At 54.5% G+C, this 68,984-nt stretch overlaps 3 protein-coding genes across 9 annotated transcripts in view; 1 reads left to right on the top strand and 2 right to left on the bottom strand.

Annotated features, from left to right (window-relative positions):
* Positions 1-10,055: 10,055 nt before the first annotated feature.
* RNF223 (ring finger protein 223) lies at positions 10,056-11,900 on the top strand. The gene is made up of 2 exons (XM_044445524.1): positions 10,056-10,107; positions 11,059-11,900. Exons 1-2 carry the CDS (start codon positions 10,056-10,058, stop codon positions 11,898-11,900), a joined length of 894 nt encoding a protein of 297 aa, XP_044301459.1.
* Positions 11,901-13,578: 1,678 nt separating this feature from the next.
* On the bottom strand, positions 13,579-52,060 carry LOC123031028 (tyrosine-protein phosphatase non-receptor type 11-like). Of its 4 annotated transcripts, none has more exons than XM_044445442.1 (16): positions 51,931-52,060; positions 31,405-31,527; positions 25,314-25,508; positions 24,063-24,255; positions 23,356-23,475; positions 23,003-23,116; positions 22,259-22,355; positions 22,004-22,083; positions 21,275-21,430; positions 20,046-20,177; positions 18,502-18,656; positions 18,133-18,200; positions 17,574-17,725; positions 16,986-17,086; positions 16,004-16,128; positions 13,579-15,632 (listed from the first exon to the last, which is right to left on the bottom strand). In XM_044445442.1, exons 1-15 carry the CDS (start codon positions 51,942-51,944, stop codon positions 16,044-16,046), a joined length of 1,785 nt encoding a protein of 594 aa, XP_044301377.1. In that variant the 5' UTR covers positions 51,945-52,060; the 3' UTR covers positions 13,579-15,632; positions 16,004-16,043. The 4 variants fall into 4 exon arrangements, with proteins under 4 accessions (XP_044301377.1, XP_044301375.1, XP_044301374.1 ...); XM_044445440.1 differs by lacking the exon at positions 51,931-52,060 and adding an exon at positions 37,326-37,530 and having other exon boundaries at positions 13,579-15,635; positions 16,008-16,128; XM_044445439.1 differs by lacking the exon at positions 51,931-52,060 and adding an exon at positions 37,326-37,528.
* An 11,374-nt stretch (positions 52,061-63,434) lies between these two features.
* The window catches only part of AGRN (agrin), a 179,150-nt gene continuing 173,600 nt past the window's right edge, over positions 63,435-68,984 (bottom strand). For all 4 annotated transcript variants that reach the window (XM_044445431.1, XM_044445432.1, XM_044445430.1 and 1 more), the window contains 3 exons: positions 66,367-66,591; positions 64,574-64,677; positions 63,435-63,632 (listed from right to left, as the gene is read on the bottom strand). In XM_044445431.1, the coding sequence (XP_044301366.1) occupies positions 63,475-63,632; positions 64,574-64,677; positions 66,367-66,591 (487 nt within the window). In that variant the 3' untranslated portion in view covers positions 63,435-63,474. The remainder of the gene's footprint in view (positions 63,633-64,573; positions 64,678-66,366; positions 66,592-68,984) is intronic.

Raw genomic sequence — 68,984 nt, forward strand, 5'->3', positions numbered from 1 at the left:
GCTGTGTGCAGTGCTTGCTGGGGAACATGGGTGGGGAGGGCCTGCTCTGCTGTTGTCCTGCTTTCAGATCTCCCACTGGGCAGTCAAGTGTGGGCAGAATGAGTGCTTGTCTGGTTTCTGCTGGAAGAAACTGGAGCTGGGAAAGACCACCTCTTCTCCCCTGTGTGTGACTGTTCATGCTGGGAATTGAAGTCCGGCACCTTTGGAAGCCACCGGACTGGGGAAGAACTGCCCTCATTGTATTCCGGGAGAAGCATACATCTGAATCGCTTTGGGGCATCTACCCCAGAAGGATTAATAGGGTCAAACGTGGAAACTGGCTTCCAGGAGGCGGATGGAAACGCAGGAGAGCGCAGGGAAAGGGTGGAGGATGTGGCTCCCCGGCATGCCAGCTCTTGCCTTCCCCGGGGGATGGGTCCCTAATGAGTCACGCCGGCTAATTGGGCTTGTTAAAAGGGGCTGGCATGGCCCATCGCCTGCGGGGCCCTCTGTGGACACATGCCGTTGCACAAGTCAGCAGCATTCCCCCCATACCACAGAGAAAGCGGTTCCGGCGGCTTTTCCCAGGCCCGGACCTGGTGCTGCCCCCACGTCCTTCCCTTGCTCCCCCGGACGAGAACAGCAGACCCGTCTTCAAGGATGGATGTGCAGCGTTCAGTGCACACAGGCAAGTTTCTAGTCCTTACGGGTTGTGCGGGACTGTTGGAAAGCCCAGCCCTTAGAAGTCTCCGAGAGCCCAAGGAAGGCCTGCGCTTTGTGGAGGGAGGGCCCCCAGTGTAATGCCCCTGCTGCAGGGGGCGCTGCAACCCATGCCGAGCCCAGCGGCCACGCTTCTGAGTCAACACAGGCACGTTCCCGTGGCCGCGAAGCCTAATCGTCTCCTGACCGGTAATTGCATGGGGAAAGGCGCTGACACCAACCCCAGGGAACGGCTGCTATGCCTGATGCTGGGAAGCAGGCCCGTGACTCAGGGAGTCACCCGGCCGGCCCTGCTGAGCCGACTTCCCTTGCATCACGGAGCCGACGTCGTCGTTACATCAGTGCTGCCGGGCTCTTCCCTGCCAACAGACAGCGGGAGAGAGGAGGCTGGCCCCGCCGGCACGCGCTGGAGCTGGCCGGCTCCGCTGGCCCGAGGCTACGGGATCGCTGGCTCGGCCTCCAGCAGCCCGGCCAGGAAAGCAGCAGCGCCTGTCCGGGGCCCAGTGTCCCTCCCTCTGGCCACAACCCTCGCTCCGCCCCCCCATTCAAAGACCAGAGCAACGTGGAGCTCTGAGCAAAGCATCTCTGAGCATGGCCAGAGCACCTCTCCGTGCTGCAGACCACTCGCTGCAGACTCGCTGTACCATTGCAGAAGTGAGATGGGACGATGCTCACACGCCATTTTTCCATGTTCCTAGAAACGCGCTCTGCTCATGCTCAGAAGCACGTCACTCGATCCCATGCCATGCATCTTTTGAGCGGGTGTGTGGCTGCCGGCATGAAGGGATGAAGCCCAAGGGAAATCAGCTACGGCAAAAGAGGGGGGGTCTTCACTGCTTCCATGGGGTGGGGCGACCCTTGTGAGTCATCGGGCGCATGCAGGAATTTCAGAACCTGCCCCAGATGCTGGAAAGCTGCCAGAAGTTTGCTTATCCAGTCACTGGCTCCAGGGGAGGGTGTGACCGGCCATAAACCTTCCTTTCCAAGAAACTAAAGCAGGAACACGACAAGGAAAGCCACGAGTCCAAGCATCTAAGTCAAAGGCAAAGAGGAGATACGAGCTCGAAAACACGGACCCACACCTTGGGACCCAAATGAAGAAGGTGCTGCAGGTCTGATTTTTTTAAAATTACAAAAATTAATTTGAAAAGATCTCAAAAACTTAAAAAAAACAGGACGAATAGGGTGCCGAAGGAGCTCATTCTGGGTAGGTATGGCAGAAAGGTGCAAGACCTGGCTCAAGCGAGAGCAGTTCCCGATGAGCTTGAAAATGCACTCGGTCCATGCTCAGAAGCACTTTGTTACGCAGCAGATTGCTTTTAAAGTAGCGCGTGGCCACAGGCATGAAGAGACGAAGCGAACAAACATGGCTGACAGAAAAAAGGGGGAGCCACCCTGCCCATTTAAGAAAAAATAGGTTTATCTCGGCAATCCACATCATCCGCTGGGGACCCCCGAAGAAAATCGAGGAAGCTGCCTGCTCCCTTGCACCTGGTCCCCTCGCCTGCCTCGTGCGGATGCCCACCCCGGCCTCATGCCGGGGATTTCTTCTGCCACGCTCGCAACAGAGAGGAGCAGAGAAATGGGGGTGTCTGACTCCCTGGAGCGCCTCGCCTGATGCCACTTGGGCCTTTGGGTGCAGCGTCCACCCCAGATGAGGCCCGGCACCGGTGGGGCAGCGGGGCAGCTCTGGCGGCACGTGGAAGAAAAGCCGCAACGCCGTGTGGCCCTCGCGGGTCCCCAAATCGGACCCCCCAAGACCCCCTTTCTGTGAATCCCCTTGGCCTTCCTGCGCCGCCTCGCTTGTAGGATCTCCGGGCTCCGGTTTGATGCCAGGAGAAGCACGGTGACAGGCTACCAGTGCGGGTGACACCCGGGAGGAAACATGAGTTGCTCTTTCGCGAGCCCTTGGCAAGGCCTCCCCCCCCCCCGTGTGTGTGAGACGCACCGCCACAAAGCTGCGGGTTCATTAGCGGTGGCATCGAAGGCAGAAAGCGCTTTGACGGCGCCTGCCTTCCCTGCATGGCGGAGAGTAGACGTCTCCAGGCATCTTTGCACATAAAAGCCACCAGCTCTCTCTCGCCGAGCTTTTTGTGCTGTCTGAGCCTTGTGCGCATTAATGAGGGACGGGAAGCAAAAGGGAAAGGTATCCGGCGACAAGAACAAAAAGCGAAAAGCTACAAAGTTCGGCCTTTGCGGCTCTCAAAGGCATCGTGTTTTTTGCTTTTTGCAAGCCAGCGTTGTATTTATTGCAGCCGTTGTTTTGAGCTCTTATGGCAAAGTCTCCCTCTTCATTAAACATAAATACAGATGCAAGTTTCTAGTCCTCATAGGCAGGAAGATAGGCTCAAAGGACAAGGCCTGGGACAAGGGTCAGACAATGCAAAAACTCACTGTCAAGGGCAGAGCATGAGCTGAGTGCGGGTTGCGACTATGAACCAAGGGTTGTGGTTGGAACACCGATTTTTGTGTTTTCTGCACCCAACTGCATCAACAAAGGGTGGCTTGTTCAACACACAAAGTATCCATGGTTTGTTGCTGGGCTGTGTACAGTGGGTTGTTCACCACAGAGTGTTGTCTGCTGGGTTCAGACCATATGAAAATGCAGTTTATCCAACCACCTAATTGTGACCTAGTCCAGATAGAGACCTTTGCACTACAGATCCCATCAGCATCAGTCAGCCTAGGCAGGCTAACATTCCCACCAGGAAGCGCTTCCAAATATTTCATTAAATCCCTTGTAATTTGAACACTATTTCAACTTCCCCTGTTGAGAATGTGTTTGCTTCACCACCTCTGGGCTAGCCCTTCAAATATTTCTAGATGACTCTTAGTCTTCTCCTGGTGAATCCAACTTCTTGCTACCTTGTGAAATTCAGATTTCAGTTTAGCAAATGCATGAACTTCAGATTCCTTTCATGTGACACCTGAACATGCAAATTAGAACCACCAGTTTTGCATGTCCATATTCATTGTTTTGAGTGCCAGATGGATCAATAGCCTTTAGCAGGCTCCCCCCCCCCCCCCCGAAATTAAGGCCCAGATTTTCTGGCCCTGGTCTTAGTTCACATGAGTACAACAGTTTGTTTATTTTTCAAGAGCAAAATGATCTTACATGATCCAACGTGCGCTTGCTCTTGTCCTAGAAAGCACGACAAAATATAAACCGAAGCTTTATTGTCCAACCAGAGCTGCCTGCAACTGGAGTTTGCCAGTCTTGCTATTCCCCGATCAATAAAAGGCAACACTACTGAGAAATGGGCAGAGTTCCCAAAAAAAAAAGCTTCTGCTTGCTATCAGAAGCTGCCCCAGCCAGTCCTGTTTGTCAACAGAGGAAGCCCTGCCCCTCCCGGGAGCGGTGATGCCAGCCAATAGGAGCCTGCCGTTGGCACCTGGCAGACAGGTAATGCTGAGAAAACTCACCTGGATGACCAGAAGCTATAAAAGAGACCCAAGTCATAGTCTCGGAGCCAGTAGGAGGAACCGTGCCGAGCAAGGTGAACGGCTGCCGATCCAGGAGGTTTCTTGCCAAAATGCCGCATGACTTAAACCAGCGGAATTCGCCTTGAACCCAAACCGACCCGGCATCCTGCTCCACTGCTAGACTTGTACAGTCCCGGACAGGTAAGTGAACTTTCTTGTTCTTTCCTCGCATGCTTTTTGAGTTGGCACGACATGAATGAAAAGTTTGCCGTGGCATCTTTGAGGGCCGAAGGAGTACGGGGCGGGGGCACCCCGAGAGCTCCCCCTTTTCCAAGCCACGGGGAAGCTGGGCTCCGGAATGAATGAACCGGCCCCCAAAGCAAGTTGTTCTCAGCTCCGCTTGGGGCAATCCGTCACCCTTCCTCAGCCTATTCCCCTCTGCACTTCAGGAACCTGTTCCTGCCCTACGGCAATTTTCTAAGGGTTTCGTTTTGTTGGAATGTCATAAAATATATCATGCTAAAAAACAAGATCAGCACAATATCAAAAGACATTTTATGAAGCCGAAACAGTAAGCCGAATAGCAACAGTGTAGAATCTGGCAGCTGTGGGACTTTTTCTGTCTGAACCTTCCTGGGATGCTCTCCTGAATGGCTGAAATTTTGTGGATCTGATTTTGTGTCATGCGGTATTTTATTACCTGCATTTGTGCTTGGTTTTTTTGTGTGAATTCTCATGAGCCAACCTACTTCAGGGACTGGATGGCTTAGGAATGAAATAAATCCACTCTGCCGTTGTAAAGCCAGTTTCAAATTAATCAGTAAAAGCAAGTGTGAACTTGAAAGCCAGGACTTTAAAATTCTGTTAAGAACACTTACAGGAAACCCTGTGGCAGGGAGTTCCACAGTGATGAGGCCGCCCCTAAAAAGGTCCTGTCTCTTTTGCTGCGCCAGAGTAATGGATCTTGCCAGAAGGCATGAACTTAGTAGGTGAATTTAGGAGACCAGGGTTTTGCAAGCTGCCCTTCAGATAACCTGGTCACCTGCCATTTAGGGCTGGGAGGAAATTAATTTTTTAAACCTTACAAAATCATTGTGACATAACATGACGGAGATTTTTTTTAGCCAGCGAGAGACTTTTTAAATCCGCGAGGGAATGAAATGAGGGAGAGGAATGCTGATCCCAAACCTGTTTGTAGAATGAGAGATGAGATAACACCGTCGCGAGACGTGGATGAAAGATAATTGAAAACACTCGAGGGGTTGAGGAGACGGCCTGCGAAAGATGCCTCTGAGCATACGATAGTCCCTGACTCCGCCTGCCGACACGTGAGAGCCAGCTTCCTCGCGCTGGGTCATGTAATGATCTCTCATGCGGCAATTGGGTGACATCCAGAGGCACATGTGGATGCTCAGGTGGAGAAGGAATGAAGAAAGTAAGAACGACGACGGAATGAACAAGGATAAACCCTGCTCACAAGTGCCAGCAAGGAACAGAAAATGGCCCGGTCAGCCATGAAAGAAGCATTTCCTGAAAATTGCAGGCGCTCTGTCTTTTAAAGCGAGACGTGAACTGCTTTTCCTGCTTCTGATGCTCAAGGATGCCCGTTGCTAAAAGGACCCAGAAGCAGCCCGGAGAAGATTATTAGCGTGTTCGGGAAAATCCAAGCTACAGAAAATCTTAACGCAAACAAACAAACCAGGGGACAATGCCAGTCAGAACCAGCCTGGTGAGATTTCATTGACCGCAGAAAGCTGGCTGCTGCGGGATGGAGTGCCCGGCACAGGGGAAGGCTGTACTGCAACATTGGGTTGCAGTATCCTAGCCTCGTTCTCAAAGATGGCAGAGATCAGCTCAGCCTGCCCGCAGCTTGAGCAATTTTTGGGGTGCTGCACACAGAAGGAAGATCGCTAGGTGTTGTGGACTTCAGTTCCCAGAAGCCTCTGGGCAACAGTCAGGGATGCTGGGAAATGAAGTTCAGAATACCTGGAGAACTTACTTTCCAAACATCCCAGATAAGTTGATACACCCCATGATCTTTATAGCCTTCTAAAGTTTTTGGACTGCAAAGTGCCTTTCTCCCAGTCCTGTCTTATCTTGAAGGGACAAAACGTGTTTTGACTTCTTTTCTCTGCTCCACCCACTTCTCAGCATATCTTCCCAACAACCCTCTGAGGTAGGTTAGGCTGAGAGACTGAGCAAGGTGACCTAGGGAACTTGATGCCTGGGATTTGAACCCAGGTCTGCAATCTCAGCTTTCCACACTAAGAAAATATAATGATTTGCTAGCAGCTTTATATGAGGCTACTTGCTTTTAAAAGCAGCTTTGGCCATTCTCAGTCCATTCTAGCTATTTTCAACCACAAGAAGTGCATCAATTCAGTGGAAGATTGCTGGGTAGCAAAACACCTACCCCTATGAGAGGCTCCCGTTGTGTCTCTGTGAGATGCCCTGCCCTGAATTTGGCTTGTTCCCAGTGACCTTTGCTTCAGCACAGGCAATGTTATCACATCTCTGAAGTACAGTAGAATGATCCAGTCACTCCAAATGCAGGGGACCGCTGAATCACTTGCCTCGGGGGAGACTCCCTGTTGCATCTCTGTATGAGTCACTGATCTAGGCATGAAACTGATTAGAATGCCATATGCCCGGAGCAGTGACTCATGCAGCAGCTCCTCCATTCTTCTTCAGCTATTGTGTAAGAGAGATGTCATGACAGCGTGATTCTAGCGTAGGATGAAGGAGGTCTAGCCTGAAACCTCTACAAGCCTTCATGTTCCCTGGATGACTTTTGGCCGGCCTAGCCCACCTCACAGGGGTGTTGTGAAGAGAAATGGGGGAGAGAACCATGTGCACTGGGTCATGTATCTCAGAGAAGGAGCAGGATAAAAATGCAAAAGCACAGCAGCCCTTCGAGATGCAAGGGTGAAAGAGAGCAGGAGGAAGGTGCCAACGGGAAATGTGGTGAACTCTTTGTAGTTTCAGACTCTGAACACAATCATCTTAGAGGTGAGAGGGATCTTTTGATGTTCGTGTGTGTTATGAATCCACTAGGGGTGCAAACACAAGGGATCCAGTGTTGTCTGGAGGGCACAGATTAAGTTGGACTCCCAGCTGTGACTTTGGAAAAACAAGTCATTAAGCATACTGATGCCCCCTGGATCTTTAGGACTACCACTCCCATCAGCACCAGCTAGTTTGCTTGGTCAAGGACCAGGAATTATGCGGCATCCTCGCCCAAACTCCCTGGCCAGGGGCACCGGGGCTGCCTCTCCCAGCACAGCAGGCCAGCGCCAAAAGTTGGTGTGGTTGGGCATGTGCCGAGGTCCATCTCAGAAGTCCCACTGGCAAGATCTCCTGGGACCGGCTCCTCTTCCTCACCATTGCCTGGTTCAACAGCTTCACAGCGGACAGAGGGCTGGGGGGGGGGGAGACCCCTGGGAGCCAGCAATGGTGGAGGCCCATCCATCTCCAAGCAGAATGGGAGAAGCTGCTGCAGAAATTCAGTATTTCTAGCCTGCAGCAGAGATGCTAAAGGGATAACCTGATTGCTGCCTAGGGGTATTTGAAGAACTGCCACGTGGATGATGGGGCTACATTGCTCTCAGCCGCTCCAGAGGGCCAAAAGACACAAAAAGGGGCTTTTCACTAACCACTAGGAAGGACTCCTGGATGTCCCAAGCTCGGTCACAAGGCCAGGCAACTGGATTAGCCGATTTCCTGCTAGATGACCTTTGGGAATCATTCCAGTCTGCGGGAGCTTGATGGAGAAACACACAAAGGGAGTTCCGGCTGCCTCCAGCAGGGGGCGCTGAACCCCTTTCCACTTAGGGGCCGCATTTCACGGGCCAAAGGTTCTGCACCTTCGACTCCGGCCTTCCGCACATGACACAGACAGATGCCCGTCAGCCGGCGACTCAGCCAGCATCCCGACCAGCATATAGATCCTGCTCCAGTCCAGCCCTCGCGGGGGTGATTCAGGCCGGCCGGCTGCATCTGAGTCCCACAGGCCACTGCAGCCTCCGGAACAGGCTGGCCTTGCTGAACCAGTCCATGCAAATGAACCTCTCTCCCTCCGGGCACGAAGCATCCTCAGATATTTTCAAAACACTCACCCCATTCATCAAAGGGATCCCCAATTTTTAAAAACACTCCCCGCCAGTTTCTTGAAATCTAAGGACCACTTGGCCGGCACAGATGCCCTGTTGACGTTTTCTGGGCTCTTGGAGCAGAGGCAGCCTGGTGCACTGGTTAGAGCGCTGGGTTAGAACCAGGAGGAGTACCTGAAATCCTGACTCAGCGAGAAGGCTCACGAGGAAAGCCAGTGGCTCCGTCGGCCTCACTTCGCAGACTTGTTGTGAGGATAAAAGCGGGAAAAAACAATGCTTTGAACCCCAAACGGATCCGCAGGGTTCCAACCATCAGGCCAGTCCCCGATTTTGGACATCTCTTGTCCCTGAAGTCCCGAATTTTACATGGGCTCCGACAATTGCGTTCCCGTTTCTCATTTCTAGAGCCCAACAGGATGCAGCTGGACTATTTTAGCACAGCGGCTTCGCCCCCCTGCCTCCACCGAGGCCGCACCATAGAACAAGTCCCTTCGGAGAATGGTTAGCTGGCCCTCCTGCTCCCGTCGCGGCACGCCGAGCCCCTGGCTCCACACCCCAAATCTTGCCTCGCTCACGTCTCCACCTGGGAACATCTCCCCTCGTCTGACTTCCTTTTGGAAACCACTCAAAACGCTTCTTTATCGCTCTAGGCATTCGGGAGTGTCGGCAGCTGTGCTCCAACCTTTTAATTTATTGTTAGGTTTGGGGGTTTAAGATGTTTTGTCGGTTTTAATTTTCCAGTGTGTAAACAAACTCCCGGGCGCTGCTTTGGATGGTGGCGATAAATGAATTCTCTGCTGAATTTCCCGGAAAACACGGAGGGTGGGAAAAGGGAAAGGCAGAACTGAGAGAGATGCATCAGGGAGGAGTCGGGGCTGCAAAGCACGAAGGAGTTACTTGCAAAAGCTAAGAGGAAGCAGGCAAAGTCTGTCGTATTAATAAGAGTAATGGGCTATTATTAAAGGGAAGGGCAGGACCAGTCCGAACTGGGACCAGGGCAGGCAGAGAGTGGCTGTTAATGGGGAGGAGATAAGAACCTGGAGGGCCAAGAGAGCGACCTGCTCAGCCGGCCAAGGTTAAGACAACAAGGAAGTTGCCACCTGGGGATTTCAGGGAGAAGGTTTACGAACGCCCGTTGCTCTGCAGCGTCATCCTCGCAAAGCAGAAAAGAGGGCCGTAGCGGGCAAGAAGGGGTTAAGGCCAGGGATGGTGGGACCTCCTGCAGGGAGGGTTGGCGAATGCCTGCCCTTGGAAACGGGCCACGCCATGGGATTTAGCGAGGGTGTGCCAGCGTCCTGTGTTGCAGAGGATAGTCCTTTATGTCTGCGGTCCACAACATGGGATCTGTCGTCACGGCAGATGGGAGCTGTGCTCATTGCTCTCTTAGCAGCCAAGATGCCCAGCTTCCCTGCTTTTTAAAAAAAATTAGCTGGGATGTGGCATTCCGCAAAGCAAAAACCGTTCCCTGGAAGCATCTGGATTCGTGTCCAAAAAGGCGGTGTTGGGTTTTTTGGAGTTTAGCCCTTCACTTCTTCCTCGGGAAGGCTACTTTTCCACTCGTCCCACCCCTGTGCCTTTGGAGGAGCTCGCTTCCTCCCCATGCAGGGGCCATTTCGTGCGAGCACCCCCCCCCCAAGCCCCGTTTCCAAATGCATCCACCAACTCAGAAAGGGGCCCCCAGCTCGCCACGGCCTCCGCCACCACTGAACGGCGTTGTCTGTCTGTCTCAGGCTTCTGTTCAGGTGCCCGCGGCTGCCACCAATCGTCCACGGCCACCACTGAGCAGGCTAAAAAGCCCCCCCAGAGAGATCCCTGGAGGGTTTCATGGAGACGGTAACCCTCCTCTCTTCCCAGCTGAGGAGAAGCAGCGGCTGGGGTACGTGTTGACGTTTTTCCTCTCTCGCAGCTCCGCTCTTCTCTCTCCCTGCTCCAGGGCAGGGACACTGGGGATGATGGGACGCCGTGGAGCTCATGGCCGGCATTCGATAGCTTAAGCCTGAGGTGGCGGTGGTGGCGGTGAAAGCTAAGACGGCAGGGGCCTTTCTGGGTCAGGCTTAGAAGGTCCAGCTAGCCCCAGTGTTCTGCTTCCAGCAGGGGACAGCTGGATGCTTCTGCCAGTGCGTTTGGTGACGGCTTTTCCTTGAGGTCTGTTCATAGGGACGCTGTTGTGTGCTGCGGTTTCACTGAGCTGGTGCGAGCTGCAACTTTTGACGGGTGCCGTCCTTCAGACATGCCTCTTCTCCTTAAAGGATCTCTTTAAGCTTGCGGTGTCCTTGGTCATGTTTGTGGTTTGATTCTGGCTAAGCGTCCCTCTCGGGAAGAAAAGCCTTGGGCGGCTCTACAAGGCGTCTTGTGGGCCCCACCGGTTGTTTCTATGACATTCTGTGTATGTTCCGTCTTCCTTCTTCCATGGAACGCCCCTCCTCTTCACTTTATTCACACAACCACCACCTTGCGAAGTAGGCCAGTCACCCAGCGAGTGCCACGACTGAGTGAGGACTAACCCCAGGATCTCCCAACTCCCAGCCCAGTGCTCTAACCACTGGGCCGCACTGCCTGTCACTGCGGCACTGCCATGTTTTTAAAGCGGGGTGGGTGAGAAGGGGGGATACGGCCCTATTTCTGGAGGGCTGCTTAAAGCCGGGGTGTCGAACCTCAGGCCTGGCAGACAGCATGGAGTCCCCGAGTTGGGGTGCCCCCAGCCCAGCCGCAGCCAGACGTCCTCCTAGAGATGCCAGGCGAGGGCTCGGTCGGCGGAGCATCTCATCCAGCTGACGCCTTTCGGCACACACCTAACCAGGCTTCCATCTGCCTTGTGTCTCCCCAGGTTACGTCATGTCGTGTTTCTCCCAGGCCCGGCACACGGAGGACCCGGACTCCCCGCCAACGAGCCCCATCAGCCCTGTGCCAGCCGCGCCCCACGAGATCCCCATCCCGCTCAGCCCCATCGTCATCACCACCGCCTCGCCGCTGGATGGCAGGCCGGCGGTCTGCTCGCCCCTCGGCTCCCCCGTGGGCTCCCCGGGGGACGGGAAGGCCCGGCTGGGCTCGCCCACCTCGCCTATCGAGTGCTCCATCTGCTTCAACACCTACGACAACCTCTTCAAGACGCCCAAGGTGCTGCAGTGTCAGCACACCTTCTGCCTGGAGTGCCTGGCCCGGCTGACGGCCGCCCTGCCGCCCGCCCGGGCCGAGGACCAGCTGCCCTGCCCCTTCTGCCGGCAGCTCACCGACATCCCGCTGGAGGGGCCGCCCGGCCTGCAGACCAGCACGGACCTGCTGGCCACGCTGCCGCCCGAGTTCCAGCGCGAGAAGATGCTCTGGATGGAGGGCACCAGGCTGTGCTGCCGGCAGTCGTCCGACCCGGAGAGTGCGGAGGAGCATCTCAGCATCGACGTGGCGCCCAGCAAGCCCGAGGTGCCCCCGACGCCCACGGAGGGCTTCATGGGCAGGCTGGCGCGCTGCGACGTCTGCGACGACTGGAAGCGCGTGCTGCTGCTCTCGGTGCTGATCATCATCCTCTTCTGCATCATCCTCTGGCCCGTCCAGTGCGCCCTCAAGACGGGCAACCTCCGCTGCTTCTCCCGGACGTTCACGGTGAATTACGCGCCGCCCCATCTTCCCACCTCCCCAGCCCCGACCTCGGGCACCGTCGGCCCGGTGGAGTGACCCAGGATGACCCCGGGAGCACCTAGCGGGGAGGCGGCCCCCGCGCCCTGCTTCATGTGCCGAAGGCCGAGTTGCAATCGCTGGCATCTCCAGGTTTTGCATCACCGTTCCAGGAAGAGAGGACCAGGCGGCCCGTGATGCAAACGCTGCTTGCCCGACTCTCGGCAGGGCCGGAACGACCAGCACAGAACAGTGCCGAGCTCCTACAGGCCCGAGAGCTGAGGACGCCAAGGGTGTGTGTCCCAGCCGCTACCCGATTCCAAAAGTGCCAGGAGGGGGCAGGTAGCAGAAAGTCCTGGGACTCGGCCTGCGTGCCGAAACGGGCACACGCCAACTTATGGACGCTCTGAATCTTGGCGCGCGTGCCTTCAAAGAAGCCATGTGGGATGGACTGCCTCTTTGGAAAAGGATGCAGGGGCTGAGCCGGGAAGGGCCGCGATTTCCGCAGGAATCCTCCCATGGAAAGAGGTGGGGGCAGCGGGGGCGACGCACCGGTGGGGCCGAAGCCAGCTCATCCGAGGGGATCCGAAGCAGCTCCGCCTTCAGCGAGAGCTGCGTCTCGAAAGGACTGGCGCCGGGGGTGTGGAGGACGGCCGGATCCGGCCTCGGAGCCTGCCATTCAGTTTCCTGGGGGAGACGCTTCCCGCAGGAGACGGCGTGCCAAGTTCAGACACAACCCGCGGCGACACCTTCTGCACCCCCCCCCCCGTTCCTATTTGCTAAGCTTGTGCTGCCGCTTCCATGCATACACAATGCCCCGTCTCACCTTGGCGCGTCACGGCAAACGCCGAATAAAAAGGACTCCTTGCTATGGACCACTGACAACCCCAACGAGGTGTATGTGTGGATTATGTTTCAAAGGGTTGGAGGAGAAAATATTTAATTTTGTATGTGCTATTAAACAGCTCCGTTTGGTATAGATGGAGATACTGAGCGTCTTTTGGCATGCCTGGGTTTTCTCTTGCGGGCTTCCTGGGAAGGAGAACAGGTATTTGTTGAAAAAAATGGGAGAGGGGAGCTACCAAAATGAGGAAGGGGGCCTTGGTTTCTTTAACAGCGGGACAGAAGGAATTCTGGGGTGTGGAGAGGGTGCTTTGCTCTCAACAGCCCGGAACTGAGTCTCTGCATCTTCCTTTCTGGTGCTAAATTAAAGTTATTCCCCATTCCACACACCCAGTAATCTGTTAGATCATCCTGGCTCATCCTAGTCAGAATAAAATTACATGTGAAAAATAGATGGCTGAGAATTAAATTCAGGATTTTGGTTAGTCATTCCAAAACTGCACGTATTTCTTCAGAATTTGGGTGGGTGGGGGGTGACCTCTTCCCCATGGAGGGCACCTGTTGGGGGGGGTGGGCAAAAGGAGCAGGGCTAAAACACTTGTATCTTGTAGTGCAAAGCTTCCTTTAAGTCTTCGAAAGGCATTTCGGACAGGCGGGCTGGGGGCTGAGGGAAGTTGCACACAACTACTGATTGTGGGACGGGCTGTGCCACTTGGGCAACCTCGCAGGGCTGGACTGGGGGTTCAGGAAGGGCAGAATGGGCTCCCCACCCAAGATTTTGGAGAGAACGGGCACGGAATTTCAGGAAGCGCCAAAGCAGGGGAAAACGAAACGGACACTACCTGTACTCTGCAACAGCCATGATTTTCTGAGGGAAGAAGACGGAAAATTCAGCTTTTGATAAATTGCAGCGCTGTTTAAGACGCTTCGGTATTTAGGCTCCAGCCAGCTGACCTCTAGCCTGCAGGTCCCAGGGACCAATTCTTCCAGTTTGAGCTTGAAATGCACCCAAATAACCCCCCAAAACAAATAGTAAAAAAAACCACTGAGGCAATGATGCTCCGAATTGCTCATCAAGGTGAATAGCTAAAACCAGCTCTTAACCTTTCTGAAAACACGGGCCAGCATTCTCTGTCGTACGTAAATGCCATGGCATTTGTACACACTAAGCATCTCTTCACACTCCTGGTTGGAAGCCCCTATAAAGTTTGAGGCTTAATTTGGAAGTTCTGTGTTCAGAAGACTCCTGTGTGTTTTATTTTTTAAAAAAGTTACAAAAACGAGGAAGGCCGCTAAGGCACCGAGAGGCACTTTGCACCGAAAGAAAAGTGTTTCGCTTCCACCGCTGAAGCTACGGATCGGAAATTGTGTGCTGTGCGATAAACCCTTGAAATGGAGAATATGTAAAAGGCAGGCTTCTAAAGTTCAAAAGAAGTGATAAAGAGGCTCTCTTAATATTCTCCAAGGGCGGAGGGGAAGTTAACAATAAATAATGGGGTACATGGAGTTCTCTCGGCCTCCATGATGGATAAAACGCATTGCAAACACAGCTGGATACAATGCCAGAATATCAATAGCTAAACTAGAAATGTGCCATAATTTAATACTTGGGGAACCCCAGGCCACAGGCCCAAGCAAGGCCTTTTGGGGTTCTAATCCAGCCCCCCAAAGTTCCCCCAGATGGCCTCCCAGTCTCCATCCCAGTCTCTTTCCCCAACCATCATTCATGTGGCCATGTCCGATTTCTGGTGCTTTCCTCCCATTCCAGAACATGCCTCTTTTACGCACCCAGTCCTGGCAGTTTGAGCTTTAAGGTGCTGGTTATTTTCTGAATTTTGGGCCTGCCTCGCTTTGCCTTTGGGAGACTCTCTTAAACGGAAATCGAAAATCTCCCTTCTGACTGAGAGGATTCCCACCAAGCACAAAGATGTGCAATGTTTGGATACATTCTCCAAGGACACAGTCCTCTGCCTTATCCCCCAGAGTTTGCAAGCCCCCAAACTCAGAGGCGTCTGAGCATCCGGTGCAGAGCACGCCACCCCTGTCCACCCCGCACTCTGCATTTTAGCTAGACCACCACGTGGGACTTTCTAGCTGGGGCACTTCGATGACGGGGCGAGCGTCCTTTTTCAAAATACCTACCTTGGTGGCTCACTCTTCGCCCCTCCTTGCACCCAGAATGCCCCCTTCCCCCTCCTCCAAGGTCAGCTTCCCACTTCCCAGCCTCCGAGAGACGCCTGGCATTGCTCTTCCATGTGGCCCGAAGTGAGAAGAGGACGGAACGTGGGCCAGCGGGAGCAGCCGAGGTTTGCACCCAATCTTGATCTGGGAACGGTGCTAAGACCACTTCCTTAAACCTGCAAGTTCAGCTTAGCTCTGGCTGGGGAAGAAGCTTGCAAAGAAACACCCTCTGCTTCCGAGCCGGCTATGGGGAGGGAGGGCCCCGTAACGGCCAAGGACCTGGCCGGCAGAACCGGACGGTGCTTTCTGCGACAACACCCGTCACTGCAGCCCTCCTTGTGCCATCACACGCGACAGCCATGTAACGATGCGTCGTTGGTTTTCCTGTTTTCATCCTGTTTTAAAATCTCCCCTGCCCATTCCCCAACGGGGCCTTCATTCACTTAGTGTGCTCTTCTATCCATCTGTCTGTCTATTTGGAGGTGCTTGCAGGTAAAAAAATTAGCAAATTCTTGAAAACATCGGCAGGGCTTGGAAGTGCACCTCTCTCTCTCTCCCTCTCTCTCCTGAATAAGTTAGGCCAAGGCTTGTTCCTAGGGACTAGCTGCTTCTCTCCTCTGGCAAAAAGGGCGGTGCGTGGCTTTGGTGGCTTTGCTGTGCGGGATCCAGGTGCTTGCAGGATGCGAGGACACGGTCGGCTTGCAAACCGAGGAAGCAGCCGTGACAGCAGAACGTGGAGGAAAGAGTGGAGGGAGCCCTCAGCTAGTCCTGAAAATGCAAACACGTTTCAGAAGAGGAAGCGGCGCGAAAGGGTACCGTGTGGGGTGATGCTGGGATTTAAGGAGGGGAAGGCATTTTGTTTCTGAATTTGAGCACTTGCAACGGTGGTCTGACTGTAGCTCCAGGTTTCCACATTTTCCGGCTGGGGAAAGCCCCCCCCCCCCCGCCACCCCGGCCATGCGATTCCCTGGATGACTCGGGACCAGAGGGAAGACGACGGCGTGGGCTGCCTGGAATGAAAACCAGGCCCAAACACAATGCTGAATAATAACCACTAATAAAGCCACTGAAGCACTACACACTCCCCGCTGCAACATTCTGTTGCAGGCAAAAAGCTCTGCAAGCACGCACCCTCTTACCTGTTTTCTAGCCACCAGTACATGTCGATTCCAGAATTCGCTATCTCCCTGAGTTGCTTATCCCCGAGACCTTCGTGGCCTTGACCCCGAGGTTCTGATAAATAGCAGCGGATTCGTCGTCAGCCCTGGAGAGACAAGAGGCGGCCGCTGAGGGCAGCTCCCATCCGCCACCCTGGGGCACCGAAGCTTCTCAGGGTCGCAAGGCTCGCCCAGCTGGCCCCAAGCGGCGTCTTCCGCTTTCGCCACCTCGTCCTTTCCACCGGAGATGCTTTCAACTGAGCCTGGGAGCTGGTTTGAATTCGCACATGCAGCAGCTCGGATGTCTACCAGATGGCACGGCTGTCCTGCTCGTTTTCCCCTTCTCCAGACCCCACCCCACCCTCTTCTTCTGCCCGTGACTAAGGGACTCGCTATTCGCCACCCAGCAGATGGCGGAAACCTGCAAGAAAAAATCCAGCCGATTTCAGGTACCCACAAAGCTGACCGGTGGATTCTGCAGCAGAGTGGATCTTCCCCGGCTGCGGGGACCCGGCAACAGACTTTTTTGCTTTCCCTAATTTTACTCAAATGCAGGCACAATTCAGAGAAACACCTGAAACGCAGGGACACTGGCTGAAAATGCAAATTCTCTTGCAGAGATGGTGGCTTCAGTGAGTGCATCGGGGCCGGATTTGAACGCTTTCAGAAGGACAAATTCGCACACGTGGAACCTGGCGCAGATTTCTCCAGCCGCGTTCGTGCAAAAGCCGATTCGGCCAACAAGCAGCCTTGGGGGTGGACGGCCTTTGAGAATCTGCAGAACACCGATTTCAAAGTCTGTCCGTTCCTCCATGGCTGAGCATGATACGTTATTTTCTTGTGGAACTGTTTTTAATGTTCTGGGTCCTGATAGTTTTAAGGTGGCTTGCTTTAAATTCTGGGGCCGTTCATGGGACGTCTTTCCGGCCAGTGCTCATATCCAAGAAACAAGCAAGCCGCTTACCCCGTCTGGACCCTCGGAGAGGGGGCACGAGGGTTTCCTCTTGGTTTCTCCATGGGGGAGTATCTGATATTCAAGTATTCTTTCTCCTTCCTCAGATTTCTCTGCAAAGGGAAGCAAGAATGGAATCTCTTTCAGGCAGAGGGACCAAATTCTGTTTTCGACAAGTGCTTGGGATCCACTTTCTGGTGGCAGGACCGAAAACTAAACGGCCGGGCCAAAAGACAAAACTACACAGGACTGAGAGAGGAATCCGATGTTTGCAAACCACAAACTACATAAATGCAAACTACACAGTCAGGGGAAAGAAGGCCTGGCCGCGGGGTGGGGATGGGGTCTCCTGGTGAACACAGAGAGCCTGAACTCTGCCCCCCTTCTCCGGACCATTTCTGGACTCTCACGACAACCCTGTGCGGTAGGAGAGTCTGCGCGCCAGTGGGCACTAGAACCCGAGTCTCCCCGGTCCCAATTCAGCACCTCACTGCTACACCGCCCAAACTTTTGAGCCAGCCCCAGAACCAACAGGAAGCATCCCTGCATAACCTCCCGCCAGCGACACCCCTTCGGTGCAGGCCAAGCACCGCCCCTCACCTGCTCCTCCTCCCTCTCCTTCTGCTGCGTGGCGATGAACTGCTGCACAGCCATGTAAACGAACTTGTACTGCGCCTCCGTCTGCACCATCCCGGACCGCTGCCTCCGCACCATCTGGATGGTCTTGGGAATGTCGATGTCGCAGTCCAGGCCTAGCGGGGGCCGAGACGGCAGGAGGGGGGTTTGTGGGGTCCGCAGAGAGGGAGGAGCAGAGCAAGCCCCCGCCAGACCCTTGGATGGGCCTGGCCTGGATTGATTGCTCGCCGGGGAATCCCAGCCGCATCACACAAACCCGGCAAAATGTGTCCAGAGAATTCCCTGCCAGTTTGTCTGGCTATCCTTCCGTTAATAACTTGCAGGCTATGTCAGGTTTGCGGCGGGGGGGGCGTCATTTTGTGCCCACCCTCCTGGGGAGGCAACTTCTACCTGTGACAGGCCGAGGGCCAACTGGCAAGACTGCCATCAAAACCCAAAAATCAGCCCCGCAAACACCCCCCCACCCCTTTTCCAACAAAGATCAGCAAGGAGACAAGCTCAAGAAAGAGGCCTCCACATTTACCTTGCCTGTGGATCGTGTCCACCAAGATGTCAATTACGATAATGGTACCCGTGCGTCCGATCCCAGCGCTGGAGAGGGGAAAAGAGAGGGAGACAAAAAGGGGGGGGGGCTTTTTTAAGCAGCCTAGCTGCTTAACTGCCCCCCCTTAAAAAGAAAAAAAAAGGCTTTAACTTGGTGCAAAAAAATAGAAAATAAAAAATAAATACAGTGTTGGTGCAGGTTTCCCCACAGGAAAGACTCTTTTCTGCTCAGAATCAGTTGACTTTCCCTGCAGAAAAATCTTGCTTGGCCCGCCAGCCGATGCCCAGTGCGACCAACTTCTGGCGCCAGGGGACCCTTGGGGCGCACTGCCCCCTGCTGGCCCCTCACCTGCAGTGCACGACAATCGGCCCCGTGTCGGGGATGCTCCTCTGGGCTCTGTTGACTTGGTCGAGGAAGCTGAGGACCCCTCCTGGCTCGTTGGGCACCCCATGGTCCGGCCAGCTGAAGTACTGGAAGTGCTTGATCCGCCTGGGCCGCTCCTCCTGGAACGTTCGGGAAATGCAAGGGCAGGTTGGGAAGGGGAGATCCAGGCATCCCTGCTGCTTCCGGAAGGCCGGCAGGGGAAAGGGTGACGTGCAGCTCCAGCAGAACTGCTGAGGAATCTCGCAAGGAGAACGAGAAATATTTGCACAGCGTAAAACTGACGCGGCGGAAGGTATGCAAGGACGAGGGCTTGCGACTCACACTCTCCTCTGTGCCCGCGACTCATCTTAGGATCAAATGAAGCAGCAGGGGAGTTGCACAGAAGGGCAGGGAAAGCACCCCAAATGTTGGAGGAAGAAAGAATCCACTTGTGGCTGTGGTTGCCTAGTGGTTAGAGTATCAGTTTGGGACTCGGGAAACCCAGATCCTTGCCCCCACTTGGCTATGAAGCTCATGGGGGTGATTCTGGGCCAGTCACGATGATGATGGTGACATTTCTATACCTCCCATAGCCAGAGCTCTCTGGGCAGTTCACAGCATTTAAGTCTCCCATCCAGATTTCAACCAGGCCTGATCCTGCTTAGCTTCCAAGGTTAGGCAGAATCAGGTGCTCCAGGCTATATGGAAGCTACTACACAATGGAGAATACACAAACTGGCAGCTGACTTTATAGGAGTGTCGTGAGGATAAAATGAGAGGCCATCGCAATTTGTAGGGAAGAATGCATGACAGAAATGTCATAGATTTTGTAGATTTTGTACCACTGCTATTCAAATTCGGTGCCCAGAACACTTGGATTCAGTGACCTGCATGCATTATGCAAAGTGAGACGATCTGCATATTTTCGTAATTCTCTACATCTTGAATTGGGCAGTTTTTACTGCTCTCTGCTAGATACAGGGCCAAGCAAGGAGTAACAGCAAATGAAAAACATACAAATATACAAGGGAGGGGGAATAAAGTTTCAGTATCAACCATCTTGAGCTGTTCCTCTGGCCTTGGAGATTTCAAGAGCTGCTGCTTGGACTGACAGCGTGAAACCTTTTTCAAGAGGGCTAGAAGCTTGACTTTGCTTCTCTCTTTGGTTAAAAAAAGGCAGCGGCAGAAAGATTTCCACATTTTGCACCCATCGGGACTGCAACTGGAATTGACTGGACAGCCGTTTGAGAGGGACGGTTAAACTGGGAGCCCCACTCTGAGCAGGGAGTTGGACCCTCCGGCCCCTTCCAGCTCTACTCTTCTATGATTTGACGATTTGCCGCACCGCAAATCCTGGAATTAAAACCGTTCCTACGGTTTTGCATTCCTGTAGGGTCCTAATGAGTTTTTTAAGTGGAAAGGTGAAAGAAGACTTTGCAGAAACAAGTCTAATGAGCGCCGACGGAGCAACAGCAGCCTGACCTTGCGAAGGGGCCGATGCGCGGAGGACGGAAAAAGCTGCCTCTCACCCTGTCTATCCGTACGATGTCCAGCTCGCGGAGGTGATAACCGAGAGATTCTTGCTCGCTGACGTTAGTCACACTGACGTGGCCGTATTCCTTGGTGCCGTTTCTGTCCGGCCAGTAGCGGAAACATTTATTCTGGAGACACGACGGAGAAAGAACGCGATCAATTCAACTCCGCCCGGGTGTGCATGGGCAGGAATGAAGGACAGTTTTGCTCCTGTTTGCAAATCCTCCAACCCCAAAAGCAAGCAAGAACACACCTCTGGGGAAGGTGCATCAGGTTCAAACTGTGCATTTTCTCCGAAATTTGCATTGTGGGCATGACCCTTGGTGGAAAAAATGCACATTTTTATCAGAAAAAAAGTGCATTTCAAAAGAATGGGCACTTTCCCAGTCAAACTGCACATTTTTTCCCTAATCCATGGATGGAGAAAAAAGACTCTTCCATTTGGGAGCATGAATAAGTTTTCCGGAGCAATTCCGACAAACCGGACTGCGGCCCCCAGACTAAACAGGGCGATGCATCCTTGACTCAGATGTAACAGTCTCTTCGCGACCACAGCTGTGGAGCGGCTGCAGAGAACCTCCATATTCAGGAGCTGTATACCAGCAAAGAGTTTTCGCATTGCAAACGGAGCTGGAAAAAGTGGGGGGTGTTTCTCCAGGTGGAAATGCTGTGAGCATGGCAAGGTACGGAAGGGCAGAGCTGGGCCTGCTGTGGGGCTGAACTGCCCCACTTGAGCCAGGGGTGAAGAGAAGCTGGGTCCTCCAGGGGGCTGGGACTTCCACTCCCAGAAGCCCTTGCCGGCATGGCCAGGAACACTGGGAGCTGCAGTCCAAAACTTCTTGAGATCCACCTTCCACCCCTCTCAGCCCTCAACTTGGCGAATGTCATGGGAGAAGTAGGAAGCCGAACGGAGTTGCATTACCTTGTCCTTTGGGAGCAAGCAATGGAGCCGGGGGTCAGACTAGATGGCCCGGGAGACCCCTTCGGACTCATGCTGTTTCTATGTCTCCAAAATCACCGAGAAGCCCACCCTGAGTATCAGCAATGCTCTTTCCCACCCCCACCCCCCAAATTCCTTGCATGTAGAAAAGAGGCACACAATGTTTGCCTTGACACTCTAGCTTTCTACAGGAGGGGAATTCACGCCATGTGTCGAACGAGGCAGGGGCAGAAAGAGCCCGGGCTGGGATGCAAGGCCCCGCAAAGCGATGCTCCATGCGCTCACCCTCCCTCGCTCGACTTCCTTGGTCGTCATGACGACGACATGCGTGTTCTCCTGGTATATCATGGCCCAGAAGTCGTTCACGGTGGTCTGGAGGCAGCCCTGGGTCGCGATGTAGACCTTGCTGTGCTCTGCACTCTTTCCGTCCTCAGGCGTATTCTTAAAACGGAGCAAAGGGGGAAAGAGCAGAATCAGGAAAGGATCACAGGAGAAAGGAGGGCGCATTCGGTTTGCTTTGCTTCGGATTCAATCAAGCTCTGACCAAGCATCTTTCCGCGGGAGCCATCAACCAATTAAGTTGTCTTTTTAGCCCATCCAACACCTGCCTTTTACGAGTAACTGGCTTGATTAAATTCAGACTGGAGGGCTGAATTTAAAAGCATTCTCAAAAGCTTACGCATCCTACTTTTATCTGCACTCCTGAGCACTTATGCATTCTCATATTTATTTATTCTATTTATATCCCACCGTTTCCCCTCTTTTCAAGCCACAAGGCCGCTTCCAAGATTCCCTCCTCTCCAGTTTATCCACGCAGCGACCCTGGGAGGTAGGCCGATGGAAGCCACCCGATCATGAAAACCAAAAAACCAGTGGCTGGGAAGCGAAAGCCTTCTCTGCACATGCTCAGAGCTCCCCATTATTTCAGAGCTGAAAATCCAGCTTAAATCCAGTCCAGATTCAGTCCACCTCCCTCCCGCCCTCCAATTCTGGCCCTGCACCTTTTCTGCTCACCTTAATATAATTGGCATTGATGTAATCGGCACCTGGAACGCTCTTGTCCACATCCCGGAGAGTCACGCGGGTCGTGTCGACTGAGGCGAGGAAACAAGACGGGAGGTAAAGATGAATTGAGGATAATTAATCCTACTCATTTAAGCAAGGGGAAATTACAACCCCTTGCATTCCAGATGGAGAGCCTTTTTTTTTTCCTGGGGAACATACGTAGGTTGGTACCCTAAATAAAATTCTGTCAGCCCCAGAACTTACACGGAAGAATATTTTTGTAGCGGTTCTTTGCTTTGTTCTCCAGGCGCTTCCCTTCCTTCCTGGGATAAAGGAATTTACACTCCTGTTGCTGCAGCATCTGCAGAGAATTGAACGGCACGAATCATACGGATTGATTAATGTCGAGGTTATTATGGCTAATAATATTCCAAGTCTTCACTCGGTGCTTTAAAGTTGTTTTATTACGATCCACCCTACAAGTCAAGTCAAGATTTGCAAATCGCCGACGGAGGAGACGGCGGGCCACCCTGCCGGTCCCGTGTTGGTGAAGACGGTTTTGAGTTCTTCTTCTAAACATGCATCAGCATCGTCTTAGCCGCGGCCTTCCCAGCGCAGAACAAACCTTAAAGACCCAAGAACGCTTCGAAAAGCGCGATCTTTATAGCAGACAACAAAGATCTGCAGGAGTCCAAGCCCTCTGCTGCTCGTGCATAACCAAATATAATCGTTTGGGTCCTAACGAATGAGCCTTTTCATGCTTCGGCTGAGGGGCCACCCACTTTGCCCCCAAAGCCCTACCTTCTGGTCGACCCTATTTGGTTTACCCGGCAAAGGTCACAGGGCCAGACCCTGTTTAGCACCATGTGGCTGGTCCTAGCCGCCATTTTCTTCTCCCACAATGCCCCAGATGAACATTATGGGAAATTAAAATGGTGGGCAGCCCATGGGCCAAGCTGGGCTTGGGGGACGAGGAAAGGCCGCCTGCGCTCGGGATGGTCCGGGTACCTCAAACTCCTCCCAGAAGCCTTGCTTGGCCTTCTCGCTGTGGTCCGCCATCTTGTTCAGCTCCTTCACGCGGTTCTCGATGTTGGCGGCGATGATGCGCGTGGCGTTGAAAGGCTGCGAGAGAGAGAGAAATCCAGATGTGCAGGCGGCAATGCACATAACAATATTATGTTTACTATCCCCAGCACAGGCCGCCAAGAAGAACGGGAGCGAAGACGCCGCCTCCCGAGCACGCAACTGGGGCAGCATGCCCACATAGTGCATTTTTAGATCTCTCTCTTTTTTAAAAACAGCCCCCCTCTTCAGCTAGAGCCCCCTCCAGGTGCTCGTACGGAGCGCCGCAGCTGCATTACCTGCTTCAGGTGTACAACGGCTCCGGATTTCTCCACCATGGGGTTCTTCTTGTAGTGCTCCACCAAGTCCGTGAGGGTGTCGAATCGCTCGCCGGCCCCGACGTCGTATTTGCCATCCAGCTGTGTGGGAAAAGGTGGAGTGGGAACAGGACGGGCAGCCCAGGATCATGAGCTTTTTAGCAGCTGGGGTGGAAGAACGGCAGCGGGAGGGACCGATCTGAACCGTGGCTCAGCCGCGACTCAGAGGCAGTACGGCCTAGCAGGTGGTCTGGCCGGGACTGGGGAGTTGCCGGTTCAAATCTGAGCGACCCACTTTGACGGGTTGTTGTGAGGACAAGACAGGAAGAAAAAACTCCTTGGATACCGCAGACAATTTCACCAGCAGAAATATTATCCCATTAAATTATCTTAGAACTGTTTTTTATGTATTAGATTTATATCCTGCTTTTTCTTGCAACAAACTCAAAGTGGCTGCCATCATCCCCTTCTCCTGCTCTCCATTAATCCCTGCAACAACAGCCCTGTGAGGTAGGTAGGTTGGGCTGTGAGAGTCTGCGACTGGCCAAAAGACACCCAGTGAGTTCCACGGCACACAAGGAAAACGGACGGGGAGGGAAGAGGAAAAAGCGGTCTTTCCCTTTGTGCGGCCTGTTGGGGCGTGAGCTTCAGAGCCCCTGGGAGAGTCAGCCGCTACCCGGGGGCTTTACCTGGTAGCGGATCATGATGTGGGTCACGCGAGGCTTCCGGTCCCCGGTGTCGGCTTTGTCCTCGTTCGTCAGCACCGACAAGACAAAGTCACCGGGTTTGCTTTGGCTGCTGCGCACCAAGAAGCTCCCTGGCCGGCCCTTCTCGGTGAGGAGCTTCTCCGCCTCTTTGCCCGTCAGGTGGCCGTGAAACCATCTAAGAGGAGAGGGCTGGAGCTGAGCACAGCGCCGCGTCTGTCCTGGCCGCCCCGATCAGCCCCGGCCTGGGGTGCAAGTCCCCGCGGCTCTCCGGAAGGCAGACCCCGTCGCGGCTCCGAAGCCTCCTGCATTCCCTCACTTTCCCCTCTCTTCCCGGCTCCTTCCTCTAGATGGCACCTCTGGCCTGCTGTGAGCAGCGAGCCACTTCCGCCGAAAAAGCCAGCCCTGGTGGCCCGTTCCGTTGGCGTCTCCACTGTGAAGTCGCCAGGCCCAGTCCTGTGGAAATCCTGGGAGTGGAGCCAGTAGCTCCGGGCTCAAGGCTGGGCTTGCGAGCAGAGCTGGTGCCCCGGGGACTGGAGCTACCGGTTCGGCCTTCAGCAGGGCTGTGTATCCACTCCAGATTTTAGTCTGAGCTTCCCAGGAGCTGGCCTGCTGTCTCCAAATGTGAATTCAGCACCATGGAGAGTTCCTTACACAGTCAGTGTGAAATCCAGCGTGGATACATGGCCCCACCAACCGCGGAGCTCCCTGTTTCTATTGGGCCCAGATCGAATGCGCATTCAACAAGGCGCTGCAGGGCGACCACTTGGGCCCTGGAAAGGGGGCCCCAGTCCTCTCCCGATCCCGGGGACTCAAGAATCCTTGCAATGACCCAGAGGGACGCTGCCACAGGGGCATTGTGGGAAGGCAAGATGGCAGCCACTGGTAAATGACGGAGGGACACCATGCCAGAGCCCCCTCAAGCATTCCGCCACCCCCACACTGGCCTTAAAAAATAAAATACCCATTTTTCTTGACGGAACAGCAGCAATAACTGCAGTTCATGGTGGTGGCAGGGCCAAAGTTTTGTGTGTCACGGCCAAACCATCCCCAAACAACCCTATAAGGTAGGCCGGAATGATCCTCAAGAAACTTGGACGGGGTGGTGCAAAGGAGGCAGGTGGACGAAATCGCACCCAAAGGAAGGTTCCCCAGCCGGGCCCCTCCAGCTGGCTGGGGGAGCCTGGGCACTGTAGTCCAGCCTATCCGGAGAGGGCCAGGCTTTCTCACACTCACCTCTCCGAGGTGGGATCCTGGCAGTTCAGGGGAAACTTCAGCTCGATGACGTTGCTGTTCTTCTCGCGCAGCAGCCCCTGCTGCTCCGTGTAGTACTGGATCAGCTCGGCCAGGGTGGCAAACTTCTCCCCTCCATACAGGTCGTAGTAGTCGCCCGTGTTCTGGATTTTGATGTGGGTCACCTCATCGTTCCTTCTGGAGCAAGCAAAAGGAAAAGCAGTGTGAAAGCCAGAAAACCAGTGGAGAGCCAGGGTGGTGCAGTGGTTAAGAGCGTGGGACTGGGACTCGGACGATCTGGGTTCGAGTCCCCGCTCGGCCATGGAGCCCACTGGGGGACTTTGGGCCTGTCAGACTCTCAGCCCAACCTACCTCACAGGGTTGTTGTTGTGGGAATAAGATGGAGGAGGAGAATGATGCAAGCTGCCTTGAGCCCTTTGAGGAAAAAGGCAGGATATAAACCGAAACACAAATAAATAAATAAAAGCGTGTGGGGAGAAAGCAAACGCGCAGCGATAGAGACACACTCCACGTGTCCGGAAAGTCATGCGGATGAAGTCTCAGCACTCGAGAAGGGCTCTGAGGAGGGGGAAGCCGGCCAAGGTCGCTTGGGGTGGGGGGCCAGGTGTACGTTAAAACGCCGATCAGTCACAGTTCAGCCCCGCCGGAGGCAAGATGACCTCTTTTGCGCCACCCCGTTCGAGTGCCTCGTATTCAGAAGAACGCAAGCGAGTTTGGAACAGCGGAACGTGTCCAAATTGTGCCAAACTGGGTACAAGAGCACCAGAAACTTTGGAAATGGAGAGGAAAGCTTGCAGAGGAGCTGCGCTATCATCTGCGCAAGACGGCTCAACTTCTTTGCAAGCCGCCCAGAGACTTCTGGTACTGGGACGGCATACAAAAACGTTAATAAATCCAGTAAACAAACTTGGATCCTTCATCACGGCACTGCACTGAGTCGCAGCTCCGGCTGTCAGAGAGTTTTTGGCTGCCAAACACATCACGGCGCTTCCCCCTCCACCCTGCAGCCCCGACTCGGCTCCCGGCAACTTTTTCGACTTCCTGAAGATGAGGAATGGTTTAAAGGACACTGTTTTGACTGTGTGGACAACGTCCGAAGAGCCGCTGCGCAGGCCGTGACCACCATCCCACTGGAAGAGTTCCAGGGAGACTAAGAAGAACGGAAAAACCACCGCCACAAGCGTTGTGTACACTCACATACTTCAAAGGCGACAATGTTCAATTGTAAAATTTTCCAATAAATGGTTTTTTTTTAAATATCCTTCTCATTACTTTCTGGACACACCTCGTACTCATGCCAAAAAAGCATTTTTGCACCAAGCACGCTAGAAGGAAAACTCAGACGCAGCCGTTCATCCATCGCCCCCTAATTAACGAACAGATAAATGGGAAAGCTTCTCTTGGAAAGAGGGGGGCGCTCAGCACCCGAGGACTTCCCCCCGGTCCTGGGTGACCGCATCTGAGCCCTGTTTGAGCCCAAGTTGGCGTTCTGGCCACCCGGAGAACTTGGAATACCGGACGGCACAGAAATGCAAGCAAATTGCCCACAAAACTCTGGCCAGCCCAAAAGATCTTCTCGTTGCCTGGTACCTCCCTGCTTCCTTGCAGCAATCGTGCCTCCAACAAGATTGGAAATTCAGAAGGACTGAATCCCCTGGCTTTTTTTTTTAAAAAAGGCGATTAGGGTGTGCGGGGGAAGATGCCTCCCCCCAGCCAAGCTCATCCATCAAGCATCTGGAGTCTGGGGGCGCACAGCAGACCACGGGGCCCTCTAAGTGCCTTTTAAAAAGCAATTAGTCTTCCATCCCAGGAAAGCGAGCCAGGACGGGCGAAAGCCGGAGGGAGATAACGCTGCTCTGGACTCTGCTAATAGCCGGGCGGTCTTAACCCTCAGAGCCCTGGAAAAAAGGAGATTTGCCCCCACAGCAGCTTCCCTTCCTTTCTTTCGAAGAAATTAAAGTAAAATTAGGAGGCATCTTGAAACGGCACACCTGTATTCGGACACAAGGCTATTCCAGAGCCTCCGAAGCACAGTGTGATTTTTACCATTGAGAAAGCGCCCATGAAATACATGGAGCACGTTATGCTGCATAGATTCCTGGAAGACGGCTTTGGAATATTGCTGAAGTACGGGGACGGAGAGGCGGAAAAGAGAACGCTGGCCTTGCAACAAACCTGCTCGCGACAGCAGAAATGTCTGATGCTGCAGGGGTGGGAAAAAAGCATACTGCTCCTGGGCTGCGGTGCGGGAGGAGGGCGCCTTGCACATCACTGCCCGGCTTTCAGGAGAATAACTGGGGTTGTAAGCACGTGGGCTTACGAGGGTGGGTTATTGTGTCGTGTCGGAGAACCGGCACGGGGAACAACCCCCAGTTCGCAACCCAAGAACAGCCAGGGATTCTCTCCATGGGTTGTTCCTGGTTAAGAAGCCGTGGCCTGTTAGTGCAGCCGGGTTCAGATGACAGGATGGTCCGCACCACCTCCTCGGCCTGGAGGTCAGATCCAGCCTCCCTGCACCCCTCTTCTCCTGCCCGATCCCCAGTCCTCTGACCCAAAATGCACTCGTCTGCCTCCTCTGGTGCGCTCTCTCCCTGTCCTAAAAGGCAGCAGCAGCCGGGAAGGCCGGGATCTTTTCGCCCGGCCCCTTTTGCCAGCGGTGCTCTCAGTGCCGAAGTGCGGCCCCCTCCCCAAAACCGAATCAGGCTCTTGGGCTAAGAAGGCTCCCCAGCCCTGCCCTAGGCAGCTCCTTTTAACTGGGATGGCAGGAATTGAACCCGGGACCTTCTGCAGAAGGAGGACATGCCCCAGCAGGGAGGTGCCGGCCTTCCCCGTGAGGCACCCGCAGCGGCGCTGTTCCCAGCCCTACCTGAGGAGGGCGGCCAGGGGCTTCCGCCGTGCCCAAGATGCGCTCAGCCCGCAGTCGTCCCGAGGCGCCCCAGGAGGCGATGCGAGCCCCCGCTTCTTCGCAGCACCTGCGTTCGGACTGGGGCCGCATCCATTAGCTGCGGGCGGGCAAAAGCCAGCGTCCCCAGGGGACTGATTCATTACGCAGCCCGTGCAGGCGGCGCACACAACCCATCATCCACTGAGTTTTGAGAGTACGCAGCTTTGTCCCAGGTTTTTCCCATCCCAGAACTTGAGTTTCCAAACCGTCTCCCTTCCAGACTCGGACTTGCTTACTGTTAGCAAGGAGACTCTGCTCTGGGTTCAGGGGAGACAGGAACCCAAGCGTGTCAGCTTTCCTTTTTTAAAAATGCTGAGTTTCTAGCCCTCAAGGCTGCGAGGACGGGCTTGGTACATTGGCAACTCCCTTGGCCGACACGGGAGGAAGCAAAGGTCAGATCCCAGAAGTACCGAAACATCTGCCACTTAATTGCTGTCTTTACCCTTCCCCATGAATACACTTTGACAAAAATAAGAAACTTGCCAGCATTTTAAAAGAAAGGCTACATCATTTGGACAGCGGTCAGACTTGGTGCGGCATTTTCTGGAGAGACAGAGAACAAACTTCTGTTTCAACTTATATGAACTGGTCACACCAAAGCATGGCAAGAAAGCATCTGTTATGGGATTCGTGGTCTTTTCACTTCTATCTTCCTCTCTGGACTAGAGAAGCTGTGGGAATCGGCAGCCCGGGTGCTAAATCTCTCCGCCACATTCGGCAAGACGGCCATCTGCCCTTCCCAAGCTGGGCCATCTTTCCCTGAACCCCCATCTTCGGGGCAGCCTGCTCCCGGATCCCAGAAGGCCCAAAATCTCCCAAGGAGCAGTTGCAGGCCTCAGCTTGAATGGACTTTCTGCCTCTCAGCACAGAGTCTTGGGGCACACGAAAACAACAACCCTGGAAGGTAGCCCAGGGAGCCGAATCACACCCTGGCCTTTGTTCCCACCGGCAGGAAACCAGCTGCTACTCTCCGTTGGGGAAGGCACTCAAAAGCTCCCTTTCATTCCCGTTCCCGCCCCAGGCCAAGGCGACAAAGCCTCGGTTCAAGGAAGATTCCTGCCCCGCCTGAACTTGCAAGCCAAGGCCCTCCAGCGCTTTCTAATCAGGGGACGAAAATGAAAAATGGACAATCGATCTATTTAGCCGGATTTTTCGCGATGTTTCACGAGAGCTTGGGGCCCCCCATCCCACCCGCAGAATCCAAAACGGAAGAAAACAAGCCCGTCAGAACAGCCTCGCCCGCCCAAATGGCGGTGTGAGATTTCGATCTTGCATTTTTCGGTGGCCAGTGAAAAATCCGATTAAAAGGAACGTCTGCTCAGCATCTCGGAGTCCTTCTGAGGTCCATTCCAGGCAGGACTCGTTCCAAAAATGGGAATTGACGACCGAACGGTGCAGCCCGCCCGTCCTTGAATGCCAACACCTCTGCCGGGCCTTCTCTGTGGTGGCACCCCACCTGTGGAAAGCGCCCCCAGAGGGTTCGCTTGGCACCATCACTTTATGCTTTTTGGTGCCGGGCTAAAACCGTTTTATTTTCCCAATGTTTTCAGGTTTGCCTGTTTTTAATACTGGTTTTATTGTTGATTAAGATGCTGTGTTCTGTTTTATTTTGCCTTATTGTTAAACCGTCCCGAGACTACAGTAAGGGATGGTCTAAAAAGGGTTTAGATAAATAAAATAAACAAACTCCAATCCTTCCAACCAGCACAGAGCACCCAAGTGGCATCTAATGTTTAACCCGTTCCTCCCCATCAATGAGTGTGTTCAAGGATAGGCTGGACATGCACATGGTGGGCATGTCATGAGCAGAGCTGGCTGGAGCCGGGGGTCAGACTAGATGCCCAGGAGCACCCTTCTGACTCACTCTGTTCCTACAGAAAAGACGAGACCGTGGGGAAGTTTCCCATTTGGGTTCAACTCTTTCCATGAGCAGAGGCTTCTCTTTCCAGCTTTGGAAGGCTATTTAGAGCTCCGATGGCTCTTTTCTTTTGAATGTTCTAATTTTTTGAAACAATTATACAGAACACACACAGTACCAACACAACAGAGCACCTGCACAAGCTCAGACGGTTCCGTGCTCCATGGCATCTCGACATAAAAGAAGCACAATTCAAGGGACCGTCTCGCGTTTTAGAACCACGGGGAAGGAAGACGGGGAGGGACCGGCTCACGTGCCCGTTTCCTTGTGGGACAGCAGAAAAGCAGGCAGCCAAGAGGCAGGAAGTCGCAATGGTACCGAAACAGCCGTGGTGAACATTTTTCAAGGTGTTGCAAATATGTCCCAACAAAACCAGTGGCCTTGAGATCCCCAAATCGCTTGGGGTCATTTTATATTTTTAAAAGCGACTTACTTGAAAGCAAGGTTTCAGGGCAACTAATACCTCCGCCTGGAAGGGAAGCGACGACGACGCTCCTTTGGCAAAGGGGGCCATTTGTAGCAACCGAAGGGGAGCGATCCAGCAAAAGGGGTTTTTTTCTGGACCTCCGGCCTCCAGCAGAAGACTGCCAAACCAGTAAACAGACGCTCCGTTCTCATACGAACAGGTCTCATTTACCACGTTAACCTCCTCCCTTATCCTCAAGATTTGAAGCTCTTCTCCTCGGAAGGCGTGTTTTCCGCCGGCTGGCCCGGGGCCCAAACACCAATTAGGGAAATACGCAGATGCACTAATTTATTTCCTTTGAATTATTTACAGAGATCCAGCGGCCCCTGTAATTCCCCCCTCCTTCCCTCCCCGACACACGTGCTCTGAACAACAATGCAAAGGGCCCGGAGGGTCCAGAAACTAAAAGGAGACTTTCTCCAGTGTGGATGTGGCCCCTGGGAGTCGGGACGGCAGAAAGAGCTGCAAGAGGGTAGCTCTTTATGTTGATGGGCCCTACAAAGCAGGCGCCACGGGACGGAAGGAAAGTCCTGAGTTGAACCCCTGAAATGTTGCTTGCAAAGCCACGCTCAGCCCAGGAAAGCTGCAAAAAAGCAAGGCGCTTTTCCACCTCAGTTTTCCATCCCCACATCTGTAAAATGGGTCCCATCGGAGTACGTCCCTTCAGAAACCAAGGACACCACTTTCTGTTTTTAAAGGGACAGCCCAGTATTCTCCAAAACATTTTAAACTTTGCAGTTCTTACCTTACAGATAAAGTGAAGTCCCCCGGGTTGCTTTTGCTGGGCCGGGCCAAAAAGCTCCCATGGACGCCTTTCGTTAAGAGCAGTTTTTCTGCCTCAAGGCCGCTAATATTTGGGTGAAACCACCTGTGAAGGGTGGGGGGAGAAGGGGAAAAACAGGAAAACACACCGTTATTTTATATACTTACTGCTTTGGTATTCCGTTCACAGCTATCAAATCTCAGTTAATGAGTTGTACCGAATTTGGTCGATCCAGAGAAGAGGGTGAGGGTGAACCCTTCTATTCCCCACAGATAACCTTCACCAACCTGCTATCCTCTGGATGTGTTGGACTACAACTCCCATCTGCTCCAGCCAGCATGGCCGTGAACGCTGGCGCCACAGTCAGAACATCTGATGGGATACAGATCAGACTGGGGGAAGCTGACCTAAAATATACCCGTAATCCAAGTCATTTTATTAAAACTTCCCACAGTATTTTGCAGTGATAAAATGCCAGAGGCATTGTGGGGAATAAACGCCCCACCAGCCCCTGCGAGTGTCACAACAAGGACTCTGGAAGAGGAAAGGAATCCTTACCAGTGGGACTTCTGCCTGAACCGCTGTAACGCACTACAGCTGAGCCCTGGGTTATTTGCATGCCAGCAGCCGCACAGGGAAGTCCAACCTAATGGCTGTTCAAGCGACGGCACACGTAATTCACCGGGGGCTTTCCGAAGGATCTGGCTCAGCCTCCCCCCAACCAACCAGCCCACCGACTGCCCTCCATCGCTTCCCTGCCCCTCCAGGTACGGGCGGCACCAGGACACGTGGATCACCGGGGAGCAAAAGGGACCCTTTCGAATGCCACGGGGCTCCTCCGCGCGGAAGCCGAGGCCGCCTTTTCCCGCGACAAGTTACCACGAGCTGGAAAACGAAGGACAAGCCAATCCCTTTGCTCAGTCTTTTTGGCAGAGCAAGGGGGAGATATTCGGGTGTGCCCTCCGGCTGCCTGCGATCGGCAGCGTTCGCAGCGGTAAATGATAAATACACGCTGGAAAGATTTCTCTTCGCACGGGCTGAAGATGTCCAACCACAAAACGAAGTAAAATCATTCCTCGCACTCACAAGTGCCAGGTCACACTCTCTCACACACACACACTGCAAGCAGCAAAATCAAGGGGGCTCTTCCAGCGACATTCACCCCTCCAGAACAACACATGCAGAGAAGCAACTCCCAAAATCAGAAAAGTGAGCGATTTTGCCTCTGTTTGGCCAGAAGCTCCACTCCTTTCAAGTCGGAATGTCCAAACCTCTGATCCCACCAGCCACAGCAACAAATAGATAGATCAATCTTCTCTTCTTTTTCCCAGTTGACCCTTTGAAATCCTTGGAGAACCACGGCCAGTACTGAACCATTGCATTTTTTTACCATTTGTGTCTAATTGCATATATATTCCTATATGCATATTGCTCTTAATTCACACAGTCTTGCATGTGATTTTGCTAACGTACATATTTGAGGAAAGCTTTCCCAGACCTGCTGCTTTTCTGAGCTCTGTTTCCCTGCACCTCTGATTTGCTTGCCTGCTTTCGATGGTGAGTCGCCACTGCAAAATTCGGAGAGGTCCAAATTTGGAAAGATCGCTGAATTTTGGCTGCCATGTTGGCTCAGACATCTAAAATATGAATCTAGCTATTTTCTGCCTCATTAGCAACACAGTCTTTCTGGTAACTGGTAGCTTTTCACAGACATATAAACCCCAGGACATGAATCTCTTCGCCTCAGCAGGAAAATTATTACATAGGCTGTGGAACAAACACAGAAACAGTAGCTGCATCTTTCCAAAATACGGCATGTAACACAGAACAAAGTTTCTTCCCCTGAACTGAGAAGGCCCTTACAGGTACCTGCTGGGCCATCTAGCTCCATATTACCAACACGGGCTGGGCAGCAGGGTTTTCCAAGGGTGTCCGGTGGAGCTTTCCAGCCCTAATTGGACATGTAGGGACTGAATGCCCTAAACACTGAGATTCCAGCTCTTCCCTTCAGTTCTAAATATAAACCGAGGTGGGTGACCTTTTCCAGCCCAAGGGTCCAGCTCAATTTTGGAGAAGCTCGTAGGAGCTGCATCCCAGCAGCCGGGGGGCTCAGAGCGAAGCGAGCGGAGCCCAAGTGCCAGCTTGCTGTGGCTTAAAGCCCTTCCTGGAAACCACTGAGCCTTACAAAAAGCATTTCTTGGAGAAAGTGGTGCAGGGGTGGAACCTGAACAAAAATTAAGAAGTAGCCAAAGGATCGGTGGTTCTGGAAAAGTGTCTTCTGGGAACCCAGAACAGCAGAATTTGGACCACAGAGAAGCAGAGGAGACCCCAGGCAGCTTCTTTGCAAAACTGATTAAGCCCAGCCTTGCGACATCCGAGCAGCCAGGCAGCGCAGGGCCTCAGACGTGCCGCGCTTCTGCTTGGCCAGGGGTGCGAGGCACACGACCAGCAACGAGGACTGCTCATCCAGGTAATGAAGAATCAACTGCGCGCAGGCACGGGGCTGCGTGTTTCTGGCTGGAAAAGCAAGAACCCTTTCCGTTCATTGTACGCAAAAGAACCGTCCCTCCTTCCACTGCAGCTGAAGGGACAAGATAATAAGGTTTAATGACGCTTAAGGACAAGAGCGAGTTGCTGAACATTCTGGATTAATGTTCTAGCACTCTGAAAAGCTGTAATGAAGATTGAGCACGAGAAGCGCTGCGTGGGCCTCTCTTAACGGGTGCTGGGGCTTATGCCAGCGCAGAAAATGCTGTTGGACGCCAGCCCGGCCGAGGAGGCCTAGGGACAGCGGGTAGCCCCAAAGATTTCCGCCAGGAGCTGCTCCTCCCAGTACAGAAGGCAAAAGGAGAGACATCTCAACTTTGAGGAAGGTGGATTCCCGAGCACAAAAGCTCAGAAATCCAAGCAACTGGTCATCAGCATCCAGATCTCTGGGTTTTGATTCTGGGGCCAACGGTAGCCATATTAAAAAAAACATATACTGGTTTTTTAATATGGCTGGCTGTCCTGCCTCTGCTTCAGGAGGCCTTCTGGTCAGAAAAGCTTATCTCACCGGGCTTCTGAGGAAGAGGCCAAACCAGCAACTGGGGGCAACAGGGCGTGGATGGGGGGGGGGTTCCCCCTCCCCAGGTAACTTGGATGCTGTGACCGGATGGGAAGTCCACTCAGCTCTTGGAGAGAAGAGGGCCCTGCCTCGCCTGCCAGGCGGATGTCGTTAACTCCAGCCGGAGTGCAGGACATGGAATAATGGAGTCAAGTTGCGACAACCCAGATTCAGGCCGGGCATCAGGAAGAGCTTCCTCAGGGTCAGAGCAATGCGACAGGGGGACCGGCTGCCTGGAGGGGTGGGGGGCTCTCCCACACTAGGGACATTCAAGGAGAAACTGGGCAGCCCTCTGAGTGGGGTGGTGCGACTTGGGGTCCTGCAACAGCAGGGGGTGGACTAGATGGCCTTCATGGCCCCTTCCAACTCCACTATTCTGTGATTCTAGGAACCTTGTTGGAAACCCAACCTAACCTCGCTTTTGCCCCCAAACCTTGTTGCCTCATCCAGATCCCATGAATCGCCTGAACCTGAGGCCAAAACTCTGCTGCATTCTTACACTGCTGCCCGGCTTAAGGGACTTTGGACTGGAAGCAGAAAACTCTTCCAGTTGATTCCTTGGAAGGGTCCGGGCAGACAGATTGCTTCTTCGTCTCGGTGTTGCTCACACTTGGCGGTGGAATAGCTGGCCAAGTTCCTGGCTTATTATCTGGACGCTCATTGGAGCTGGGCAGGGAATGAGCACGTGGGGACAGGACGAAGCCAAACCAGAGTCAAAATTCCCGGGGAACAGGACTCCTGGCCCTGCCCTTCCCCCTTCTGCATCCACCCGTCTGTGGCAATTTTACCCACATGGTGAAAAGCACTGCCGAATTCTCCCACGGTGTACTTTTTCTTGGTCTGAGGGAAATAAACTTCCACCACAAAATCAGTTTTTAAAGGGACTGCAGTCTCGTACAAAGCTATTCCTGAGTCTTTCCTCCAGAACCTTGTTTCTCCCAAAAGTGCCAATCAAAACCTCCTTTGTTTGTTCGCCTTAATTCTCACGCGGGGAGTGATTTTCAAAGGCACACGCACAGGGCGCAGAAAGGGTTAAATTCCCCTCCCCACATGCTGTGGGTCCCACCCCCAACCTCTTCCTGCTGTAACACTGAAGCTGGGAGCAAACTGACTGCCTTTGGAACACCCTGAAACAGAGATCAAATCAAAAAGAACACTCTCTCATTTGAGATTAATTGGCTGAAAAATCCATTGGCGTTCCATGAAGCCTAAATAATTCCTAGCTATTTTTTGCATTTGCAGATCCACGTTTCCTGCATATATGAAGTTCCTTGCAAATCCATGGAATTTAATGCATACTCTGATGCCTATATAGAATTGTATGTTAGACGGAATTTTATACATACAGTATAGGAGATGTGCACTTTGTACAAATTTGACTTTCATGCAATTTTTATGAATGTATGGGATTCTGTACATCACCGGAATTGGGAGTTTAGCCATACATGTTATGCATATGGGGAATCTTATGCAAATTAAGCCACATATGCAACATTTATACAGATTTCTTTCCAGTGTGCCTGGATCCTAAATCTTTTAAGCACCTAGCAACACCCCTGGTTCCTTCCTCCATTCCACTAGTTTGGACCAGATGTTATTTTTATTGTTCTACCATTTTGCATTCACCGTATTATTTATTAGCAACTGTAAAAGAGACAGAAATGGAGAACTGCAGCAGCCCTTGGAAACAACAGGGTCCAGACGAGCACCTCTTTGCTGGTTTTGCTGTGCAAAATGACGTGCCAACAAAATCAGCACTTGATTTTTGGGTTGACGGCTGGACCCCTCTAGATGTCTTTGCAGAGTGGGAGGGCAGGGAGAGAGAAAGATGTGGAATGAGGCTGAAGCAGGAAATGTGTCCGTAGTTTTTCCGCCTACAGAAGCCAGATGGCCAGAAAGATAGCAGGCAGCCATGTTCGAAAGTTAACCACAAACATTTATAGCACAAGGCAACATGTTGCTAAGACCACAAAAATTTATCTGCCAAGAACGCCGGCCTTCTCTCCCAGTGCTTCCTCCGACAAGTGCTAAAGCCAAGGCGCTTCCATCCATGGCTTCCACCGGGAAATGCCCGGATCACACTCTCGAGATAGCAGCGGGGGACGAGGCGTTTTAAAATCCTAATTTCAGCACAGAATGAAACGAGGCGGACTAAGCATGCCGCTGGATCTCATTGATCTTTCTTGTTCGTCACTTCTGAGAAATGCGGGGTTGCGTTGGAGCAAGCTGACACATAACGGACCCGCGCATTCGAGCGCAGACCAAAGGTTATGCAAACAACCTCCTGGCCTTATAATACCCCCTGAGCATCTGTTCTATCAAAGAGCATCCTTCCTGTTTGCTTTTCCATGGTCTCTCAGGAAAACATGCCACCCACCAGCAGTGTAATAGCTCGCCGAGTTACTGAACGCAAGAAAATGCCTAAAAATGGCAAACAAAACCCAGCCCAAAAGCGCAATAGTAAGAGGAAGATACAACATCCTCGCCCTGCCGTAAACAAGAATCCAAACATAATCCAAACAACTAACTCTAAACATGTGCAGAAGTGGCACTGTTTATATACATGCTCAGATGCTCACAATCCCGAACTCATTCCAAATCCAAGAGCACATTTGTAAAACCTCATTTAAATGGCAAGCTGTACAAACAGGCAAAATTTGACCCTCAAGCTAAGGAATGATAGAAACACACACACAAAACTGTTTTTCTGCACAAAACTTTTTTCCTCCATGAGACTTCTCCTCTCTAACCACTATACCACACTGTTGCTTTTTTTAAAATAAACGGCATGATTCACCTTCTAAACTGCCATGCAATAGCAGCTCCTTCTGCATTGACGAAGACGGGAGAAACGCTTTCCAAAATCCAAGAGGCGAGGGGAGGCAACCAGCAGTCTTGGGAAGCGGCCATGACACAAACCCTTTGCCTTCCTCTCACACCTATTTCCATGCACAGCAACCCAACCACTCCCACATACAGGAGGAATTTGTTTTTTTGGATGCTGGGAGGGCAGGAAAGCCAAGCACGGTTCTCCCCGAGATCCAGAAGCAGGGTTCAGCCTGGACAACCGTCAAACAGGATCTGCAGCCAAACAAACGTGGCATCCATAGGGTCTGTATTTTTTAAAAATCCTTTGTAACCCAAACTGGAACAAAGGAGAAAGGAAGCATCAGCTGAGGAAGTGGCGGGGCGGAAGTGGGGGGAGCTGATTTCCGCTTTCTGGCTAGGTCCTGAAACTGCCCATGACGGGTGCGGGGGCCTCAGTGCCGCGGCTGGGAAGAGCTTCAGCTACAGAACGGGTCAGAATCCGCCCCAGGTAGTTGCCCAAAGGGAACCTTCCCCTCTCGCTTCCTGGGGCTCGGCCAGAAAGAGTCCAAGAGGAAGAGGCGAACCCACACATCCACCCACAAAGACGCAGCTCGTGGGGGGTCCCAGTGGTTAAAAGCTGGGAGTCCAGTCCCCGCTCACCTCGCAGCTCGCTGGGCGACTCGGGGCCGCTCGCTGACTCAGCCTCGCCTACCTCGCAGGGCTGTTGGAAGGACCAGTGTCACATCGTGATTCAGAGCCGGCCAAGGTTTGGGTGACCTGGGCCAGTCACTGACTCTCGGACTAGCCAACCCCGCAGGGGTCTTGTGTGGATCAAGCAGGTAGGTTTCCGCAAGCTGCTTGAGGTTTCTTGTAGGAACCACTAACGGACCTACATCCTGGACAACAGGCTAGGAAAACCTTCTGTAAGGTTCGGATGCCAATTCAGTGTGGTAACTCGTGCACCCGTACTGAAATATATTCATAATGCCAATATCAGTTGCCATATTCTTACATTTGCGTTTCCAGAACTAGTAACACTTTGATGTTTTCTGCAAATAAATGGCAATTTCATTTCGCAATCATGTTGCACGGATGGGAATTTGTTTCCAATATGTTTTCTTAACAAATGGCTTCTTTTGTTTCAACTTGTTAAATGCCTTTCGCTTTCATGGCATTGTTACTGTATTTTCCTGGCTGTTTTATGGATGGGCATAAACCGCCCGACAGCTTCGGCTGTGGAGCAGTATACAAATGAATTTTTTAATCCTCATCCTCACCTTTGCTGGGTCCACAGGTGAAGGTTTGTCCCGTATTATGAGGGAAAGGTGAGAGCTCTCCATGGCTTGGCCATGGAGCCAACTGGGTGACTTTGGGCCAGTCAGAGACTCTCAGCCCAGCCTACCTCACAGGGTTGTTGTTATGGGGATGAGCTTGAGAACAGCAGAAGAATGATGCAAACTGCTTTGAGTTGGTTTGAAAAAAGCAGGATATAAATCTAATAATAAATAAATTGGCATATGGAGGGTTGGCAACTTGGGAGATGGAGCACCTGGTGAGTGAAGCCGGCTGGTGCCGGAGGTCAGACTAGATGGCCCGGGAGGCCCCTTCTGACTCACTCTGTTTCTATGTTTCACCTGCTCTGCCTGCCGACGATTCCCCGTCTCCTCTCGGAAGGACCAGGTGAGAAGACCTGGAAAAGCCCTTTTCTTGCCCGAGACCTTGCAAGTTGGCCACCAGTCGGAGCAGAAATCCTTGGCCTGATATCTGGGGACTTCTGTGTGTTTACTCATGGGAATTCCTCTCCCAGGACTCAGGTCCCCCAGCAGCAAAGCCCTTCAGCTAAAAACAGGAAGGCTTTCCGGGGGGTTTTGGCCCACCCACCTTGGAAAGAGCATCTCCGGGATGAAATTGGGCCCCTGTACCAAGGGAGGCACCGGGCCAACGTGAGAGAGAGTTTGCTGTTGAAGCGCAGAAAGACTCGTCTGCAGCGTCCCGAGATGCGAGGTGGGCCGCAAGGGACCCGGTAATACATCAATCTGTCAACGAGCGCTCCCTTTCCTGGGCCTATATTTAGAATTTCCACTTCTGCCCTGGATGGTGATGGACCGTAGAGGCCCCTGGCTCTTTTTACAGTGATGTTTTTCCCTGCCATGCCAACATTTTGGAGCTCACGAAGGTGCCTGGTTTACTCCTTCAAAGGACATTTCTTTCAGGAAACTGGAATTGCTCCGGAATCCGTTGAAGCTGAAGCGGAGGGTTCAGTGAAGGTGCATAAGGCACCAGCCTCACAACTCATCCTTGCCGAGTGCTCAATTTTCAAGGCAGGCCTTTGCCCCGTCTCCGTAGCACTCAGTTCGGGGTGGTGCCCGGGACACGTTCTTTTTTTAATGTGTCTCAGTGTGTCCACGTCCTAAACGGATGGTCATGTTGAGTCCCCTTGGAGCCAGCTCCCCCAACATGGGGCACCTACAAGATGTTTTCTGTGTCCCAAACACTGATTTCAGAAATTACTCCCACCCCAATCTGTGCATGAAGCCCCCAGATTTCTAGAGAGTGCAGGAAAGTTTATACAGTGTGCTCATCCTTCACTGGAACTCAAACAGCCCCATTTAATGCCCTGTGGATTTACCTGTGCAAGCACAGCTCCGATCTTGCCCCTCAAGTCCCCATGTTCCACTTGTGGGGCTTCCCAGGGACCTCCAGTTTGCTGCTACAGGAAACGAAGAGGCGCTGGGTCTGATCCTCGGTGACCCCTTCTCTCTGATGGCTTTTCCGAGACACTTTAAATCCAGGGCGGGTCTCAGCACCCAACGCCCAAAGACACCGCTTACCTCATCCTTGCCGGACTCTCAGGCCAACTCTCGCGCTCCACACTCGGGCCTTCGCATGCTTCTGGGCGCTTTTCCGGGGGGAGCTCAGGCAGCCCAGAGGGCTTAGGTCCCCTCGCACCAGTGCTTTCGAGACAGCCCTCCTGCCAGTGGGTGAAGGCTCTGGTGCGACTGGGAGGCAAAGCAAAGCAGGTTGTCCTTCCCCCACACTGGCCCAACCCTGGAGTTGGAACCAGAGGCTTTGTGACATCACAAAGCCTCCCACAATGACTCGGTCTGGGCAGCATCACAACCCAGGAGGACCGCGTGGCTGTTGCAACACGGATCGTGGCCTGAGCCCAACGGAGACAACCCACAATTCACAGCCCAACAACAATTCCGCCTATGGAAGGTGCTCCCCAGAGAGGTCCGCCTGGTGCCGTCGTCATTTGTTTTTCAACTTGTTATTTCAACAATATTTTAATAACTTTTAATATCAGCTTATAGGTTTTCATCTGCAGCCGGCGTGGATCTGGATTTTATGCGTATTATGTTTTATTTTATTTTATGTCAGCTGTCCTGAGGCTATGCGATGGACAGCATACAAATACTCTAAATAAATAAATGAACAAGCCACTGGTTCTCTGAACAGCATTAAGGACGAGGCTGGGGGTGTCGCTCCGGCCCTCACCTCTCCTCCCCACCAGAGCTCTGCATGGTGGTTCCACCGAAGAGGCTGCGTGCCCGGAGAGCGGGTGCCTTTGTTTAGCCTCTGTTTACCAGGCTGCTACGGGGACAGACGCTGCCGCGAGACGGGCCGATGCAGGGAGCCTCTTTCTATATATTTAGCTTCTCGGGAGCTGGATATAGCAAGCCCAGGTTTATCTAAGATGAGGCTTTTGTGGGAGAATCACAGAGGCGGAGGAGCAGGTTGCTGCACGGCCCGGCTGGGACCCCTGAAGCACTCAGGTGAGCCAGAGCTGAGACCGCATATACCTCCAGCCGCGAGTCGATTCCTGGCTTCCTCTCGCCCCCAATCCAAGCCACAAAGCCTTTCCCCACCCAGAGTGCTGTGATCCAAAGAGATCCATTGATTTATGATGTATTATTTTTATTTAGGATGCTCCAAGATGGAATTACTGTTTTTAGACAGTCCTGGGCAAAAAAAAGAAAGAAAACAAAAGCCTTCTAACAAGCTGCGGTGAACAACCCACAGTTCACAAGCCAACAACAAGCCATGGCTTGTGGTCTCAGCTGGGTTCAGACAAACACGATATCCCAGGATTCAGCAACAAGGCAGGGTTCACTGACAAACCACACTCAGCCCATTGCTGACCCTTGACGGGCGGTTCTCATGTTGTCCAAACCCAACCGGAGAACAATTTGAGTGGAAAAAGGCAGCTCGTTGGCCGATACGGGATGCTCGCAGGACTGGCAGATTCGGCCATGAACAAGAACTCCCAGGTTTGCCCAAGCACAACAATCTTTGCCCTACAAAAGGAACAGCAGAGAACTGAGTAGCTACAACAGGGAAGGGCTGGGAGCAGAGGAAGAAAAATGGAGCGCATGGCAGGCTAAAATCCCGAAGGGAAGGTCCTCCATACGCTGCCACTGTCTGGCTAACCCAACTCGTTTCATGAATCTTCGCCCAGTTTCGTAGGCTTTTAACATTTGTCAATGGAACACCTTGGCCCTAACTGTTCCCTTAGCCACAGGGCATTGCCAAATGCAGGCTCCTTGGATGCAGAGACCTGTGCGACTCCAATTTGGGGGTGTACCTTGGTGCTGCTCCCCCAAGCAGATGAGCCTCAGTTCCTTGCACACGAAACATTGCAATTGTGTGTTCAACAAAGTCCGTGGCTTCGCACGAGCACACAGTAAAAGCTGAGCTCTTACCTTTGCTTGAACATCAAAATTGCTTTTGTGAATTAGGATCCTCAAATCATTTAGGAAAACGCGTCCAGTACCTATCTTGTTATAAACAAAGCAGGAACCTACAAAACAGGAATCTGGTTTGTTTGACCTTGACGTGGCTGGAAGCGAGCAAAGTCGGGGCAGGGGGTGGGGGGACAAGATTCATGGATTTCCATCTCTGACACGCAACACCAACTTGTACACTTTTTAAAAAATTTGGTGCCGCTAATGAAATTTGCACAAATAAGCACACAAGAACGGTGTGGCTTTAATATGTCTTGTGCCGGATATACTGATCTGCAAGCATCAGAATTTGCAAAAATTCCAGCGAGCACCAATCTTAGAAAACTGCCTGCGTCAGTCGCGTTAGAACTGGGCAGTTTTCTGGTGCTCATTAGCACAAATTGCTTTCGCAATTGAAAGAGGAACCGGTAGAAGCAGAAGTCCCCGAGCAGGGCCCACGAGCGAGGGCAACAGCCCACCGTCGACGGCACGAGGCTGGCAAACTAGAATCCGAATTCAGGAAAATCCGTCAGTTTCATCCCTCTGCTGGATTCCACAAAATCCGCCAGGGAGCCAGTCCCGACAACAACGCCTTGCAAGACAGGCACTGGGCCAGGAGTACCAAAAAGATGCTTTTTTGCAAAGGGTGGGGGTCCATTCAGGAACTTCACCCCATTTCCTGCTCTCTGAGACGGTTTTCAGTAGCAGAGCTTCCAATTTTCCCTTCAGACATGAGGGAGGAAACCTACAGAGCGGACAAACTCCGCTGCCTGATTAAACAACCATCCAAGACACATTTCCTGGACATGAGCCAGAACAATATAGGAGCAAAGCATCGCATTTATGCCAACATCCAGTAATGGGTTCCAGTCCTCCACCCACCCAAAAACAAAAGGAAGAGAACCAAATTCTAACCAGTCATTTCCCTCCACCCTTCCCACCAGCGACCTGAGCATTTTGAGGCTGTGAAGATGTCACGGTGCCAGAAGCTACCATGCAAGACAAAGCAAAAATGAAACAGAAGCACACAGCACTGCCTTCTAAAGTTACATATCACCCCCCCCCCCCCCCCACAAGCAGCAACCAGTGGCTGAATGCACGCTACAACATTACATTTTAAGCACACGGCCAATGAGGGGCTGCAATAGAAACATTCTGCCTGGCCAGCTGCCCTTACTGAGCCTCCAAGCAAGGAGCGGCTATCCAGGGCCTCACTTTAATTTGAAAGAGGAAAAAAATCCTTTCAATTAAATATGTGGCAATAAAACTGCATGATCTTTGCTCTGGGGATCTCACCCGAGGCGATCATTAATCTACCGATCATCAGATATGCGGCCTAGGACTTGGTCATCATGAGTAACCGGGATTTCCGTAATGTCGCCTGCCAAGGCCCACGCTCCGAGCCTGAGCTCGCCAGTTGCTTTCCACTCAAGGTGCATTGCTGGCTCCTGCGCCAGTTTTTAGCCAGGACAGTAAACAGAGCAGCGTTCTTCGAAATAATCTCTCTGGATTCCTTTCTGCAGGCAAGACACGCTCCAGGCTCGGCCCCCGTGCCGTACGCTCCCTTCCCCTCCCTCTGGAGAGGGGAAATGCGGAGAGGCGCTGGACCACACAACCCCTGCCTTTGATCGCGCTGCGCAACCCTCGCTGGCGTACATGCTTTGGGTGCAACGGTGCGCCGCTCCCTCTTCTGTGGGATGAGTAAGGCCGCATTGCTGGAGGCCTGCGAGTGCGCTGGGGCCCATGCGCTTCTGATCTGGCTGCGAAGGAGCCGGCGTCGCCTCAGCTGCTCGCATCTCTCCCACAGGCTGGGCACATGGCGAGGAAGCCATGGCAGGCACCCCCGTCCCTGCCCTGGAGCCTGCCTCCCAGCTGTCCTGGATTACAGCACCCATCATCCGCAGACAGCATGACCCCTGGCAAACAGGCTGAGAGCCAGGGAACAAGGAGGCCGGGCCAGGGTGAACTGCTCAGACAGCCCTGTGAATAAGCGCTATATAAGTTCAATGAATAACTCTATGCATCTCCTGTCCCTTCTAGAAACGCCACCTGAGCGAGAGGCAGCGGGGCAGCGATGGGGAAAAGGGACTCTGGGGCGAGGGCCCTTGGCACGTGCCCAGCAAGCCTTCCTTGGGCACCGGCTCTGCAGTTCGGAATAAAATCGCTCGTGCAGAATGCGGAGGGGGCGCCTTGTGAAACGGACCGAGGAAGGAAAGGGGAATCTCCAGGAACTTTTGGAGGGGGATCCTAGCAACAGGCAGCCATCCCCTGTCCATCCAGCTCCCAGAAACATTTGGCTGAGCACCCCCAAAGAACCCAAGACGAAACGAGAGAGAGAGAGAGAGAGAGAGAGAGCACGAGCGAGCGAGCGCCCGCCAGCCAGTTGGTGCCACATCAGACTAGTTTTTTATCTAGTCTGGTACGTGGCCCTTTTTGCCTGGAAATGCTGGTGAGGAGAGATCCTTGGATTTGGCGGGCAGTGCTCCCCGCAGATTCCGCAAATCAGATCCAATCGGCTGCTCCATCCTTCGCCGCGGAGCATCCTGGACAGCTGCAGGCGAACAGCACCATTTACAAAGGCTCCTTAAACGCTGCATAAACAGTCCCGTAACTTTTCCCGAACAGCATTACTTAGTCCACCTTGTAGTTTTGCCAGAGATCCACATTTTTTTGGGGGGGGGGGGAGTGTTTAAAACACGCCCACCCATCCACAGAGCCATGGCTTCTTCCCCAAATGACGCAAGGACCTCCACCTACAGTCCAGCCTTGGTTTATTAGCAATAGCAGTAATAGCACTACTTAATAATTTCACTTGATCGGGCCGGAGGAGGGCGGGCGGGAGGTTCACATACGAATCTGATTCGCAATTCGCCAAGACCCTGCGGGGGGTGGGGGTGTCTTTGACACATGCCAGCAAAGTTGCTCCATTCACTACCACGTCCGTTGTGCGTGGCACACTGATCCTCACAAAGAAGCATGGGAGCACTTATTTTAGCTTAAAGCCCTTCCTGCCAATAGCCGGACTTTTAAAACCTCATTTCAACCTTTTCCGATGGAGTGGGCGCTGCACGAAAGCCGGGAAAGCAGAGAGTGACTGGGGTGCGGTGGAAAGGGTGCGAGGCTATTTGCAGAGTGCTGGAGGGCTGGTTTTGGAGCCGGGGGGCGGGGACGGGCTTGGCCCTGTGGCCTGACACTCCCCCCCAACACTGGGGCACGACCCCACTGCCGTCTTCCCAAGGGTGACATGAGCCCTCCCTTGCCCCCAAACCAGCAGGCCTGAAACAACAGAAGAAATTGCCACGCAGTGCTTCCAGGGCGATCCTTGATCCTCTTGGGAACGCCACACGGAGCATCCGGGATCCTGCGGCCGCTCTGCAGGGCCCAAGCGGCAGGTCTGCGGCTCTCGGATGCCTCTGTCTCAGCCTGGCAGAAGCCCTTTACTCTCTCCCCGGCAGGCTGCAGTGGGCAGCGCTATTCTCGGCCTGAGCTCTCTGCCCTGCCGGCCGGGCTGATGGAGCGAAGCGAAGCGAAGCGAAACTTCGGCCACTGAGTCCTGAAGCTGAGCCAGCAATGCCCGGCATGCTCAGGATGCTGGGCTCGTGGGTTGCAGCAGGACGAGCAGCGGCAGCAGTGGGTCAGGACCACCCGGGATGCCCACATCCCGTTCCCATGGCGACCGGTAACTGCCTCCACACCTGAAGCAACGAGGAGGGACCATTCCTGGTTCGGCTCCCAGCACCACACGCTCAGTCCCAGAATGCGGCTGAACGGCCACCAGTCACGGGAGGCCCATCTGGCTCCTCTCGCCCTCGCTCCTCTCGCCCACCTGTGCCAGGTGCGCGGAGAATTTACCTGCTCTGCACTGAGCAAAGAGGACGGTGCTGGAGCAGCGCCTGGCTGGGGACAAACGGCTCACCTTTCCTGCCTGCCTTCGTTTCCTCCTGCAAGAGCCCAAGGTAGCTTCCCTGTGTCCCCCCCCCCGCTTTGATCCCCCCAACAACCCTGCCAGGTAGGCAAAGTGGCCCAAGGACACCCAGGGAGCGCCACCTGTCAGCCGAGCAGGAACAAGGATCCACATCTCCTGAGGCCGAGATCTCGTGGTTGTTATGCCTTGTGGTGAGAGTCTCTCTCTCTCCCCCGCACCCTCCGTGTGTGTGTGTGTGTGTGTGTGTACACATGCATGTGCGCACGCTTGAGAGAATGAAAGGAAGTTTTGGGGTGGGTGGCCTGTGTTTTTGCAAAGGGTTCCTGCTGGCCTCTAGCCTTGCCGTCCTCTCTGCAAAGGGGAATACCGTTTCTTTCCCTTCTTTCCGGGCGTTTGGTTCCACGCCCCTTCGGAGCAGACCTGCTTCTGACGGCTATGCAGCGCTCCAAAGCTCGCTCTCCCGGGTCGCTTGGCCCAGGCCCCGTCTTGTTGGGACGGCCCTTATCCTTGTTGTGAGGGCTGTGCAGAGTCACCTGGCTCTCCGTGGGAAAGGTGCTTTTGCTGGAAGAGGGGAGTGGGGGGTCCGAGGAGGACCTCTGTGTGGCTCTCTCTGCGCGCTGATGCCTCAGTTGGCCCCTTCTGCAGAATGGGCTGCTTGCTCTCCACCGACCCCCCTCCAGCCCGCCTCTCATGTGGCCCACCAACCCCGCAAGGCGGAGAGGGAGAAGAGTCTCCCAATCCACCTTTCGCACACCTTGGTGACGTGCCGCACACCTCCACCTTTTCTCCGAGCTAAAAATTCCCAGATGTCGTAACCTTTCCTCTTTGCGGAGTTGCTACAGCGCCTGAATCATCCCGGCGGCCTTTCCCCAACTCTGCAATCATCTCTTTATCTGAGAGGTCCAAGTGTAGTTGACACGGTTCAGGCCGAGGAGCATTGTTTATGTAGTTCATACCCCCCCACACATGACTGGTAGATCTGAAGTCTTAGAGGATCCACCCCAAGAGAGAAAAATGGAAAACCGAGGCAGGAGAGAGAACAGAAAACAGTGTCTTGGAAAAAGCCCAGAGAAATGAAAAACTGGAGGAAGCAGGAACAAGGATGGTGATGCTTGGATGGAAAAGTGAGGAAATGGAAAGCCAGGGATCGAAGCGGGAACGGAATGGCACCTCTGGGAAAAGAGCACCGCTGACTGGCTGGCGTCCTGCAATGGAGCACTTCACACTAGTGCCGCACTGCACAGATCGACGAAACAAATTAAGCCCGGAGATCACGCCATACGTCCCTGCGAGTCGTGCAAGGAGATCCAGCCACAGGGGTGAAAATAGTGACTCAGAGTGTTTTCGGCATGTCGAGCCGGCCCAGGGCCCAAGCCACCTCTGCCAGATTTTCCAGCGCACCTGCTTATCAGAGCACGCAGCCAGCGGAGGGGGCGCATGAGTGCTGATTTGGCTCAAGACTCAACCTCCTGAAAGAAAAACAAGGCGCAGAGCGAACCGCTGCTCGCTTCCTCACCTGCAGTGGAAATACGCTGGCCGCCTCTTTCCATCAAGTCAGCTCTCCCGAAGCAGAATGGAGGAAATGACCAGGCCGGCCCAAAAGGGACGTGCATCAAGAGATGCTTCTGCCACAGGTCATGCACGAAAGGCGGTTCACGAGGCGACGCAGCGCATGGCGTGGCCCCAAGACGGAGCTGGAAGGAACGGTCCTGCCAGGCAAGCTGCGGGCCACGACCCGGCGTCGGGGGAACCTGTGGGAAAGGACGGCGGCACCAGGCCGGTCCCGGGGGCCACTCAGAAAGCCCAAATTCAGCTGATGGGGGCACGAGGAACGGCATTATTGACAACTAGTAGATAAAGCAGGTTTAGGGAATGTGTCTGTTCTCTGGCCTTTGAAAGGTGTGTTTATTATACATTAATCATTACACTTAACTCACATGGTGGTTCTCTGATTGGCTTTTTTCGTACAACAACCCAGTGAGGTAGGTAACGGCAGGAGGCAAGTGCCTGGCCCATCAGCCAAGCAGCTTCAGGGATGAGCAGGGACTCAAGCCTGGATTGCCAAAGTGCTCTAACCAGTACACAACACTGCCTCCCATTCCCAAGTCCCTGTTAAGCACCCCAATCCCTGCACCACACTGATGGTGCCCGACCCCCCCATTTCTCCCTTTCGGGGGTGGGGGCAGTTAGATGCCCCAGGGCATCAAGAAGAGCCTTTGCCTCCAGAAGCACTTTCTGGACTAGCTGCCCTCACAGCGTCCCTGGAAGGGCCGGTGCTGAGGGAACACATGGGGGGGGGGACCTGCAAGCGCCCCCCAACCTATCGAGCTCCTCGTGCCCAAGGGCGCTCCCAGACCTGGCGCTCGCACAGCCCCAGGCCGGAAATCCAAAATGTCGCCATCCGATGCAAACCGGCCTGTTCCGAACCCGACGGCCATCGGGCCCAACGATGACCCTTGTTTCTTGAGTCCCCAGAAGCCGTCCTCATTCTCCCCGGTGCGTGTTCCATACCTTCCAAGGAAGCAGGCCCTGGCCAAGACTGTTTCTGTTAACTTAGGCATCAAAGAAGAAAATCTCCTTTTCGGCACCCTCACTCACTGCCTTCGGCCGAGACAAATCCGCATTTGGAGTTCCCGGGGCGGGCTGCAGCGGAGGCCTCCGGGAGCCAGTGGTCAGCTTATCGGGGCATCGTGAGCTGGCCAGGGCTCCTTTCCGTGCCCATCTGCCACCGCTGAGCCGCCTCCACGGCTTGCCACACTTCGGGGACCGAGTTCCAACAACCCTCGCGTGCCGCCCGGCCCAGCCAAGGCGGCCAACTGCACTGCGGTGCAAGGCACGGAGGTCACAACCCAGCGGCAAACCCCAGGGTGCGCAGGGGTCGCCCGTGGTTAACAAGCCATGGTTTGTTATGCCAGCTGAGCTACCCCACGGTTCAGCCACACTCAACTCCAGAGCGTGCGTCCTCTCATTGTCCGTTCTTCGGATCCGAGAGGCCACGGAAGAGATGAATATGGATCAGAGAGGACCAAAAAACCACAAACCACATCGCACCTGCGGCCACCAAACGACAACAGCAGACGCTCAAAAATGTCACCAAAATGCTTTAAAATTCCCTTCCAGGACTGTTGTATTCTGCTGCTGGATTTTGTTCTGTTTTCAATCTTTGTGCTGCTCTGTTTTTCCCCTGGAAGTTTGGTGCTGCCTGGTTTCTACCCTGAATTGTTTTCGCTTTGGTTTTTTCTGGGTCATGCTTAGCACTGCTGACTGTGTTTTCCAGTTATGTGGTTAAAGGGCAGGCTTTAAATATAAGAAAGGAAGGAAATGTGTCCCACTGCAAGCCAGCCAAACACATGCACCTTATCTGTGTCACTGCTTTAACACTGCCTGAAATTCAGCCTTCGTCTGCCACTTACCCAGCATCAAAGTTTAGATTGTAAGCTCCTCAGGGCAGGGACCTAGCGTGCCCTCCAAAGCACTATACTTCCTGAAATCACTATACAAAATTAAAATATCTCACCCCATAAAGGGACTCCCAAAACAGAGACAAAAGAAGGACTAAAGTATTCAGGAACAAACTTGGGTTGCTACAACTTTCTCTAGCTTGGGCCAGCAATGTTTGTGTATCCTTTGTGTAACCACTTATTCAAAAAAACAAAAATATTCTGAAGACACCTCGAGAGCCCTTTGGCCTCAAAGCAAGGCAGGAAATTTCAAAATAGATGCTTCAAAGGAGAAATTCCTGGGTGGTGACTGAGCACGCACGAGCCCCTCTTGCCCTTTCGGAAGGGGAAAAAATTAAGTGTGTCTTCATCTCCCACCAACGCCAAACCCTCCTTCCCCAGCCTGGAAACTCCCAGAATCTCTGGCCACTGCCCCTTGTGGCTGATGGGTGTTGCATTCCAAAACAGCAGGTTGGAGGGAGACAAGGCTAGCGAGCAACTGGGCTGGAGGAAATCGCAGCCATTTGAACCCAGCACACGCCAGCCAGAGCCAGCTGCCACCACACAAAGGGACCCCGAAGCGCCGAAATGTCGCAGGGACCAAAGCTGGGCTGTGCTACACAAGGCAACATCCAAAGCAGCGCGATTCCTGGCAGAGGGGAGAGTTTTCGGACAAGGGACGTGATGCAGCACTGGGAGAACCTGTTCGACCTTCTTTAACCAGGAACCTCTTTCTCCGGAATGGCAGTTGCAAAATTGAAAGGAAGCCATGGCTGTATTTTAACGTGGGAAAGAAACAGATGTCCCAAGGCAGGACAGGGCAAATCTCTCGCTACCTTTGCCCCCGTTGCCCTGGCTCGGCGAGTGGAGTTGTAGATTTGCCTTGCCTATGCTCAGAGGCACTCTTTTCAAGTGCATGCGGAAATGCACACCGCACATCCTCAAAGGCGCCTCCCATGTCAAGAGCCTTTAAGAGTTCAGTCCTGACACTGTCAGGTCTCGAGAAGGGGAAGGGGAAAATAAACTCTTGTCTATTTTATAAGGCAGGCAGAGATGAGCATCACAGACCATGGAAGCTTTAAGATGCAATCCTGTACATTTTGGCCAGAAAAGAGTCCCAAATTTCTAGCACACTCCAGCCAGGCCTGTAGGAAATGTTTCCTGTCTAAACATGCATACAAACGGGTCCTCGGACCGCAATCCTGTAACTATGCAAAAAGCGGCACCCAAGTTGCACAACAAAAAAACTATTGAGGAAAACCACACGCACCAGCAACTTAGGAGTTAGCTTTTTCTCGCCCAATGCAACGGATGACTTCAGTAGCGCACGGGGCAGCGATAAGCGCTAGGTCGGAGGGCGAGAGGAAGCGGGAAAATTGGCTGCGGGCTCGATCGCTCGCATGCCTGCTTTGACGGGCGAAAGAACCCCCGGCTTTCCACGGGCAGCGCGAGGATGCAGGGAACTGCTGCACGTCGTTTTCGTGTCTAAACCGCGCAACGCATCGCACCCTCAAAAGCAGTAGATACAGATCTATGGCCACCTGGAAGCCTCAACAAATATGCGAGCTTCTGTGACCAGCAGCAGTATAGCTTAACACTTCCTTAGCACTAGGCAGCTGACACCCTCCATGGAATATACCTCTAGCTGGGCTTTTTTTTCCTTTTCAAGGGACTTTTAGTCTGTTTTTCCAGCAAAAATCCACCCATCACAGTAATCTAGGATAAAACATACGGACCTAAAGAAGGGCGATTTCACAGCTGACTTATGAGAACCACTCTGTGCCATGGACGCAAGCCAGACACTTGCCTAGCAAGTTCTCTCCAGATGTGCTGGGCTACAACCCCCCCCCATCTTTTACCCAGATGTGTGGGGAAAACTGACAGGCACTCCGAGAAAGAAAGAGGTTTTGCCTGTTCTCAGAGGCACTGCTTTTCTACTGTTCCATAGCACTCCGAAAAGCAGGCACTCCACACATGCTCAGGGGAACCTGCTGATCCCCCTGCACCAAAACGGTTGAGGTGCCTGGACGGACAGAACCAGAGGGCAGGTCCAGCGGCCTGCAGGAAGCGCCCTGGAGAACGCCTGGCTGGCGAAGGCAGCCTCGCCGGCGGAGCTTCCCGCACCCATGGCAGTCTACCAGCAGGCGCGGCGCGGCACGCCGCTGGTGGGCAGAGGGGGGCCCACGAAGCCGGAGCTCCAGCGGGGAGACCCAAGGGCCGCTCCCCGCTCAGCCAGGGCGCTCCCCGGGGGCTCCTCGCCCGGGCCGCCCCCGAAACCCGGCAAGTGAGCACGCGCGGCAGCCTCGCCCAGCGGGGGGAACCGGGACAGCCAAGGGACGAACACGCAGCAGGCTGAGGCGCCCGGCCCGGCCTCCCTCGCAGGGCTGCTGCGAGGACGCCGTGCCGCGACGGCGCCGCCGAGGCCCGGGGGGAAAGGCGGCGGGCTGCCGCGGGAGGCGTGCGTGCGTGCGTCCGTCCGTCCCCCGCCCCGAGCGCCCTGCTTACCTGCGGGAGGTCATGGCGGCGCCGCCGGCCCGGGGAGCGAGAGCGCGACGGAGCCCGGCAGAGCGCGTGCCGCCCGTTCCCACGACCGCAGGACGCGCCCGCCTCGCCTCGCCTCGCCTCGCCTCGCCCCGCGCCCGCCCGCACGCAATCTGCGCGGCCCCCGCGAGCAGCTGCGAGGGGCACGGCGCGCGTCCCGGGCCACGCCCCTCCCGGCGGCCCGGGCCTCCCATTGGCTGCGCGCGGGACGGCCGCGCCCGCCCCTGGAACTCACGTGTCAGCCGAGGGGAAAGCCCTCCCTGTGTGGATGTGCGCGAGAGAGGGAATCCTCCGCCAATCGTCTCCGCCTGGCAACAGGCACCGCCTAGCAACGGGCGGGGCCGCCTTTAAAGGGACAAGCCGCCCCCAGATCGCGGGCAAGTCTCGGGGTTTCCGCAGACTTCGGGCGTCAAAGGCTGTCAGCGGTTACTAGTCCTCATGACTCCAGCTGCAGAAGCAGCCTGCCTGGGCGGGGGGGGGGGCTGTGGCACTCCTGTCCCGCTTGTCACCTTCCCGCGAGCAGCGGAGTGGCCACTGGACTAGTTGGACCCTGGTCTGAACCAGGACGACTGTTCTGGACTACAACTCCCAGCTTCCTGATGGGAGATGGCCCGAAGGCTGGAGGGCGCCCAGTTGGGCTCGTGGGGCTTCTCCAAATAAAGATGCCCCAGACTGGGAGAAGGGGCGACCTCCCACACGACCAGAGCCTCAGGCCAGAGCCTCAGGCTGGAGCACTCCAAGACCCAGCAGCCTCAGCCTGACCCACAGTCAGGGATTATGGGCACTGGAGTTCAGCGGCAGCAACACCACCGGTTCCCCCTCCCCTCCTGCCTGGAATCCAGAAAAAAGAATATTATTTCTCATCCCAAATTCAGGAAGTGCTCTCTTGCTGGCTGCACTCAGCTGGTCTCTCCACCTTCCAGGCCCAGCATTCACCCCAAAGAGGACCCACAACTCTGCTCCCCAGGCCAGCTTCCCCGAAGCCTTCTGGGTCTAGGACCCCCCAGCACCCCCCCCAGCATTCTCCATCAAAGGCAGACATTGTCTGTGCAGCCGGCCTGACTTGGCCGCAGAGGCCCTGGACGGGGCGGGGGGCGGGGGGGCCGCCTCATCCCTTTCCTCCTTGGGACGCCCTTTTTCTTGCCTCCTTTTAAATCCTGGCTCGGAAAAACGACCCCGCTGCTCAACAAAGGCCCCTCAGTCGTCCAGCTCGGAGTGGCCATGGAGGTCCCTTGGGACCGCTCTTTCCGGACGGGAACGCGGCCCCGGCGGCTCCGGCTGCGCTTCGTGGACGCGGCTCCGAGCGAGCGGTGCCTCGTGACCGCCAGACCCGCTGCGCTCGCCGCGCTCCGGATTTCCCCCAGCTCCCTGTGGCCTCCGCAGACCCTTGCATAGCTCCCTCCAGCGATCCCCCTGCCTGGCCCGTGCGGGTCCCGCGGCATCCCCTGCACCCGTTTCTTTCCCTGTCCCCAAATCAAGGGGCATTGTGTGGGTTGAGCAAGACCAAACCAATTTCTCCACTGAAATTCCGCTCCCCAGCATAAGATTCACAGCAGTGCAAAGCCGTAAATCAAATCTAGAACGTCAAATTAATTTTCCACTTACGATGCTTTAATATTTTTCTAATCCGATTTGGCAAAAATACCCTTTTCCATCGGGTCTGGGGGAGGAAAGGACTGAAGTGATTTGCAGAGCACCTTCGTACGTCCGACGTACGTGCTTGGTCCCTGCCTACTCCAGTTAAAAGAATCCGGAGGCATGTAATCAGGATATAAATCAATCAATCAATCAATCAATGTGATGAGGAAGATGCAACGCACGCGCCTGGGGAGGCCCCTGAGCTTTGCTCCAGACCCTGTAGCTTGTGCAGTTCCCTCAGGAAAGCCAAGCTGGGGTTGCAGGATCAGTCCAGCTTCAAGACTTCCATACTGGTCGGTAGAGCCCCAAGCAACCTGGGCCCAGAAGGTGCAACCTGAGCGAGCACCTTCTCCTTGCCCACCAGCCATTCGGCTCCCTGCATGGCATGTCCTCGCGTGGACCCGTGACTCACTTGGGGTTCAGGTAGAGAAGTGCCTTCAAGGCCGTGGCCCCGTTTCTTTAGAACTGCCTGACTCTGGGGGCTGGGCAGGGGCCAACCTGCCCACTCAAAGCCTCTTGAAAACACCTTTACTTCAGGAAAGCTTCCTGAATTCCAGCCATGGTTTTATCAATTTTGTTGTTAATTATATTATTTTCTTCTTTTATCTGCTCTTCTGTTTTATTGCACACTACTCTGAAATCTGCATCCTGGGATACAGGATATACCTCTGATCTGTGTGTAAATACCCAAGGTCTTTCTCAGCCTGAAGCCCACCAGTCCTTGCCACGAAAGGGCAACTGAGCTTGGGCAGAAGGAACTGCTCTCAGTGGAGGCCGACTGGCGATTTTAGGCTGGCGTTTGGTGGATGCGCAGTGTCCCGTTTCACTGAGGTTCTCCAAACCCCCCTGAAGCGCAGCTCCTCGCACTGGCTTCCCCAATTCAAGGGTCCTTTTTCCCCAGTTGGCAAAAATATCCATTTGCAATTGGGAAAAGTACCCAATTTTCCTGATGGAAAACACACACTGCCAGAGTGTGCGGCTGTGTGTGCGGTGGGAGGGGCAAGTGCTCAAGTGCGCCCTTGTGTCGGCGAGTATCTGTTTTTGGAAGCCACACGCACACCCAGGAACCCGCAAGCCTCCCCAAAGAACCGCACTCTGGCTTGTGTTTGCATCGAGGGTTGTGAGCGGGGCGTGTTTGCGTCATTTGGAAAGAGGATCGAAATCCTCACCTCGCTCTTCCGGATCGGTTTCTGCCATGGAAAAGCAGCCGATCAACTCTGCTTTTCAGCTTGTCCGCCTCAGGTTCCATTTTCCACCCCACTTTAGGACACCTCTGCCCCAGTTCTTCCTCCCTCCTGCCCCGCAGCTTGGGGCCTGCCCAGTTTGGCCCCTTTCCACAGCGCTCTGGCATGGGCAAAGTCTCGGCGGGCCCTTGACGGGCTCCTGCCGCTGCTCTTTCCCCGGCCTGCAGTTGGCATGACCCAGCTGTTTTCCACCCATGCCAGCAGACACCAGCCTCCGCCGCCTCCCCTCCGGGCAGCTCCTGCGTCACACTCACAAAAGGGGCACGGATGTTACAACCCGCTGGTACAACAAGGCCATTGTTGAGAAACAGCCGCTCGGCGCAGTTCAGCTCGAGCCAAGCGGGCGGCCTGTGCCAAGACGTGCAATTTCCCTTCCTCTCTTCACACAGGCCTGGGGGGTTGACTTGTACTTTGCTTTGGCCTCCGGGTCAGGCTGTGCCATTTGGAGCTGTGATCTGGGGAGTTTTGATTCCAGCAGCCTGGCTGAGAAAAGCAACCGCGACTTGTCGGAACATGTTGGGAAGCTGCTGATCACGGGGAAGGCGCTCGCTCCAGCCGGCACAGCACCGGGGGACGGTGACCTGGCATCAGCCGGAATGCTGTCTGGATGTGGGCACTGTCGTCAGTGGATAACGATCAGGCGTGCAGAACCTCAGGCAGGCCTGGGATCCCGTTCTTGCCCTCCAGCACTTCCCGCAAGGCTGAGCTCCCTTTCCCCAAACCAGGAATCCTTTGGTGCTTTCCGGGATTCTGTGTCTCTCCCACCCAAAGCGAAAAGGCCCAGAGTTTCGTTGCTGGCAGTCCATAGCTCTAAGCTCAAGTAGGCTGAATGTTTGGCCCGTTCCTGCTGCATTGAACCCTTGTGCCTTTGGCCAAGCTTGCTGCAGGAATGTGGCCCCCAAGACTTCTCTGGAAGTCAGTCCCTCTGATAGAAGGAGCTGGAAGAGAAGGTGGTAAAGCAGTATGGAAAGGGTTAAAGGGATAGCATGCAAAATCCTCCAGGAACACATCTAATCTCACCTCTAAGAAAACCTCTAATCCCCTTTCTAAAGAGGGATGTATGATAAATCAAGTTGGTTGTTTTATCAGGATTTTACCCCATTTGGAGCACAATCTGTAAAGTCCATGCATTTCCAAGCTCAGAGTGTGATTCATGGAACCCCACCCAGCCCAGCCTCCAGCTCCCAAAACTGTGTTTAAAAGCACACATCCATTTCAAATATCAAGTGTTGTGTGCATTTGAGAAAAGCAGATGTAGAAACATGCACGGGTTTTCATGTGAAAAGTAAAATATAAAGCAAAGCTTGCAGTCCAATATGAAGTTGGGACAAGCTTTGAGATGGAGTTTGGAAACCTTCTTCAAGCTCTGGCTTTGCTGATTCACACATCCCCACTCTTAGGAGCATCTGGGCTTGGGGCTGCGGCCACATCTTGTGGTGGTGAGTTCCACAAGCTCGTGGTCCAGCTGTGAGAAGCAGCATTCCCTGCTTATGGCCGATCAATTTTTTTAAAAACTGGGAGGTTGGGAAAGAATGACAGAGGACTCCTCTTTTAAATGTACGGAATGGTTCCCAAACTTTTTATTTCGTGGTGACTCACAAAAAGACACGAGTTAGTATTCAACCATGCTGACCTTCCCAATTCATACAGCAGTTCACCCTTTTAAAAAAATTATACAAACCAAAACAGATGCCAGGTGGACAATTTCGGAGACAAAAAAAAAATCCCATTGTAAATCATAATGAGCATAATCAGGGTAATTGATCCCAACCTCCGTTGATATTATTTTAAAACATTATTTTGGGTTAAGTGTTTATTCAACATATCACTGAAGAGAAAGCAGAAACGTCATCAATCTATGCTATTTTGGAAGCTTGGGTAGCACCCAAACTCGGATTTAAAAACAAATAGTTTCTTCAATAAGCCACTTATACCAGGGGCAGGTAAGGAAAAACTTCTTGTAAAATTCTGCCAGAGCTGAGTCCCCGAACCCATTACCCCCCAGATGGCTTGGACTGCAGCTCCCATCACGCACAGCTGCCTGGCTGGACATGATGGAGGTCGTTGTCCAACACACCAGCAGGGGACAGGCTGGAGAAAACGGCAGGGTTTGGCTGTCACATGGTGCCGGATGCCCAAGTGCCACAGCAGAGGAACTGGCGCAAATGCAGGGAGGAGAGGCAAAGCCACTGCCCGGCCAACATGTTCCGGAAACGCTACGCGGTGCCAGGTGAAAGGCGGGTGCACATTTCCCGCGATGTCCCCTTGCACGGAAGAATGGGCACAGGGAGAGGTCTGGGCCCCGGAAGACCCACTGCTGAGCCTCACAAAACAAAACCAGACCACATGTTTGCACTCGCCCCTTTCCTAATTTTCCAAAGTTTCTGCGTGTCTTCTAAGGGAGCCCGTCTCCTAGGGGCACTGCGTTTTTTAAAATGGGGTATCTGGAAAAGGGAGGGCAGGTCTGTGTGGGCAAAAAGCCAGCTGTCCCGGCTGTGACGGGATCGTCCTGCCCCAGGACTCTTTGTTTCCACAAGGGCCCCGGGCAACGGTGTGCCAAGGCAGGGCCTGCCAGAGGTTTAGGGCTCTAAATGCGAGCTTTGGGGACCCAGCCCAGCAGGCTGTCCCTTAATACCCCCTCGAGGAGGAGCTGCGTGCTTTGCTTCGGCGGAGGGCTTCCGATAGCTGTGTCGAGCGCTGTCCCCAGCTCCCACCATCTTGCCCTTCTCCACCTCCATCTGCAATGCTCCGAGCCTCGTCGGGCTTTGGCCTCCGCGGGCTCTGATATGTGGGGAAGGGCTCCTCCTCTCTCGAATCATCAGGTCAGGCCTTCCTGGCAAGGGGGCATCCGACGGGGTGGGAGAAAAGGGGAGAGGTCTGGATCAGAGATCCCCTGCGCCTTCCCCCACCTCCAATCGCCCTCTCCCAGGTGTGGAGACCCAGACGGCATCGGTCTTTCCTCCAAGCTGCCCCCTTCAGCCCAGGCTTCCAAGCAGCGAGGGATCAATCAATGGCGGCCTTACAGGGTGTCGTTGGACGGTTAGGAAAGTGATTCCAAATGCTGGCCACCGAAGATGGCAGCTCCCGAGCCCTTGCGACGGTTTGTCCCTCTTTGCTGAGATGCTTCATACCTAAACCAGGGCATGGCCAGACGCCTTTCAAGCAAACACGAGCCAAAACATAAAAGGGAGACGTTACGTTTTTGGTTAGGGGTAGCCATCCTGTGCCTGGGAGCTGTGAAATGAGAACCAGTACAGAGAAGGGCTTTTGGCCCAGAGGGTCGCCAGTCCCATGTCGGCTGGGGATGCATGATCCAGATGTGCCGTTGGCCAGTGCCTTCTCCAAACCCGTTTCATGCCTCTGTCACCAAATGCTCAAGTGTTGCTTCAAGTGCTCGACACCAGCGGAGCTTCCTGGCCTGCTGGCGGAGCCCGTGATGGAAAATTTGCTTTGCGTGAGACACCCCAGCAAGAATGCAATCTACCAGTGCTTGTGGTTTCCTCAGAGATGCGCCCACGGGACACACTCCTGGAAGGTGAAGGGGATGGACGGGTGAGGAGGACACAACCCACCCCCAGGCTATGCTGAACTCAATCTGGATTGCAAAAGGCCGCCTTGAAGACGGGGCTTTCTTTTCCCACAGATTTGAGGCACAGACAGACATTGCTTTAAATAGACGTCCAACAGCGATGCCCCTTTAAAATTACCCTTGAGGAGGCGCAGGGCTCCGCATTTCCCATGCTAGGAGCACTTAGACGAGACGCCCATTCAACTCCGCGCCTGTTTCGGTCCTTATGGCAGCTGGGAGGCAGTTGGATCCCACCCACAGCGCCCCAGTATTGGCAAGCTTCTTTCCAGTCAGGGCTTCTCGGTTTAGAGCTGGGCCAGGGCTTTTCCAGCCAGCAACCCGCAAAAGCAGCCTCCGATTCCAGACTGAACCAAACCTTCATCGGACATTTCATGCCTCCACAGCGAGCCTGATTCAAAGAGCCGCTTTGCCCTTTTGAAGAAAAACGATGGCAAAGGGAGCGCTGCTTGACTGCACCCAGCCTTGGGGTAAAATGGCATCTTTTGAGCCAGGCCGGACTGGTCTGGGAAGACCATCCTGAGCTGCAGTCAGAAGACTGGAATGGCGCGAACACGGGGCTTCCACCACCCCTTTCTAGCAGGAATCAGGCCTGGTTTTCTTTGTCATCCCGTCAACATGGAACCTGAGGAAGGGCTCAGAGGCGAAACCTGGCTCACAACTCCATGTTGTTTAGTTGGTCCCGAGAACAAAGGGCAGGCTAATCCGCCAGGTGTTTCCTCCCTTCTTCCTTGACTCCAGCAGAACCACTCCCTTTCGTTTTCCCTCAACGCTTTCCCCAGCACCGATCCGTCCAGGTTACCTGCACCAAATTCATGAGCATACAATGAAGTGCCCCCAAACCCACGGAGGGCTGAGTGTGGGGGGGGGGGGGTGCCGGGGGTGGGAGAGGTGTCTGGGCCAGCGCACCCCTGAAGTGTCTCTCTCTTCCCCACACAGGAAACCAGAGCCTGCAGACTCCGTAAAGCTGCTCCCGTGAGCGCAGCGCCTGGGCTCTTCCTACTCACGCCCGCGTGCTTGGTGGAGTTCTCAGGGGGAGTCTGGCAGCACGAGCCAAGCTGCCCCCAGGCCAGGTTCCGACCTCGCCCCGAGCTGGGGCTGCAGTGCCAGCCCCAAGTCCTCTGAGGGGCCTGCTGTCTCTGCTTCCCCTGCTCCTCAAGCTCTGCTCGGCACAGCGCCCGCCGGCTTGGCTGAGGGGCCGAGGGGCAGTGAGCAAAGGGGCCAGGGCACCCCCGGCTTCTGCTCCTGCTCAACTCCATTTTCTGGGCCAGAGTGAAACACAGAAACAGAGTGAGTCAGGAGGGGACTCCCGGGCCATCTAGCCTGACCCCCAGCAGCAGTGCGAGGAGGGCAAGCAGGTTGCCCCGGGGAAGGCGAGGGGCAACTCCAGGCCTCTTGCCCGTGAGCTGGCCCTGGGCTGCTTGGAGGATGGAGTCTTTCGGAGAAGCCATTGCCAGGAGAGGTGGGGCTTTGGGGCTCCCCAGATGCATGGTTTAAACAGCTGCGAGGTGTGGGGCCGTGGCCCTCACTTCCTTCCTGCAACGGCCCCCCATGAGCCCACCAGGGCCAGCTCTGGATGCCTCGGGAGCTGTGTGGAAATAATCCCGTGGAATCTATTTCTGCACCGAGCAAGAGTCGTCCTCCAAAATGGAAAACTCTAATGACACTTTCCAGTAGCTGCCTCGTCCCCCACAACAGCGTTGCTGCAGTTCTCCTGCGCAAGCAAATGTTATCGTACACAAACGTGCGAATGAACATCGGCGCCAGCCGTCAAAGGACGCGGAGCCAATGCCAGCAGAACGCGGCAGGTGGGCGACGGGAAAGTGGGCGGGGGCAGAACTGAAAACGAAGCACCTGCACATTTCAGCTCGAGGCCCTGGTTGCCAGTCATTAAGCTTTGGGGGAGGTTTCAACCATTTAGGGTGGGGGTGGGGGGGACCTGCCCCAAGCCAGGAAAGCACCAAAAGATGGTTGATGGGGAGGGATCCAGCCCTGAGGCTCAACAGCCCGGCCTGGGGTGGCCACACAGGATCCGGAAGCAGCTTACCAGGGGCTGGCGAGGATGTGGCGATCTGCCGTCCAGCAGATGATGGGATCCAGCAGGGCGAAGGATCCTCACCCGTCGGATTTGGCTCACAGGCCAGCAGCCCATCCTCCGCCCCAGTATTAATCCGGCACATCAGCCGCGTATTAATTCACCTGGCGTCCGAGCAACCCTGAAGGGACATTCCCCGTTGATGTCCGGGGATGGAGTTCAGTATGGTCAAGGAAGTTCAGCAGAAGGCCTAATTAAGCAGTGGAGTTGCGTTTGTCTGGAAGATGGGGGTCTCTCATTTCCCATAGCGCTCTGGAGTGTTGCAGGAGGGGCATTGTGGGAAATGTTGCCCTTAGCAGGCGAAGAGGGTGGGCGGCACTTTTCTGGGCCAGAAACCAGGGTGTGGAACCCCTTTTGGCCCGAGGGCCGAATCCTGTTCTGGAGATGCTCTTGCGGGCCGCGACCCAGGGGTGGGTGTGGCCAAGGGGAAGGGGTGGGGCCTAAAACGAGCAGCAAACTGTAGCTCAAAGCTCTTGCACCCAGCAGCTGAGCCAAGCATCTCAGCCCTGCCAGCTGTGCAAGAGCTGAACCACCACCAAGGACGGTCACAAAAAGGGCAAGAGCCACCAGAAGAGCCATTTCTGCTTGGGGATCCCGGGTCAGGCCAGTTTGGGTCCGCAGACAGAACTCTGCACCCCTGCTAGGTACCCCGAAATCCGGCGCTTGCAAGATCCACTTCGCAGCACATGCAAGTAAGGCTGTTTGCTGGAAACCAGTCCAGAATCCCCCATTTAAGGGCTTGTCGTCATTGCTGCAAAGGCTTGTGGGAACTATTCTCCTTCGGGGGGGGGGGAGCTGCACGGAGCAACGTGCAGCATCTCCGAGGCCCCGTTTTCCGGCGAGTCGCGGACCTCAAACCTATTCCTGTCCATCGGCTGTAAACAAGAGAGTGGCCAGACCGCCTGGGCTGAGACATGCCGGGATAAAAATAACGCGTGGAAATAGGTCCCGCAGCTGCTCTGTGCGCGTCCAAGGATGGAAAGGGTGTGGGGGCAGTTATTTTAAAAACAAAGGCGGGGCCGCCAGCTTGTTCATGGCGCGCCTGACACGTCCCTGTGCCAACCTGCCCAGGTGACCGGATCTGGAGAAGCCACCCGGGGAGAGGCAGTCTGCGCCCTGTGGCGGATTTTGGGGGGTACCATTAACAGTCGGAAAAGCGTCAGTTACTGAGGGCTTTTTATTACACTGTTTACCACCAGAGGGGGGGCTGCATCATGCCTCTTTGGCCGTGGGCACCCAAAGCATCTTCAGCCATCTCTGAGCCGACGTAGCGGTAGGAACCTTCCCGCAAGTTCCAGAAAGTCCATCGGGAATTGCAACCTGGCACCCTCTTGCCTCGCCGTGGAAATAAGGTCCCACCTGCCAGCCAAAGCCAGCTGCAGACCGGGGGGGGGGGGCGCCATCAACAAAACATGTGGGAGAAGAAGGAAGGAGATGCCGTTTGGCAAGACCGCTCCCTGTGCCTCGGCTCCAGATACGGGTCGGGCAGCGCGTGGCGACGCGCCGTTTCCAAACCTTCCTTGAAGGTGCACACAGAATTGGGGGGCAGGGGGTAGCGCCTCCCTGGGCCTTGCAAGCACCTCCTCCATAGCGTGGGTCACTCACCCTCTTTCCCCACTGCACCGTCACCCCTCCAATTTCGGTTCCTGGAGAACGGATACGCGCCGACCGGCTCCCCTGAAGTTCGCCAGAGTAGCAGTGCTCACTTCAGTGACCCACGAAGTACAGGGCATTGGGAAAAGCCACCTTCCGACCGTTTCAAGACGGGCACCACCCTCTCCCCCTCCCCACGGACACGTCTTTATATTCTGTGTTTCTCCAGATGGGCGGCCTGGAGCCAGACCGGTGCAACAGCCACCTCCCCCGTGCGGTTATTTGAGGGTGCCGCACCTCCCTCCCCGCGAGCTCAGAGAACACTCCAGGGCCAGGGATGCCTGCGTCGTATCCCGATGCTCATTCTGAGCCTCAGGAGAAGCATTTCAGCCTTTTGGAATGGCAGGTCCGTGCGTGGCCGAGATCCACTGCATAAAACCCGGGGAAACGCCAAGCAATCCTGGCTGGGGGAACAGAGACAGGACCTTCTGGGGTGCCTGGGACTGGAGGTTCAGCACCCCAACTTATATGCATGGGAAGTACGTCAAACGAGGGGAAAAGAACCATTGTGTTGTCTTCCTAGTTGTGAGTACACAAAGATAACAGCGATCCTAGTTAAGACTAAAGGAGCAGGCGAGGCCGAGGCCATGGCCTTCGCTTGGAGTTCTCTGGCTCCATCCATCGCCCTCAGCCAGTGCTTCAGTTTGCTTCCAGGGCCCCCACATCTGCTCCACTCCAACACCCAGAAATAGTGGCCATCTCCCCCTTGCTCACCCCGTCCCGTATTTCTTGCAGCTGCATCTCTATGCAAAGCCGCAGTGCGTTGAACGCTTCCTTGTGAGCGCCGGGCCGTCGCCGGGAGACTCTCCATTGTCTTCCCCTGCGTGTCGACCAAAAACTGATTTTTAAAAATGTCTCAAGTAGGAATGACCTTTACAGCAGAAGATGACGTTGAAAAGCAAGGCAGGGTTGGGAGAGAATGCCTTGGTTCCTTGGTCGCATCTCAGGGTTGGTTGGCTTGCTTGTCTGTTTTTTAGAAAGTGGAGGGTTGGCTCCTACCCAAGAGTCCGACTGGCGTGGATGAGATAAATGCCGCAACCGAACGAGTAACCAAAATTAAACCGTCCCCTCCCCAAAAGTTCTCTCTTTGTCCTCCTCTTCTTCTCCCTGCTTCCCCCCTCCCTTCCCCCACAAAAATATAAAAAGCAATAAGTTTACAAAAATAGAAAATAATTACAGCAATAGCCAGGAGGAAGATGAAGAGAGGGGAGAGGGAGAGAGAGAGAAAGAGAGAGGGGGGTGGGGGGGAGGGAGGGAGGGGGGGAGGGAAGGAGGGAGAACGGCGGGCCGGTTCATTTGGCTGAGCACTGCAGTATGGTGGGGTTGTTCAACGCGTCCTCCACCAGATGCACTTCCTGGCGGTCGACCACCACGTCTCGGATGCAGCCGACAAAGCCGGTGCTGTAGGCTTTGGGCAGCTTGTGGGCCACGCTGAGCTTCTCCAGGCCGCCTGAGGGGGGAAAGCCGGCAGGCGGGAGCGTGAGTTCGCCCGGCGGATCGGGTTCTCCCACCCACCCATCAGAAACGCGGCCCTGCTGCTCGTGGCGGCTCCCCCCCCACCCCCGACACACGCCTGCGCCGAAGGTGCACGGCAAGCTCCCCGGGGCAAAGACCGGCCCTTCCGTGGCGGTTCCGCGCAGGGCACAGAAGTGGTGGCCCTCTCTCTGGGGCTGACCAAAGGAGAGAGCGCCCAGAGCGGCTTGCAATCGGTCGCCGCACGAGCCAGCCCTGCTTGCAGGTTTGGAGTCTGAAAAAGGCATGGCCAACGAGGAGAACTGGATGGGGAGGGAAGAGGGGGAGACGAAGGACTAGCCCGTCTCGAAACCAGGGACCGAGGACATTTCCCTTTTGTTCCTCTACCCTGCCAAGCCCTTTTCCTTTTGCGTCATGCCTTTTAGGTGGCAAACAGAACAGCCGGGGTGGACCTGCTCCTGCTTCGTGGAAGCTGCTCCCAGAGCCCGTTTTTCTGCGAGGAAATAAACCGATCCGAAATTGCAGCCTTGGGCAATCAGGCCTTCCCCATCCCTTTGCAACCGGCGGCCTGAAGCCCCCATCAAAACAAGCGAGGTGCTGCTTTGCCTCGGGCCGGCCAGGCAGGCCTGGCTTCGCAGCGGCTCCCGGCAGCGAGGGCCGAATGCCCAGTTCCGGGGCTCCAGACCCGGGAGCCGCACTCCACGCCCCAGCCTTCCCCGGCCGGCTGTTCTCCAGATCTGTGGGCTGCAACTCCTGGAATCCCCGCCCAGCACGGCCAAGGAGCGCTCTGCCTGCTTGGGGTCGCAGTGGCTTCGTGCCGAGGGGCAACGCAGCCGCCCTACCTGGTGGCCCCGAGCAGATCCTTGGCCCGGCGAGGCAGAGCGGCGCCGAGCTTGGCTCAGGCAATGTGCGACTCACCTAGCCAAAGGGCGCCGTCCGTGTCCAGCTGGGTCGCTCCGAGCGGGGAGGAGCCCGTGATGGGGGCCTCGTTGCCGACCTGCAGGGACCCTTCCCGGTACACTCTGCCAGGAGGGGGCAAAGGCAGGCAGTCAGCAGGGGTTGTGGCCCCATCCTTATTTCCCCGGGGAAAAGCCCCACTGAACACAGTCAGGCTTACTCCTGAGTAGACCTTTGCAAGATTGCGCTGCAAAGCATGCTTCTGGCTTTGGAAATTCAGTGTACTTTTATGCAAAATTAACAGATGATTAATCAATGAATCAACCCACACGCCTGTGAGTCATCAATGTAAGATTAAGATTTCTAGAATGGGAGGATGGCCCGAGGAAGAAAAACAAGTCAGCAGATCCCTGATGGCTTGTGTGAATGCCGGCACTGGGTTACCTCTGGGATCTGGTTTGGTCCTCCAGACTTGGCCTCTGAAGGAGGGGCGGGAGTCCTTCAGGAGCCCCCCCCCCCCCAGGTGTGGCCCAAATTTCACCCTTCTGACCCTCACTGCTAATTCAGGAGCTGCCTGGTCACACTGCCCTCTGCCCTGGACCGCAGAGTCATCAGCGGAAAGCCCCGGGGTCCCAGCCACCCGACTCTGCCTCCCCGAGATATAAATAAAGATCCACCCAGGTGGCAGAGGCGGGCTGGGCACATGGGGGGCCGGGTGCCAAAGGCAGAGGCATTAGGGACTTTTGCCTGTCCCCATGGTGACCCCTTCCAGACCCAGAGCGGGCAAGTCCCGGCATGAGCTCCCGGGACAGCAGTCTGCGCAGCCTGACTCACCCCAGGCAGAGTTCCCCTCTCCCTGTTTTGACGCCCTGCCAGGTCTGGAGGGCAGAGAGCCACCACACGGGCTCCCGGGGGGAGTCTCTGCTTGCTGAAGCCCCCGTCTGGGGCAGGGCAACAAGAAGAGGCCAGCGGGCAAAGCGGACCGTGCCAGCCAGTCCCCGGTTAATGGCACGGGGCGAAGCCCTGCCGAGCTGGAACCGTCCCTGAAGGCGGACTGGCACGGAGGGACTCATGGAAAGGCCGCCTTTTTCTCTGAAGGACGAACGGAGCAGAGCCAAGAACGGGAGCCGAGGGAGGGGAACAGAGAGCAGAGCTCAACTTTCAGCAGAAAGCACACTGCTCCTTTGGGACACCACGAACCAGCAGCTTTGATTTTACTGCCAAGGTGAAAAAAAAACCCCAAAAGAAACCTCTCTGCTGGTAGAAAGCTAGCCTGTCAGGGAGAAAGGGTCGGGCTGAGCCTCCTTGCTTCTGAGCAAGCTTTGAGACAAACCGGAGCGTTCAAATATGTCTCCCACGTCCCTCGTCCTCAAAAGCACCAGCCACTTTCTAGGGGTGTGCGTTGCCTTCGCTAACTTCTGGATCAACTCCTGTGCAAGCAAGGGGGGGGGGAGCGCAAAGGTCAGGGCCGGAGGCTCAGGACGGGGTGTCGTGCGCGAGGGAAGTGGCACATGGGCATACATCCGCTCTTCTCCCCCGGAGCCTGCCAGGGGATTGTGGGGATGCTGCTTCTCAAGTGCCAAGTGCACTGGAGCCACCGAAGTCCCCCTCCACTGCTCCTTGCTCGAGTCAGACGCCTGGCCCATCTAGCCTGATGCTGCCTGCTCTGACGGGCAGCAGCGCTCCAAGGGTTCAGGCGGGCGTCTTTCCCAGAACCCCCTGGAGCAGCACAGCAAGACCTCTGCCGCTGAGCCGCGGCTGCACCCGGGGGGCTCCTGGGGCCCCTTGGTCCTCGCGCTTTCCTCCGTCCCCACCTGAAGGCTTTGATTTGGATCCACTGGTTCGTGTTGACGGGGACGGTGGAGCGCAGCACCACTGGCTTGGAGCCGAGGTCGTAGGTCATCTGCACGTGGGCATCCACGATCGCCAGGGCGATGTAGTCCGAGCGGTCCAGGCCCTTCCCGCTCCAGAGGAGGAGGCCTTGCGTGGCCTCCGTCCTGATGCTCAGCTCGAAGTGGTTCGACTGCAGGGCCTTCTCGCTGTGTCGAGATGGGAAAACAAGGGCGTCAGTGCAAGCGAGGGCTGGCCTCCCCCTTCGGCACCCCCGGGGTCCTGAGGGATGCGAGGCTGGCGTTTCACCTAGAGATTTGAAAGTCTGCGGGACGAGCACAAGAAGAGGGGCACTGAGGGCAAGAGGGGGCACCCGGAACGTTGGGAAGGGAGAGATTGTTTGCGGCCGAGATCGGCCGTTTGAAAATTTAGGAGAGAGAAGGTTTCCCCTCTGCATTTTCCCATCTGCTCGTCTCCCGTTTTGCCTGCGAGACCGTCCATAGCTAATGCCATCAGCACTTCGCTCTGAGCAGCCTTCTCTCCGGAGTCAGCCACGAAGGTGCAGGCAAGATCAGCACTTCTGTGGGCCTAGATGTGGGCAGACAGAAATGTATTTTGGGGAGTCAGAATTCCCAGATGGCTTACTCAGCGGCCTCCATGGGAAGGGATACGGAGCAGGCTCCAGAAAATTCTGTGGAAAGATGTGGTGGGCTCCCCGTGGGGCGGATGGCCGGGGACCCCAGTGACTCTCCTGCCGCAGAACATCAGGAATCACGGAGGGAAGTGCCCCCCCAGCCCCCTTCCTTTCAAGCTCCGTTCCCAGCCTTGCTCACACCTCCCGGAGAGGAGGCAGAAAGGCAGAAAAGCAGCTGTTGGGACAGACACAGAGAGATACACGTACACCACACACGTCCACACGACAACACCCACGACGACACAGAAAAGGCGTTTCGTCCCCCAGCAGACACGGGACGGCAAGGGGGCGGCCAGTGGCTGTTGGTGAAGTCCACACTCGATGAACCGGAGAGCGGAAGAGGGCAGGGATTCTAACCCGTGTCTTCGTAAGCTAGCAGTGGCCATAACCGATGGGGAATCTCCGTGTTCGGGGGCAAGATGCCCCCGGTCTGAGGTGCTGGAGGCAATCGGGGGCGAAAGAGTTGTCCCTGCAATGGCCTGGGAGCTCTGCAGGTGCCCGCATTTTCAGGTGGCCGAGTGCAGAAGGGAAACAGTTCCTGCACCTCGAATGATTATGTGAAGGGGGGGTGGTTCAGCTACGGATGCACGACAGGGGAAAACACACTTCATTGGAGCTCCGCAGACTCCCGACACATACCTGACCAACTAGATGGTGCCCTTTGCCACTTCTAAAAATTGTGTTTGTGTTGCTCGACTGTGGTTTATTTTCCTGAGAGTTCATTCTCTAGCTTTGTTTGGGCAGTGGGGGAAACGAGTGTCTCAGGGCCTTTTCTCTGTTTTGCTCCTATATTTTATAATATCATCCATCATATAGAACAGTAGTAAACAAACAATTCCCCCTTTTCACCCGTGACCCTTTAATTTCCCAGGGCGCTTTTGTGTGGTGTTTCTTACCATCCACTCAGATTCTACTTGGCTGTTTTTTCCATTTAAGAGGGATGCTTTCTTCGATTTATCTGCTTTGTGAATAGAATTAAGAACCCCTTAATTTGATGAACAATTTGCGGTGGCCCTGGCAGCTGACAGCTTTATTAAGGATGATCAGCTGTATATTGCAGAATTTAATTTTAATTTCTTTAATTGTTTCGCCGGGCCGCTTGGATTAGCTCATTACCACGATCTAGATAGCTGGAGAGAAGCTCCCAGAGGAGGTGACGCCGTTCATCCTGCCGAACAAGGTGTCCCACGCCGTGCCGAGACAGCGGGCGCTTGGACTACCATTAGGATAGGAAGGGGCAGGTCCCAAATGACTGTTTCCGTGATAAGCTATAAGCCTCTTGCCACCTGGCCCTGCTTTTTAGAAATCTAACAGTGAACATCTCGTGGGGAGAGGGAAAGCTCTCCATTCAGAGAAGGGGTGCAAGAACGCTGGCACCGTACAGAGTGCTCGGGTCACAAGCGATGTTACCTGCACAGGTGAGGGCAAGGGTGCCTTGGGCCTCTCTGTGCCCTCACCTGGCAAGGTATAGCTGCCCCAGGTGATGGACTTGGATGTGGAAGAGGCAGAAGGAAACACAGGTAATGAGGTGGGCAGCTGGGGCTCAGCCACCTCTTATTCTTGTATTATTTTTATCATTTTGGCATCAGCAATAGAAATGGGGGGGGGGGTTTCAGGGAAATACAAGAACCTTGTTCCTGTTTGCAGACACACATTTGCGAGTGCAAGTGTGCACTGGTGAGGACATGCATTTGCACGTTTGCACAAGACCCCCTCCCCCAAAAGGAGAAAACCAAAACAAAGGCTGCAGAATCCTGGGAACTCCGAAAAACCTAGCATACTGTGAAATCAGAAAGAATCTGAGTCCACTGCGGGTTTTTCTAACATCCCTAACGCGAAATTCATTACTCCAAAAAAGGTGCACATTCCATCTTTGGAAAGTTCAGAGATGGGAGGTTTCTGCTAGGT

The sequence above is a fragment of the Varanus komodoensis genome, unplaced genomic scaffold (genome assembly GCF_004798865.1).
Source record: "Varanus komodoensis strain SLA01 unplaced genomic scaffold, ASM479886v1 scaffold48, whole genome shotgun sequence".
NCBI classification, from domain to species: Eukaryota; Metazoa; Chordata; class Lepidosauria; order Squamata; family Varanidae; genus Varanus; species Varanus komodoensis.

What these genes read in the sequence shown, in the direction of transcription:
- RNF223 (XM_044445524.1), top strand. Translation starts at nt 10,056, where the DNA reads ATGGAGACGGTAACCCTCCTCTCTTCCCAGCTGAGGAGAAGCAGCGGC. An exon ending in GAGGAGAAGCAGCGGCTGGG is followed by an intron (nt 10,108 to 11,058) that starts GTACGTGTTGAC and finishes GTGTCTCCCCAG; the next exon opens with GTTACGTCATGTCGTGTTTC.
- LOC123031028 (XM_044445440.1), bottom strand. Translation starts at nt 37,477, where the DNA reads ATGGAAATAGGTGTGAGAGGAAGGCAAAGGGTTTGTGTCATGGCCGCT. An exon ending in CAGGATCCCACCTCGGAGAG is followed by an intron (nt 24,256 to 25,313) that starts GTGAGTGTGAGA and finishes CTCTCCTCTTAG; the next exon opens with ATGGTTTCACGGCCACCTGA. An exon ending in TCAATGCCAATTATATTAAG is followed by an intron (nt 21,431 to 22,003) that starts GTGAGCAGAAAA and finishes CTCCGTTTTAAG; the next exon opens with AATACGCCTGAGGACGGAAA.